The sequence below is a fragment of the Onychostoma macrolepis genome, chromosome 23 (genome assembly GCF_012432095.1).
Source record: "Onychostoma macrolepis isolate SWU-2019 chromosome 23, ASM1243209v1, whole genome shotgun sequence".
In the NCBI taxonomy this organism is placed as follows: Eukaryota; Metazoa; Chordata; class Actinopteri; order Cypriniformes; family Cyprinidae; genus Onychostoma; species Onychostoma macrolepis.
Genome location: NC_081177.1, coordinates 25,043,260 through 25,105,456, shown reverse-complemented (window position 1 = coordinate 25,105,456; position 62,197 = coordinate 25,043,260). Strand labels below are relative to the sequence as shown.

General features: G+C 36.9%; 1 protein-coding gene across 7 annotated transcripts; it reads right to left on the bottom strand.

Moving 5' to 3' along the window:
• Positions 1 to 4,560: 4,560 nt before the first annotated feature.
• Positions 4,561 to 40,283, bottom strand: ngfa (nerve growth factor a (beta polypeptide)). 7 transcript variants are annotated; one of them, XM_058763707.1, is made up of 3 exons: positions 40,132 to 40,283; positions 7,519 to 7,632; positions 4,561 to 5,585 (listed from the first exon to the last, which is right to left on the bottom strand). In XM_058763707.1, the coding sequence occupies exon 3, from the start codon at positions 5,569 to 5,571 to the stop codon at positions 4,882 to 4,884; it is 690 nt and encodes a 229-aa protein (XP_058619690.1). In that variant the 5' UTR covers positions 5,572 to 5,585; positions 7,519 to 7,632; positions 40,132 to 40,283; the 3' UTR covers positions 4,561 to 4,881. The 7 variants fall into 7 exon arrangements, with proteins under 7 accessions (XP_058619690.1, XP_058619691.1, XP_058619693.1 ...); XM_058763708.1 differs by having other exon boundaries at positions 4,561 to 5,582; XM_058763710.1 differs by lacking the exon at positions 40,132 to 40,283 and adding an exon at positions 35,624 to 35,829.
• Positions 40,284 to 62,197: the final 21,914 nt, after the last annotated feature.

Sequence of the window (62,197 nt, the reverse complement as noted above, 5' to 3'; positions counted from 1 at the left end):
TTCTGCACCTTTCACTTTATTCTGAGCTCGCACGGCATGTTATCAACTACATCTGAGGTGCACTTCAGTGTTTTGGCTTTTAATGGCTTTAATCCAGTTATAGTGACTTTGGCACTGTAATTACTACATAAGAATTTTTTTCCATACCATGGGAGTCATTGGCTACCGTCAACTGTGTGGTTTCCAACATTCTTTAAAATATCTTCTTTTGTGTTTTAACAGAAGAAAGAAACTCATATGTAACATAACAATGTTAACAAAAATAGTTAACTAATGTTAACAGATGGAACCTTATTGTGAAGTGTAATATATGCAGTTATATTATGTGAAACATTAGCAACAATTTATAATATAATATATACAATACATTATTTGTTCATTAAGTTTTTGTTAGAGCACAAATTCATTTTCTCATGCTTCTCAGTATAATAATTTTATATATACAGTACACACACTGCATATTAATTACTATTGTAAGTTTGGATTCGGTAGTTTTTTTTTTTTTTTTAGCAAATAAGTTATTACTTTTATACAGCAAAGGACACATTAAATTGATTGAGAAGACATTTATAATGTTACAAAAGGTTTCTATTTTGAATAAATGCTGTTCTTTTGAACTTTCTGTTCATCAAATAATCCAGCATAAAGTGTCACGATTTCTGCAAAAATACTGCTTTGAACAATGATTATAATGTTGATAAGAAATGTATTTTTTTGAGCAGCAAATCAGCATATTAGAATGATTTCTGAAGGATCATGTGACACTGAGGACTGGTGTAATGATGCTGAAAATTCAGCTATGACTCAGAAATAAATTACATTTTAAAATATATTTAAATAAAAAACAGTTACTTTAAATTGGAATAATATTTCACACTATTACAGTTTTACTATATTTTTGATCAAATAAATGCAGCCTTGAAGATCAAATGAGACTTTCAAAAACAACAAAAAATCTAACCAACCCCAAACATTTCGACAGTATATATAATTAAAACATCATCAGCTGATTAATGAACTAATAATGATGAATCAACTGACAGTGTTAATAAAATATCACTATTGTTTCACTTAGCATAACAGACAATTATAAGTCAGTGAAATAAGAAAGCATGACTGGCAAAATTGTTTTTTTTTTTTGGCTGCCCCCTGAAACCCCCCCCCCCACTGCTTTATATAAACCGTTTGGCATTATTTTAATTTTAATTGAGACATTTAGTCTTGCTGACCGCTGGACGGTCCAACAATGTAGGTGATTTCATGTTTTCTAATCATTAGGGGAACATTTGGTCCCCGCCTGCCCCACACACACTTACTCTCTCCCACGGTCCTCTGTGTCTGTCTGGACTCTGTAACCAGAGCACATAAACATCTTTTTGCACGGACAGAGGTTCAGTCAGGACACTTTCTCAAAAACCACCGCCAGGACCTTCATTAATTCACGATGCCCGTATGAGATTCCAGATGCTGTGCAGCGTGCTCCTTACCACCGGCAACACAGCTGCTTTGATTTACACACCATCTCTTTCACGGCTGGAGTTGCACTTACTAATGCTGATTTGTCTTTCCCCATTGTATGTCTTCTGGAGGCGACCCGAGGACCCAGAGCGGGATTCTAGCTTGCGATCCAGGTCACCTTGCATGGCTGATTGCACTATGAGTGCAAGTTTTGTCTCATTTATTTGAGCTCTTTTTTATGATCCAACATGGACTGGAAAGGAAAGAACTCGAGGGATCCCAGCTAGTCCCTTAGTAGCCTGTTCCAGACAATATATTCATCACTGAGCGGGAAACAGACAGCGAGATGCTTTTTTTGAGTGCCAACTCAACGTCAGTGGATGAACTTATGATACACGTTTGCACATCTGTCGACAACGAACAAGAAAACAGTTGTTGCTATGCATTATAAACAGCAACGCTCTTTAATTTTATATTGGATCACATATACGATACATGAGATGTGTGTTTAAAAAAGGACATTAGCAAAAGATGGTACTCTGATTTACATGGCATCTGCAATAGTTTTCCAAATGAGACATTATATTTTATATTCCAGTACTACTCAAATGAGAGTGTTAACGTTTTAGCTAAGTTGTTTAAAGTTGATTGAGGTTTTAGGAAGGCTAAGGCAATCAGTGCTCTCATTCATCTCAATTGTTTCTTGGCTTACACAAACAGTTCTGGAAGTATGTGACCTGGATTCTGCTATCGGCACAGTGTAACAGATTACCTTTAGTAGGGGCTAATGGCTAAATTTAGCAAATACTGACACCCTGGATCAGTTAGTGCGTTACAAGGATGTAGAGGAAATAAGAATTTGAGTTTTGTTTAGTTTTTTTGGACCAATTAAGTATGCCTAAATACATCTTTATATGTAATGTCTTAATGTTGTTGTCTTTGAAATATGGTTAACGTGAACCAACAAACATTTATGATAGCTAAAGTAGACTTTAATGTCATTTCTATTAAAACTTGTTAAAGTCATGTACTTAAATATGTTTGCAAACGCACATTTGTAATGATAAAATTGTCATTTTGTACATTAAAAAAAAAAAAAAAAAAAAACTTTAATGTTAATATTTAATGTGTAATATTGACATAATTAGTATAGTTAAATTAAAGCATTTAATTTTAAATTTTTTCAAAGTGCAATTTTTCAAAGTGTGTTAAGAAACGGTGATGAAATTGCATCTTATTGGCCTTATGTATTATTATTGTTATTATTATTATTATTATTATTATTATATTATCTGCAAGTACAGTTTAAAAAAAATACTTTTAAGGTTTGAAACACTATAATGCATTCAATAAAACTACTTATTTTTTCATTTGGGGATAATATGTAATAATTATGTAGATTAAATCATAACACTCAGTATGATGGAATGGAAGGCATGCCTTTCAGTTAAAAGAGCCCATTGTGTTTTTGTTTTGTCTGGAAAATGAATGTACATTAGCTGGACTTGCCTGAAAAATATGCACTGTTTTCCATTCTGAAGGGCTCATCCCTGTGCCCTAATCCCTTTGAAGGGTTTACCCTAAAATATAAGCTTTGAAGGGATAAAGTTGTAGGGGACCAAAAACCAAACCCCCCCCCCGTTCCTTGGAACATTCATTAAATCTTGCTGAGCATTATAGACACAGCGCAATTACACCTGTTCAAACAATTATTTGAGTTAAATTTATATCCGTTGCACCCTTCGAAATCCTTCATTCCAAAGCTCTTTGAAGTGTAAATTCATCCCGTTTGGAACGAAGTGAAAGTCTGCGTGATTTGAACATAAGAAGTACAATTTCTGACAGCACTCCTGTAGCTAAAAACGGTAGAGAATGCTGCAAGCAATGGATCTAATTTGCATTGAATAAAAGCTTTGACTCTTACTTGTAAAACACTTCATCAGGGGTTATTTTCAAACTTTGATCTTAAAACAGGTGTAAAGTTGGTAACACTTTAGAATAGGGAACACTTATTCACTATTAACTATGACTTTTCCCTCAATAAATTCGTAATTTGCCACTTATTAATAGTTAGTAAGGTTTGAAAGGTTTGAAGGTTTAAAAAGGTATGAAGCTTTTAGCTTTTGTTCATTAAGGTAGTTCTCCCAAAAATGCAATTCTGTCATTAATGACTCACCCTCGTGTCGTTAAAACCCAAAAGACTTTCGTTCATTTTCGGAACACAAATTAAAATATTTTTGATGAAATCCAAGAGCTTTCTGACCCTGCATAGACAGCAACGCAACTGACACATTCAAGGCCCAGAAAAGTAGTAAAGACATCATTAAAATAGTCCATGTGACATCAGTGTTTCAACTGTACTGTTATGAAGCTACGAGAATACTTTTTTGTGCACAGAAAACAAAAATAACGACTTCATTCAACAATTTCTTTTCTTCCGTGTCAGTCTTCGACGCGTTTTCACGAAAGTACATGACGCATGTGTGTGGTGCTGCTGACGCAGGAGCTGTAATTCTGACACTCATGCACGTGCATCGAAGAGGGTGAATATTTGGGGCGAATACTAATTTTTGGGTGAACTGTCCCTTTAAGATAGAAAAGCTAAAAGGTACATCTTTGTACATTTATTTACCCCTAAATGGTACTTACAAGTACCTTAAATGTAATTAATATGTAACTAACATGTACATTTTAGTAAGCTTTGAAAGGAAACTGCTCCAGTGACAGATTTGCACTTTTCTGAGAGTGACGTTATTCACAAAATCAAGGTTAAATGCAGCTCTGTGTGCAGTTCTTTCAACACAGTCTTTTGGAAATTCGTAACTATTTTACGTTTTGGCGAATTAGTGGCTATGTAATTCGTATGAATTTCAAACTCATTTCTACATCTTCGTATGATTTGCTTACGCCCCACTGTTGGTTATGTTTAGAGGTGGACCTTCATCCTTGCTTTTTTTCGTACAAATGAATACAAAATTTCCACCTCGTAAAATAGTTACTTTTTCCCATGAGATCAGGTTGGCTCTTCACACTAAACTGAGTGAGATTGAATGAGATTACGACAAAAGCAGTCTTGCATTGACATACTGAAGTGAGGTGTTTAATAAATAAGAGCATCAACAACACAACAAAAGCTTGCTTTATGTATACTGTATATACACATATATATATATTCATATTTATATTTATATTCTGACCGTATAAACTATATAAATATGTCATGCAGTCCTCATAACTTAAACGACCAATAATTTACAGAGTGAGGTAGGGTAGGAGGGGACTGGGTTGCGATGTCATAGAGAGATCAGAAAAGGGGCGGAGTCTCGGTTCACCGACGTTGGCAGTGCGGCTGTTGTTATTATTGACGGGTGGGAGGGGCTTACGACAGGAGGCTGCAGTGGATTGGCTGAGACAATATGTCAGTCAATGCCTCCATGAGTTGCGGCTGAGGACGCACACGCAAGCGGCGTTGATTCGAATGAACCTCCAGGCGATCTGGTTTTTGTAGGATGTTAGCGCCCGCACGTAGGTGTGCACGTTGGTGCAATAAGAGTTCCAGTGCTTGTTGTCGATCCCACGACAGCTAGAGGTTCCTGCTTTAACGCCGCTGGCTCCTTGACCCGGTTTGGGGGCCCCGACGGGCTTCGACACGCGGCACGTGGTCTCGTAGAACATCTGCTTCTTCACAACGTTGTTGATGCGAACGTGCGGCAGCACTGTGACGTCATTGCCTGCTAAGTCTGTGGCTCGGGTCAGGTTGCCGACCCAGTGCTCTTCGCTGTCGCACACTGAGTACTCGCCGCGATGCAAGAAGTCGTTGGCCTTCCGCCGGACTCGCGGGCGCCTGGGGCTCCCCGTATCATTTTCCATAGGGACCACGTCGCTGAACAGCACGCGAGGTGAGCGGTAACGGCGCTTGTTGAAGAGTTTGGGGTCCACGTTGGGGATTAGATCATCATAGTGCGAGTCTTGCTTGGATTGGCCGTGAGGCCTGGGTGAGTGTTGCGCTGCTGCGTGCTGATTGGCTGGCCCCTGCGCCTGGGTGTGGCCTCCCATGATGAGTGCAGCCTGGACGCTGATCAGGACGAGCAGGACCAGCGTCAACGACCTCATGGGCACTCGTCCTGCTAGCAAAGAGACATTTAAGATAGTCAACGACATGGAAATGTCGATCTGTCAAAGTTTTAGAAACAGTTTGCTTTCTGTCAGTAAGGTGGACTGGCTGTTTAAAATGGCAGCAGCAATAAAGAACTGTTCATATGGAAGATATTACTGAGCTATGCATGAAGAATCTGACATCTGTATGAATTTCACGACAGCTGTCGAAAACATGTCCAGGGCATATTTCAACTAAAAATCGAAAGGGAAAAAAAATACAAAAAAAATTAGACATAGAAAATTAAGCCTCTTTTCAGGTCATTTTTTTTTAGAGTACCTTTTTGACCCGAATATAAGACAATGTTTTTTTCTTGGAAATACATCTGAAAAAACGTGGTCGTCTTATATTCAGGGTCTAGGGTCAGGGTCAATAATAAAAATAAAAAGAAAAAGAAAAGCTTACAGCTTCATGAGTCATGGCTGTCATGTTAGCCTGATGGGACCAAACTTCCTCTGTAAGTGATTTTAAAACAGAAGAGTTTACCCAGATTTGAAGACTACAATAAGATTTCACTTCTACTGATAATAAAGTTTTAGTAGGCTACTATGAGATGGATAGCCTAAATGTTATATAATTCAGATGGGCTAACTGTTATTTTTATGGTATATCAAAAAGTGTATATTTTTCAATGTCATTGTTGTACATTTTACCAGTATTTACCATACTTTCAAAACAAAAATTAAAATAGGAAAAATATGCAATATGAAAATAATTTCAGAAAAATTTATAATTTTTTTTTTTTACAGAGAGAAACCCCCACCCCAAAAAACAAGATTTGGTTTTCAAAAAGCCTTTTTCCAAAAGGTACATCTGGAAAAATGTACCTTTTGGTACCTTTTAATTAAGTCAAGACATGACTTTTAAGTACATATACATTGCTGCTCAAAAATGCAGTATAAACAGTGATATTGTAAAATATTTTTACAATTTAAAATAACTGTTTTCTATTTTAAAATATTTTAAAATGTAATTTATTCCTCTGATGTAAAGCTGAATTTTCAGCATCATTGCACCAGTCTTCAGTGTCGCATGATTCTTCAGAAATCCTTCTAATATAACATTTCTGATTATTATCAGTGTTGAAAACAGTTGTGCCGAACATTTTTACAGAAACGATGATATGTTGAATTTCAGGATTCTTTGATTAATAGAAAGTTCAAAAGAACAGCATTTATTTCAAACAGAAATTTCTGTAAAAATGTAAGTGTCCAACCCAATTTCATGGGAAATTGAACTATTTTACAAAATCAATTTTGTATAAATTTGTTATCATACGAAAACACAAAAACATGATTTATAAGGGGGTGTTTCAAGCTTTGAAAATTGGTTTCAAAGTGGAAGTTTTTGAAAATTATACCATCATCATCTGCATGCTACAAAAATACAAGTTTGTGAAAACGTTGATATCATGCACATGCATGTTACGTGTTTAGTCTACTGGTCTGTGCCCAGGTGAATAGTGTGTGGCATGCACAATACAGCATTTTTAGTAAATTTCACAGATCCTTGAAAATGAGAATCACTCTGACAACATTGTTGTCTGTATGGAGAACTTTTTAAAAAAGCGTGAAGGAAAAGCCTTTCTGTTTTTAGTACATCTTTGTTCTGTAAATGTAGTTTGTAATGAAGGTTGACCCCTAACCCCACCCCTAAAAACATGGCCATCAGTGGGGCGTAAGCAGATCGTACAGAAATGTATGAAAGAGATTTTATGAACTCAATCTGCCACCAATTTACCAAAACATAAAATAGTTACACATTGAGATGAGGTGTTGAAAAGTCTATACTGCCACTTTTGAACAATTCAAAGCATTGTTGCTGAATAATATTACTAATTACTTTGTTAAAAAATGCATTTCAGACAGTGTGTGAGTGTATAGTGTATATCTCTGCTCACTGACCTGTGAAATGTTTAGAGTTGAAGTGAGGGCCCAGTGGGCTGCTAGAGCCGGAGTCCAGTGCAGGCTGACCCCCAAGCGCCTGCCATCAGGACTGGCCTGTGTGTCTGCTGCTTTCTGTAAAACACACACACACACACACCATATCTCTTTAGGTACAACAACATCCAAGTATATGCATTCAGTCAGCTGAACAGAATCCTTAAAGCTGCATACATAAAAATAAATAAGGTCAATGACGTGCGAACTATACATATTCTGAAGTGTTTACAGTCTAGAGCAAAAGTCTGAAAAACATATTTTTTCTCTCAGTATTCACAGCAGAAATGCACTCTTTGCAGAGAAGTTGTTTTTTAATAGTAATGTTGAGTATAAACCTTTCAAGAAAAGCTGAGGTTGTTAAATGATTATATATGCTTCAGTAGAAGTCAGACATTTTAGTTACTTAAATATATAAGTAAATAGAATATTTGTAAGCTTTAAAATATAAGTGCAAAATTGCTGGTGAAGAACTACAATACACTACAAAGCATAATTAATAATATAATCAAGCAAGTCTAGACTGTATGATGACATTTTCATATATTGATATTTTGCAATAAACTTGAAATATACTGTTTTTATATTTATAATCAAGGTTATAAATTATTTTTAAATCATACTATTGTAATTTGAGTTCATTTGCAATGTTAAGTCTTGTGCTGCTTAACGTTTTTATATGCTTTATTGTACAGTAGAGCTTTTAATATTGTGAATCACCTCTGAGCTAAATGTTTATTTTTTTAATTAAAAGGACACAATAAATGGAAAATGTATTTCTGAAAGCACAGAAATGTCAGGGTTATGCTCTATTTACCCATGTGCTGGGTCACCTCAGCTGCCTGCAACATTTAACCACCTAAAGTGTCATTCCATTAAACGTGTGATATTTGACACTTCATAATGAGACCTCTGCCCCATCTAAAACAGAAACTAAAAGTGTTTCATTAGAAACCATCCATCAGGCTGAGCTTTCTGAACTGATATTAAAATGCCACATATTGAAGCTTTAATAGAGTTGGAAATAAACAAGGAATTCATTTAAAAGAGAGCTCAGTAAGCAACAGACCTTATTATTGCATCACCAACAATAAATGACATCTAAATTTGATATGTAAACTAAATTGGATTATGATTAATATTACCTGCACGGCTTAAAAGCAAAAACATCCAAAAGCAATTTCCAAAAGCAATCCAAAGCAATTTAGTTCTAGTCCCTGCAAACATCAGCCTCTTCCATATTTACACCATGAATAAGAAACATCCGTACAAAATTTATTGTGACAAAAGAAACCAAGTAAACAGGTTCATTTAAAGTCAATATTTATAAAATAATTCTTTAGAGACAGTCACAGCACGATCCTGCTCACCCAGTGCCTATGATCACGTTTACTGTAAAATCCAGTACACTGTGAAACAGAAAGACAAGCCTGTTTCCAAACACTGCCACTCTATTTATAAAGTAAAGCAGTGAACAGGCTCAATGCCAAGTCTGTGCTGGCATACTCTCATAGCCTCCTTGTATGCAAATTTATAATGTTTATTGTACACCAATAGTGATATTGGTCAAAATGCACTGCACAATGTCTTTGCTCTTATGCAGTGTTCATAAAGGTTTGATGGTGGGATATTTGAAATGAAATGCAGTTTCCGCAGTTTTAAGCGTGGTCTGAAGATGCAGCCCTCAACTTCGATATTCAGAGAATAGTGAGCAGATGGTCTGCAATCTGTACGCTGTGGCTTTCAGCTGATCACGCTTTGTGTGTGATTGTATGACTGTGCGTGTACTTGTGTGAAAAAACAAAAACAGGCAAAAAAAAAAATAAAAAAGCCTTAATCATTATGCTTGTTTTATCTAAGCATCCTCCATAAAATGATATATAATATAATATAATATAATATAATATAATATAATATAATATAATATAATATAATATAATATAATATAATATAATATAATATAACATAATATAATATAATATAATATAATATAATATAATATATAACAAAATAATACTAATAATACAATAATAATAATTCACAAAATGTATATACATATGTATATGTAGATTTTATAATGTGTACACACACACACACACACACACACACACACACACACATACAGTATATATATATATATATATATATATATATATATGTTTTTGACAATAAGACTTCTCTTATGCTCACCGTAAAAAAAAAAACAGTAATATTGTGAAATATTATCACAATTTAAAATAAAATAAAATGTTTTCTATCTGAATATATTTCGAAATGTAATGTATTTCTGTGATCAAAGCTCAGCATCATTACTCCAGTCTTCAGTGTCACATGATTCTTCAGAAATCATTATATGCTGATTTGCTGCTCAAGAAACATTTCTGAGTATTATTGTTATTATTAATGTTAAAAACAGCTGTGAAGCTTCATATTTTTGTGGAAACATAAATTTGTGGAAATTTTTCTTATGATTCTTTGATGAATAATGCACATTTTCTATTTATTCTATGCATTTCTCACAGAATTAAAAAAAGGGGGGTTGGGTCAAAGACAAAAGAGTTGAGTTGTTGTGAGGGTCAAAGTTGTATATCGCAAATCTTGACATATTTAAAACAAGAATCATTAGATGACATTACAAGACTATTTAAGGATCACAGTGCAGCCCCCAAAAACTTGACTGTCATTTTAAATCTACCAATCTTTGAATGAATTACAGTATAATAAAATTAAGTATGATAATTTATGCTTTTATATATATTAATAAATACAGGTCAGAATAAGTATGTTGTTTTATTTTTACATAAATATATGTATACGTTACACTGAACGATGATGGAGCATTATTTCACCCATATTTTGACATTTTCTCAAAAGTTATTTGAAACATTAAGGTAGAAACTTTTCTGATTGTGTGTTATGATAAATCTTCTTTAAGCATAAATCTTTTTTTTTCTTCTTCTTTTTTTTTAAATTTATTTATTTTTTGTTATTATTTCTAAAGATATAATTGAAACTGTTAGGAAACCACAGATAAAAAAAGTGCTTTATTACCATTCATCACTAGAGGGCAAACCTGCACTAACACATCTAGGAGTAAATACAGGCCCTCATTGTCACTGGAGCTCTGCACAAGGCAGTAAGACATAGACTAAACTCTCAAGCAAACAAACAGGACAGAACCAAAGCTTAAAAACAATAAAGCCATGCAGCATAAGCACATACTGGCTCTCTTGCTGTGTATATGTTTGGCTGTATATGTTTTGCAGCTGAGGATCGGCTCTCAAACTGAGGCCACACCCGGTGTTTGCATCTGGGGCCGCTCTCACACGCATGATGCTGCCCAGATGCCACCAAACCTAACCTAACCTAACACTGTGCTTTCACTTACATGACTGTCACATGCAGAGAAGAGAATGCCTTCAGTAATGTGCTGCCTGGCATCTGGATTACACTGCGTATAAACGCCAGCATTTTCAGAACTACAGTATCTAAATAATGACACTTTAATATAGTTTGTACTGTTGCAATAAAATGAACAATAATATTCATATTGAAAATCTTGTTTAGCAGTGTTGCAAACACATTGTGTTGTTGTTTTAAATCACCTGATAAGGAATATTCCAGGTTCATTAAAAGTGAAACTCAACCAGCAGCATTTGTGGCATAATGCTGATTACCACAAAATTAAATTCCATTGGTCTATCCTTAAAAAAAAAAAAAAAAAAATCTGGGTTGGTACTTACAGTGGAAGTGAAAAAAAGTGTGCATAATTGTCCTGAATGTGCACTTGTTGTGTTCTTCAAATCTTAAACATATATTTTAAAAAAAAGCTGCACTTGCAAATAATATTCTATTAATGAAATAAAAGGGCCACTTAAGTGCACTTTCAAGTCTATTTCTTAATACACTTTCAAAAAAGTGCACTTTGTAATGTCAAATGTTTTACTTAAAATACATTTAAATCATTGTTTTAATATTCTTTTGACTTTTTAAAAGAAGTACACTTATTTTGATTTGTTGACTAACATATAAATCACATGTAAAGTACACTTTATATATTTCAAAGACAATAGATGTAATTATGAAATTACATGTGCTTAAATCTTACTTAAGTAAGTCAAAAAGCACTCTTAAGTTCAACTACTGTAATTGCATTCAACATAACTTTAAACTACAACACATTTTAATTTAATTGTAAATAACATGCAGTTAAGTGTTGAAAACATTACATTCAGTTCAGTATATTCTATTCTTTTAATTCTAGTTAATGCAACCAGTTATGTTACAAATGTTACAAATAAAATATATGTATGTATGTACAGTATATATATATATATATATATATATATATATATATATATACACAGGGTGCGATTTGTGAAAAAAGCAGGGGCGGGGGGTGCTTTTGAAAACTTTTTTTCTCTCTCCATAGGTGGAAGGTAAGGGTAAGGCTATAGCCTAGTAACCTAATGTTAGTGTAATCTGTTAATAATGCACATCATAAACCCGTCTTTTTAGGCAAGTATTTATAATGGGTGTCATGTCATGACTCATGAAATGTTTAATACGATGGAAACTGTAGCCTATTTAACGTGATCACAATCTATTAAAAACATTGTAAGTTAGGCCTATTAATTGTAATGATTTCATTTCCACGGTTATTCAAGCAATGAATAAATAATATAAAAGAAGCGAGCAAAGAACACAGTATCAACGGAGCATTGTTAAACTCTGAATCAGTTAAACCATTGAGTCGCAAAATGATTCATTGTTTCGAAGCGTTCAAATCGGATCGCGTATCGTGAATCATTTGAGTTAGATCGGGACCTTGGAGCGAGATCGTGGGATATTTTTATCCCCACCAAATATCCCCACCGGGGATGAAAATAATTCAGCAGAGGCAGGGATGCATAAACCAGAGGGCAAGGGGGGGGGGCATCCCCCCCACGGCAAATTCCATCCGGCAATTACTTATTATACACACACACACACACACACACACACGTAAAATATATGTATTGACACCCCATAAAAATGACAAGAATGGTTGTATGGCTCAATTGATATACAGTTTAAAACAAATTTAATTATTAAATTATAAGCTTCACATTTCTACTTTTAAATACTCCAAAAATTGGTCCATGTTGCAGTTTTTACATATAGCTTAACTTGTTTTGAAACTAAAACATTGCTTTAAAAGCATTGAAAATATTAACCAAGTTCTCTCATAACCTTTATGTCACAGTGTGAAGAAATATTTTGACTCTGACCTAAACTTTTGACCCCAACACACTTTAAGTAACCCGATTTTAAAATGTTTTGATTCTTATTTGGAAAGCTATGGAGCTGCTGCTCTCTAGTACCAGTACAAAGATGTCCATGAAGGGCCACGGCGCTCCTCATCAGCACATGTGCGGCATGTATAAACACACACTCATCAAACTGATACACAGCCACTAGCCCTCTAGTCCTGCGGCGCTGAGTACACTTTGTTTTCGAATGCTACATAAATTAGCTCCGAACTCCCTTTGGTGAAACCTTTATAAACACACCACGCTGCGCAGCCACCGAGGGTCAAAAGGGTTTACTGAAGACCTCCATCCTGCGCCGCTCTCAGTGCACTTTTTCTTCACTCACAAACTTTCCTAACGTCTAACATTCATCACACGAGCGCGGATACAGGCTGGTACCTGAAACAGTCTCTGGCAGAAATTGGTGATGACAGTAGGGGTTTCTGAGAGATTACAGTGGTTTGAGGTTTGCGGTTGTTATCCATTCTGTTTATTTTAATGGTAAAAATAACACAAGACATCATGGCCTACCTTCCTGTAGAGGGAAAAAAAGGAGGGAAAGTTGAGAGGGAAGCTGATCTGCAAAAAGCATATATTTACTTTGTTTTCACTGCGAGTAAACATGAAAAGTCACTCAAAATCCAAGCACATGTGGTGCTTTGTCTAAAAGTATTTTCCCACTAAAATGCTTTTTATATAATTATTATAGGCTACATGAGTTCACTACTTTTCTGAATATTTGCATTTTAAAAAATGATTGCACTGCACGACAGTGAAGGCCAAATAAAGCTAATTAAAACACTTAGCACAAGACATGCTGACCAGTTAAAGTTCCTAAAATATCCACTTTCCATTCCTTTAACAGGAATTCTTGAAATCCTTCCCTCCCATTTAACTACAATAACGACATGTTTTCATACGAGCTTTAATTTATGCTTAATGACATGGGGAAAGCCACAAATGAGCCTCATAAAACAAGGCTCTTAAATCTACTTTGAGCGATTCATCTTCATTAATGACCAGCAATGCTGAAGCAGACGTTGTTCAGTTCATTCTTTTTTACGAGCGCAAACTTTGCGCTAATTAACGTTAATGTGTCTGTTTGTTTTAGCAACACTTTGTTATATCGGTTTGTAAGTAAAATGCCATAGAACAATTGAAATGTGCTCATGCCCAGTCAGATGATACATTTTCTGCCATGTAAGCTATATATGGGGGAAAAGAAAGAAAATCACTCAGAAAGTCAATCGACAAGTAACACATTGAATCAAAATTTAAATTTTGAAGAAAGACTGACGTAGTAGTTTCTTGTAAGATGTAATCCAATAATCTGTTTTGTTTACAACTTTTTTTGTGAAAAATCTTTTTTTATAGTGTATGATATTTTGAATGCCATAAAAATACGTACTTTGCTGGTGAGAGGACATAAATGTGGTCTTGGTACCATATACCCCTGTTTTGCATACCCCCAAGCGTTAGCGTGCAATAGTAAACTCATTTTCTTAAACTGAGAAATTGCTAGTAAATTTCACAAAAATAATTAAATAACACATTGAATTAAAATTTTAGTAGAAAAACATAAATATCATTTTATTGTAAAACTTTTTATTGTATTCATTTTTTAACGTGCAAAAATTTTGAATGAAAAGTGTGCAATGACCTTTACTCTAATAATAGGTTTGACAAGTCTTTTTATTTTTATTTTTACAGTATAGGTTTAGGTTCATACATTTGAAAACTGTACAGTACAATATCTGGATGACTTAGTACACTTACCAAAATGTACAGTAGCCTATAACAGAGTATAGTGTGAGTGCTGTATACCACAATGCAATGCACTCAACTGAATTTTTCAGTGTGAAAAATGAAACTGAACAATCTGCAACAATTTGTAACATCTTTATTTATTTTTTAATTTGTTTGGACTGTATGGAAAATAATTTTTCTTTTCCATTATGATAACTGGGTACCAAAAATGTATGTAGTAAGGTCATGTGACAAAAATAAACTGTTTGAAAAGTGTAACATTACATATTGTGTCCTATTTCGCCTACTGTTAAAAAAAAAATAAAAACAAAAAAATACAGTATCAAGTATACTGTGGAAGCTTGTTTATGCCACGGGATAAAAAAATAAATAAATAAGAAAGGTAATTGTGACTTTTTATCTCACAATTCAGACTTCTCGCAGTTTAGAGTTTATAACTCAATTCTGACTTTTTTAACCGAAATATACATTTGTAGGTATAAACTCAGAATTCTGATATAAGCTCATAATTGCAAGAGAAAAAAAGTTACCATTTATTTTTCTTTATTTATTTATTCCTCCCCTCCATTTTTTTAGGCTTCTGTAGTATTTTGTACTGTAACTATAATAATATAAAACTAAAAAGGAAACCTATGAAAGTAATGAATGAAAATGCATTTGTAAATTACAAAATCACATTCTACACTATTTGCACTATTGTAACATAGCATCAAGGGTAGAACAGACACATTTCTTTGTTACTGAATCCATGTCAGTAGGTTTAGCGACCTGTTAAAAGATTTGGTTGTGAGTGTCAACATTGCATTTTGTGAAAGCGCACAGCTCTTCTGAGGTGCTGACAACACATCACAGATAATGAAGCAGAGCCAAAGACAGATGGCCTCTTATTATCAACAAATGACAAAAGAAGAGAGGGGGAGACAAAGAGAAATGGGGAGAATGAGAAAATGAGAGAGGAAGAGAATGAGATAGAGAGAATGAGAAATAGCCGGGCATTTTTCCGACAGACTTCACAGAGTTATTCAAATACCAAATTACATTTCAGAGCTCCTGTTGGCACATAACACTGCCTGTCTTCTAACTAAATGCTGCAAATGCATGTGGTCTAGTGTGTGTGTGTATATATATATATATATATATATATATACATATATATAAGACTGTGTAGCAACAGGAATATATATTTTGCAATGCACACGTTTGTTTTTGTGAAAAGTGGGGACATCCCATAGGCGTAATGGTTTTTATACTGTACAAACTGTATGTGCTATTGCCCTACACCAACCCTACACCTAAACCTACCCCTTACAGGAAACTTTCTGCTATTTCAGATTTTCAATACTCTCCATTCTGAGTGATTTATAAGTGTTTTAAAAAGTGTGGACATGGGGTAATGTCCTGAAAAGTCACCTTCTCCTTGTAATACCTGTCATACCCTTGTCATTATACAAATTTATGTCCTCATTTGTAACAAAAACGCGCACACACACACACACACACAATAAATGCATCTTAAACTGGAATACTCCTAAACTATGGTAATCTGTGTGAATGCAAATTGATCTGATTTCTGTTTATCGAATCCTCTCGATCTTTTGTAATCATTGTAACAGCATGTCACAGCTGTTTTGGACTCAACACAGTTTTCAAAGTTCTGTCATTATTTACACACGTTTCTTTCTTTTGTGGAAAGAGAAATAATAATAATAAAAAAAAAGACAATAAAGCTTCCAAAAAGCACAATTAAAATTTCATTAAAGTTGTTCACATGCCTGCTGTTTATATTTTACAACAGGTTGGGAACTTCATGAGGATGAGTAAATACTAAAATTACTTTTATTCCCATTAATTAGTAATTTAACTAAAAGCAATAATTGTGAAATGAAATTGTGAATTGTGTAGATATGCACATGCACACAGACAATTACAAGTGCATGATGATACTCTTAATAAAGCAGTTTTTCTAACTGTCACCTCTGTGCTTTTACAACTTTTGTCTTCAGTATCACACATCTTGTTCTTGTGTAATGTTCAGAAGAGTAACTATAACACACAACTCATCCACTAATAATGACCTCTAATTGTGTCTTTCCTTTTTTCTTGGTTTTATTTTTGGACATTTTATTTAAATAGGATGGTCAAAAGTGGGAAAACAGGAAAGTGAGGAAAGAAAGAATTAATGGGAGCATATACAGTTTGTGCTTGAAACTTCATCCCCACCGGAGTACCTCAGCTCTGAGAGCCTTTTTCCAAACTCAATATATGTCACGCATCAAATCATGCTTACTGTACCTTGAGATGTACTTACTGATGATAATAAACTGAGCAAACAGAGTGGCAGCACAAAATAAACTGTGTAAAAACCGCATGCACTGTCACAACAGTATTTACTTCAAAGGAATAGTTTAAATTTTCCTCTAATCATGAACTGTAATTGTGGCTTCCCTTTTTTTCTTGACTGATTAATAATAAAGGAATAGTTATATAGTAACAATGCAGCAAGATAAAGAATATTTTTTATAGTAATTTACTATAGTAATAACATAGGAATATAAGGAATAGTTTTACATTTACATTTAGTCATTTAGCAGACGCTTTTATCCAAAGTGACTTGGATAAAAATGTCCACTTACAAATGAGGACAATGGAAGCAATCAAAATCAACAAAAGAGCAATGATATGTAAGTGCTATACAAGTCTCAGTTAGCCTAACTCAGTACACATTAGCAAGGTTTTTTAAAATAATATATAATAAATTAAAAGAAAACAGATAGAATACAAAAAGAATAGAGAAGCTAGTGTTAGGTAGTTTTTTTTTTTGTTTGTTTGTTTTTTTTTGTTACAGAAAACAAGCAGTTTGTAAACAAATAGAGTGCAAGTCTAAAAGGGGCAAGTTTTTTTTTTAAAGAATAGAATTAGAATAGAGAGTTCCAGAGTTAGAGGGTCAAGTAAAGATGGAAGAGATGTGACTCGGATTGAGTTAGGCAGGTCATTCCACCAGGAGGGAACATTTAATTTAAAAGTCCGTGAAAGTGATTTTGTGCCTCTTTGGGATGGCACAATAAAGTGACGTTCACTTGCAGAACGCAAGCTTCTAGAGGGCACATAAGTCTGAAGTAATGAATTTAGCAGCTCTGTCTTGGCAAGGTTGAGTTGAAGGTGATGGTCCTTCATCCAGCAAGAAATGTATGTTAGAAAAGCTGAGATGCGAGCAGCTATCGTCGGATCATCAGGATGTAATAAGAGGTAGAGTTGAGTGTCATCAGCATTGCAGTGATATGAAAAGCCATGTTTCTGAATGACAGAACCTAGTGATGCCATGTAGACAGAGAAAAGAAGTGGTCCAAGAACTGAGCCCTGAGGCACCCCAGTAGTTAGATGATGTTTTAGTATCGTTTTTACTCACGTCATTCTAAATCATTCTATACTGTTATTTCTTCCACAGTGAACAAAAAGGAATTTGAAAGGAATATTCTCTTTTTTAGAATGATACTTCATAGTGACAATGTTTGGCAAGCTAAAAATGTATAACAATATATAATCTATCTATCTATCTATCTATCTATCTATCTATCTATCTATCTATCTATCTATCTATCTATTGTTTAATGTAATTTAATTTAATTTAATTTAATTGACAAATGTGACCATTGTGCACTGTTGTTATATGGAAATAAGCTGTTCTTGTTGTGATTCTTCAAAATGTCTCCCTTTTGTATTCCACAGAAAAATAACAACATAAAATAAACAATGAATAATTAATAAATTTAATGTGTGAACTGTTATTGCACTGCATTAAATAATTTATTTATTTTATAATCTATCTATCTATCTATCTATAATCTTGAGGGAAAAAAAAATAACGCATCTGTGGAAACATGCAAATACCACAGAAAAGCATTGCCCTGACCTGTGTCTGCACCATGATCTGATCTGAGGCATCCATCACACATTGCATAAAGTAAATCTTTCACGGTTATCTTTGGGGAATACGCATGAAAATGAGACTTCCGCACACAGAACTCAGGAGAGATGTGTCCGAAAGCTGCACTGAACTTGAGGAGTGATTGTATTTATTTCTGTTGAAGAGTTGAAGAATAACATTAGAGCCTCCAGATGGAATACCAACATTATTATGTTAATGATGACTTGCACAAACACATATGGCCACAGATACATACAGTACGTATACACACATGGATGTCTGTACATCGTAAATTTGGCAAAAGACAAAGCCGCCATTGTGACAGCTGTGAAATTTTATTTTAAACACAGCTGCTGTTTTGTAGACAGTACAACAGTGGACAGGAAGTAGCGTGAAATTTGTTTAGGATGTGAGAGCATTGTGGTAAAAATCATTCTGCTCAGAAATTCTCATCGGCTGAAAACTATTACCTGCAAACATGTCCAAACATGTTTTTATTAATTTTTTATTTTTTTTTGACTGGAAATTATATAAATGATTAAGATACAATAAAATAAAACATGGAATCAAAGTGAATTTTGTCAATTTCTGCAAAATTTTGAAGGTGACATTGGCTGTTTTTGTATGCGGAACATTCTTTGGCTCTGTCACATGATGTGATGGTTGTACAGGCTGTTGTCTTTGTCAGAGCTCACAGGCATGAGAAATCACTTGAGGTGAGCTCTCCAATTGCTCACAGGACAGCCAAATGTTTCCCAAACAAACCTGAAGACTTCCTGGATAGGCTGACAGCTAAGATCATTTAGAGCCTTTCCTCCAAACAATTTAAACAGATGGAGGCGAGTGGACAAGGGCTGTAAGTATTGTAAGCATTGTACAACATTTTTGTCCCCTAAGTCTTGGTCAGAATTCAGCACTGTTTTAGAATTATATAACCGTTTCTTGATTAAATCTAAAACATCAGCACTTTTGCAATGCACAACTCCCACTCTGAACAGTTGATTTGATATGGCTTTGAGCCTTGTGTTTGGTGCCAACACTAAATTATGGGAACATTAGTTCATTTGTTTTCACATTGAGCTGCAGCCAAATCGGCCCATTGCTTTTTGAGAAATTTAAAGAGTTTCCGATTTTTGTGAGCTACGTATTACTGAATACTACTGGTTGCTAGGGAATAACATTTAGTGAAGAAAATGACATGTAAGTACGTACGTAAGTAATTAATAAAATAATACTGAAGTAGCTAATGCACAAACAAATCCTTGAATAAGCCAAAATTCCTCACTAGAGCTGCTTACTGAATGCTGAAGCATTGCTCAAAGGTGATGTGTGTAATTTTATTCAGTGCAAAAGTATGTTCTAATTTCCTAAGCTTAATATTATGCAGAGACATATTTAAATAAGCCATTGGTAAGCTGACTACCTAAAAAGTTTAAACACTGTCGTCTGTTTGTTTGAGAATCCCATCCTGGAGTTCCTTTGCCAAAAGTATCGTTAGCCAGCTATGGTCGTAAAATTCCGTTATTGCTAACATACTGTAGTTCAACGATGCTGCATTTCCTGAAAATGAACATTTGCTAACAGCAAACTTGTGTGGTTGAACTACAGTTCCCAATCTGTGGTTAGTATGATGTGGACTTAAATAAAATTCATAAATAAATTAATTCTATACATTTCTTTCTTTCTTTTTTATTTGCACAATTTAATTTTGTATTTGTAATGTTACAGTTCAATATCTATGTTAAAATTGTCAGATTATAAATATATTAGCACAGAAAAAATAAAAAAAATATTTTTCACGAAAACACCCAATATCTTTCACTACATTAAGTATATACATTTTAGTCTAGAAATTTTAGTGTTGACAATCAGCGCTTTTTTGTAAAAGTCTGCATGTGCATACATTTTTGAAGTATGATGCAAGAAGGAGCAATGAATCAAATCAAATAAAACGACCGGGAACAAAAACAGTGAATTAGTTGTTGAATACCATGTTTGTTACTGCAGCATCTCTGAGAAATAAGGCTGTGGAGAAAACTGCTAATTGAGGGGGCGTTCACTGCCATCGTTCTTAAAGGTGCAGTAGGAGACCTTGGAAAATGCTAACTTTAACCTGATAGCAATGAACGCGAACGTCCCACCCTCCCTGCAAATTGCTGTTCAAAGCCACGGCCCCTGAACGCATATACGCACGCAGATCAGACGATCAGAGACAACATTGTAACAGTTCTATGTTGAATTTACTGTTACTGCAGTTCTTCTCCTCAACACTAGAGGGCTATGTCCTCAGGTAGGAGGGTGAAGACTCCAATATAAGCAGAGAGAGTAAGTGAAGTTGGGGGGTGGTTGGTTTTAATACAAAGGTAGGATGTTTGAGTTGGAGCTCACTGGTTTTCATCCTTTGTTTGGCCAGAGATGAGAAAATGGTTTTCTAATGAATCTCTGGACCTTATGTTAAGTTAATTGTATGTTACGCAAGGTCTTGAGTTAAGTAGCTCTATTAGACTGTGTACGATAAGTTCAACCGCAAAATGCGTGTGGGAAATGCCATTGGATTACATACCGACGGTCTGGGGATTATTCATTGACTGCTTCATCGTGTCATTGCCGGTATTGGAACACTTGGGACAAAATTGTTGGCAACGGCCAAACAACGCTGGAAACACAGGTTTTTTGTAAAACTTATTGCGTGGACTGTTTTGAAGGAACTGATTTGTACATATTATGGAGAGGGGGTGAAATGGTTGTTTATGTGTGGAGGTTGCTTGTTTGTATACACTATGAAACTTTAATATATCAGTATCAAAAACTCAATGGATGGTATCCCATATTTTTTATTGTGGCTTTCGTTAAACTGATGTTTGAGAGAGTTTGTTACATAAAATGGTGCCCGAACAGGGACCATCCAAAGTATATTGAGTAAAAGCAGTGTGTACTTTCTTGAGAGGTAATTCATTTGTAGGACAAAAGTTTTGTATAGAGTGTTTATGCCTCTGCCAGTCAATTTATTACATGAATACTCATTCTAAAGGTCATACTTCCTCATAACTTTTCTAAATGGCGACTGACCCTGCCGAGACTGGGAGTGAGTATCTCATGGAGCCTAATTATAATTCAGATGCATTTATGGTGCATCGGGAACCTGTCCGTGACCTGATTCAGTCATTCAGTAGCCTTTATTTGGAGCCTGAGCAGGAGGCCGATGAGGTGAAGGAAGTTGAAGATAGTGGTTTGCTACCACTTCCACCACCTCCTGAAGATGATGATGAAAGTCTTATCTCCCTAGTGTTGGCCAACCGAGTTAAATATTTGGAAACTAGAATGAGTGAAGTAGAAGGAAACCTGAGTAGCCGTCTTGATAAGTTTGAAACTCAGGTGCGGATAATTTGAACACTCATCAGAACCAAATAAGTTCTTTAGAAGTTCAGGTTAAGGCTTATGAAAGGTCTTTGAATCAACGAGATGAAGCAATTGTTACTGAGGCTAAGAATGAATGTCAACGAATAAAACAGATCTTAGAGGAAAGCATCCAAGATTTGGGTAGAGCAGTCATGGATTGTCTTAAGAGGAGAGATGCTACTTCCACTCCTGCCAGACATTCAACTCCACTTCCAGAAATTTACTCTCGCTCTATTCAGTTCAAAACTCCCATAAAACTTGACTTTCCAAAATTCAGCAGTTTGGATGGGGAAGACCCTATTACCTATCTGGAGAAGTGCGAAGAGTATCTCGCCATCCAACCTTTAAGTAATGTGGAGATTTTGTCTATGTTACCATCGGTCCTTACCCATACGGCTAAGGATTGGTGGGTAGCTGAGAAGGCACGTGTCAAATCGTGGACACAATTTAAAACAGTCTTTCTGCAGTCATTTTTACCTGAAGATCACGAAGTAGAAGCAGAGAGAAGGATTAGGGAAAGAAAGCAGGCAGTGGATGAGAACATTCGTTCCTTTGTGTATCAATATAGGGCTCTGTGTTTAAGACTGAAACCTGCCATGACAGAGCGTGAGATTCTTCAAGCTATATTGAGGAACTGCAATCCACGCATTGCCAGCATTCTGAGAGGAACTGTGTCCACGATAGAAGAGTTAGTGCGTGTAGGCACGCTGGTGGAACGTGATCTGAATGAAGAGAGTTTTTGGAGGCAAAGACAAGCAGAGCAAGCAACATTACGTGGAGGAGGAAAGCCAGGCCGAGGACGTCCTAACAGCCATAACATTGCTGTATATACAGAGGTTTACCAACCCCCCATGACAACTTTGACGTTGCCTTTGAATGTTCGTAACCATCATCTGGAAGCAATTATTGACACCGGAAGTTCTTATTCTTTAATTCAAGAGTCTCTTTGGGATCAGATCAAGAAGGAAGGGGAGACTTTGCAGTCCAGTAAGGGTCAAACATTCTCACTTGCCAACGGTCATATACAGCATGCGTTAGGAAAAGTTTCTCTACAATGTGTAGTGCACAACCAAGTATATCCATTCAGGGTATTTGTGATGAGGAATCATGATTTGACCTTTCCTCTCATTATTGGACTTGAGTTTCTGTCTATGTCTGGTATGAAGTTGGATTTTGCTTCCGCATCCTATGTATTCCCGGAAGAGGAGAAGTCACATTATTTTATTGCTCCTGCCCGCTTTAAACTTGCTGATAGATTGTCTTCCGCTACTAGACTGCACGTAGCGCTTCCATCTGTGCAGATGAGTGATGCTAACCGAACAATGATAAAAGGACTGGTGGATGCAGCTGAGGTTTCACGAAGTCAAAAACGACAGCTAGAACAACTGTTGTTCGAATGGACCACGGTGTGTACAGATTCATTGGGATGTACTTCCAAAATTACCCATCAAATTAATACTAAGGATGAAATACCGGTAAGGAGAAAAGCATATCCGACACCTGTCCATAAACAAAAGTTTATAGATGATGAAATAGCTAAAATGCTGGAAAAAAGAATAATCAGACCGTCTACCTCTCCCTGGGCTGCTCCAGTAGTGCTGGTACCAAAGAAGGATGGGAGTACGCGCTTTTGTGTTGACTATAGAGCCCTGAACACCAAGACCCCCCTTGATGGCTTTCCTATGCCACAGGTGCATGATATCCTTACTTCTCTTTACGGAGCGACGGTTTTTAGTACACTGGATTTGAGGAGTGGCTACTGGCAGGTATGCATGGAAGAGGCCAGCATTGCCAAGACTGCGTTTGTCACCAAAACTGCCCAATATGAATTCTTACGTCTTCTCTTTGGGCTGAAAAACGCTGCAGCAACTTTCCAACGATTGATGAATTCCATCCTGCGGAAGTTTATTGGCAAGTTTTGCTTCGTCTATATTGACGATATTGTTATATATTCTACCAATGTCCAGGAGCATTATGGACATCTCCGTCAGCTATTTGCTGAGTTGGAGGCTGCCGGATTGACGCTGAACCTGAAGAAGTGTAATCTTCTCCAAAAATCCCTTTCTTTTCTTGGACATGTTGTCTCAGAGGGGGGAGTGAGGACAGAACCCTCAAAGGTAGAAGCCATAAAAAACTTCCCCATTCCCAAGACGGTGAAGGAAGTTCAGCGCTTTCTTGGGTTAGCGGGTTGGTACCACCGCTTTATTCCCCATTTCTCAGAACAGGCAGCCCCTCTCCATGCTTTAAAGAAGAAAGAGGCTAGATGGGAATGGACCACAGAGTGTCAGCGAGCTTTTGAAACTTTGAAAGAGGCTCTGCAGAAAGCCCCTGTGTTGCGACCCCCTGATTTCAGTCGTGACTTTCGAGTGCAGACTGATGCTAGTAACATCGGGCTCGGAGCTGTCCTTACTCAAGAGTCAGAGCAGGGAGAAAGTGTCGTAGCATACGCTTCAAGGCTCCTGCACGGAGCTGAAAAGGCCTATTCTACAGCAGAGAAAGAATGCTTGGCAGTTGTTTGGGCTGTGGAGAAATGGCGTGAATACCTAGAAGGCCGTCGTTTTGACGTATTGACGGATCATTCTGCTCTTACTTGGGTTTTTAACCAACCCCGACCTTCATCCCGTCTCACGAGATGGGCGATTAGGCTGCAAAGCTTTGAGTTCATAGTGAAGTATCGGAAAGGTCAGTGCAACCTAGTTCCGGATACATTGTCACGGGGGTTGGAGGAGGAGATTCAAGGGAGCATAGCCCTTTCACAAGCAAAGAGTGTACCATATGATTTGCCGGTGAGCTGGGAGGATATCGGTAGAGAACAGAAGGAAGATGTTACTCTCCAACCTTTGTGGGATGAGGTAAAGAATGGTAACACAAGTACCCACCGTGTATTATGTTAACCAGAATGGTTATCTCTTCAGAAGTACCACTGACAAGAATGGGGGTCAGAGTTTACAAGTTGTTATGCCACCTAAACTCCGTGAACATTGTCTGCAGTATGTACATGCTAGTCCATTAAGTGGGCATCTGGGGCGTATGAAGACATTACGGAGGCTACTAGAGGTAACATATTGGCCTGAGATTCGAAAAGATGTCTGGAAGATGTGTAAGGAATGCCAAATATGCCAACAATATAAACCCCGCATCTCTAAACTGGCTGGGCGTCTCCAGTCCACACCAGTGGTCGAACCAGGGTACATGCTGGGGGTTGATTTGATGGGGCCATTCCCTAAAAGCACTCGTATGAATGAGTACCTATTGGTGGTAGTGGATTATTGCAGCAAGTGGGTTGAACTGTTTGCGATGAGATCCGCAAAGACCCCTCTAATAGCTAGTATCTTAGTTAAAGAGATCTTCACAAGGTGGGGAACTCCAGTGTATCTCGTGTCAGACAGAGGACCCCAGTTCACTTCCCAATTGCTGAATGAGACCTGCAGGCAGTGGGGAGTGATACAGAAACTTACCACCGCCTACCATCCCCAGACAAATCTTACCGAACGTGTCAATAGAGTTCTCAAGACAATGATAGCCTCCTATGTCCAAGATAATCACCGACAATGGGACCGGTGGGTTGCTGAATTTCGCTATGCCATCAATTCCACCTGGCAGGAGAGCACAGGTCATACTCCAGCTGAGATTGCCTTAGGGCGGAAGTTGAAAGGCCCATTGGAACGGTTGGTACATAAGCCTCCAAACCCTGACCATGTAGCCTATAGTTTGCTAGAGCGGCAGAAAGCAATGCTTGGAAAAGTGAAGGAGAATGTCAATAGAGCTCAGGAACGACAGGCTCGATATTATGATCTCCGAAGAAGACCAGTACAATACCAACCTGGAGATTTAGTCTGGATACTCACTCATCCGCTGTCTCGTGCAGGTGATGCTTTTATGGCGAAGTTAGCAGCTAAATGGCAAGGTCCTGCTGAAGTAGTGTCACAGGTTAACAAGGTTAATTATAAAGTAAAAATGCTAAATAATCCAGATGGCATGGACACATATCATGTTGAAAAATTGAAACCCTTTTTTGGGGCTGTTCAGCCTTTTTCTAAAGGGGAGGGTGTGTAACAGTTCTATGTTGAATTTACTGTTACTGCAGTTCTTTTCCTCAACACTAGAGGGCTATGTCCTCAGGTAGGAGGGTGAAGACTCCAATATAAGCAGAGAGAGTAAGTGAAGTTGGGGGTGGTTGGTTTTAATACAAAGGTAGGATGTTTGAGTTGGAGCTCACTGGTTTTCATCCTTTGTTAGGCCAGAGATGAGAAAATGGTTTTCTAATGAATCTCTGGACCTTATGTTAAGTTAATTGTATGTTACGCAAGGTCTTGAGTTAAGTAGCTCTATTAGACTGTGTACGATAAGTTCAACCGCAAAATGCGTGTGGGAAATGCCATTGGATTACATACCGACGGTCTGGGGATTATTCATTGACTGCTTCATCGTGTCATTGCCGGTATTGGAACACTTGGGACAAAATTGTTGGCAACGGCCAAACAACGCTGGAAACACAGGTTTTTTGTAAAACTTATTGCGTGGACTGTTTTGAAGGAACTGATTTGTACATATTATGGAGAGGGGGTGAAATGGTTGTTTATGTGTGGAGGTTGCTTGTTTGTATACACTATGAAACTTTAATATATCAGTATCAAAAACTCAATGGATGGTATCCCATATTTTTTATTGTGGCTTTCGTTAAACTGATGTTTGAGAGAGTTTGTTACAACATTACTAAAATACATCATGTGCCATTCACCGGTAAGAAAACTTTATAGCACAGTACAACAATACCAGGAAGGAAGATCAAGTTGTTGATGTTTGCCTTCCATTCTCGCTCTGTCTGCAATAGTGTATGTGACCGTGCTGATGACGTATCCTGTCTGCGCGAACAGGGTGCGCAGAGGTATGCAAATACATATGTTGACAGGCAGGTACACTGTAAAAAGTGAAAGTTGACTTAACTTAAAAAAAAATTGAGGAAACCCATTGCCTTAAAATTATTAAGTACATAATAATTAAAAAAAAAAAAAGTTAAGTGAACTTGACAATTCAAATAACTTATTTTTTAAATTATCATTTACTTAAAAAATTTAAGGCAATGGGTTTCCTAAATTTTTTTAAGTTAAGTCAGCTTATCACTTTTTACAGTGTAGGAAAGTCCTGGTGTTGTGATTGGACGAACATTTCTTGGTCCTACACCTTCCACAGAATATATAAATACAGATAAATACATTTAGACCACTTAACTTAAAGCTGCAGTCCGTAAGTTTTGCCTCTTTGTCGCCATCTCTGTTTGAAAACCTGGAATTGCAGCTGTGTGCGGAATTATCTTCCTTGCATGGGTTGTGCTCCGGCATCTAATCTAATGTTTTGAGGAGTATGTGTGGCAGTCAGTCACCGCACCGGTGTGGATATTTACTGTACTTCACAATCACAGATTCTAGCCTACATCTTGGAATATATGCCCCAAATAAGAATTTTCACCAGATATTGTCATCTGAACAAGTAAGTAACAGGTCTGCCACGTTTGTTCTGACCAACTGAGGAAAAAAACATTAAAATAAATAGCGCTACCAATGGTGATTAAATCTAAAGATTGGTTAGTTCATATCACATCATACCATGTAAATTATTATTGTTATACTTATTCTAAAATTATTATTGTTAACAACATCAGCATTGCGTCACTATGAGTATAGTGTGTATTAGCGTGCAGATTTCAATTTCTGTACAGTTTAATCTAATTGTCATGCCATTCAAATTTCACATTAAGAAATTATTTTAACCCAAAAAGCAAATTATGCTCCCTTCGAACTGGTTTTCTTTAAAATACAAATCTTGTGTAATCCCAGGCTATCTGCAATCAGAAGCACGTTTAAAACTGGAATATAATTTAATTTCATTAACGTGTTTCATATACACATAATCCTTTCTGGATCACAATCCACCATCAAAATGATACAATTAATTATTCTAGCTGCTGTGAGAAATGGCTAAACGATCTGCCACCTGCAGCACCTGCACATGCGATAGCCTGGTAGCCGGAACAACTTCTTTATGTTTACAGACGTGACAGACTAGTTACGTACTTGCTCAAATATTATCCACAGATAATTTTTAACCCCAAAAAAAGTTACGGACTGCAGCTTTAATGATTGCTAATCGGGGTGTGAAGAGACTTTCAACCAGCATAACAAAAAATGTTTGTCAAAAAAAAGTCAATCACCTATTGCACCTTTAAATAAAAATCTATGTTCATTTACACAATGGTGTTTTGGGGGCCTGACAACTTTTGAAAATGGGTTTCAAAGTGCAAGTCTTTGAAACTCATATCTACGAAAATGTGAATTTGTGAAAACGGTGATGTCATGCACAGCGTATTACCTGTTCAGTCTATAGGCATGTGCACAGATGCATAGTGTTTCTTTACAAAGCAGCATGGCCAACTAATGGCCTGGCATGAATCATACAGCAATTTTAGTTGTTTTCAAAAATCCGTGTCAACAGGTTTCATTTTAACATTTTAACGCGAAGGAAAAACTTTTCCGTTTTTAGTTTATCCAAAGTAACTTACAAATGAGGACAACAGAAGCAATCAAAACCAACAACAAAAGAGAAATAATATGTAAATGCTGTGTCAAGTCTCAGTTAGTCTAACACAGTACACATAGCAAGGTTTTTTTTCAGGACGGAATCAAAGGTAGAGTGTCATCAGCATAGCAGTGATATGAAAAGCCATGTTTCTGAATGACAGAACCTTGTGATGCCATGTAGACAGAGAAGAGAAGTGGTCTAAGAACTGAGCCCTGAGGCACCCCAGTAGCTAGATGTTCAAGGTACCCTGAATGAACTATCTGAGAGGTTAGACTCAAACCACTGGAGTGCAGTTCCTGAGATGTCCTTTGCCAGTAGGTATGACAGGAGGATCTGGTGTTAAACCTTGTCAAAAGCAGCGGACAGATCCAGTAAATAAAGGAAGCGTTCCATAGGTTAAAAAGTACAGCTTACTTTTATTGTGCTTATTCCAGTGTTCTGAAGAGCAATTCATTGGAAATGTTGTGACTGGTTCTTTAATATTGTTAGCTAGTGGATAAAAAAAAAACAAAATAAAAAAAAAAGATTTGTTGACAAACTGCTACTTCCAATGAGGCAAATTAAATTACCGTATTGACCCGAATATAAGACGATGTTTTTTCCTTGGAAATACATCTGAAAAAACGCGTTCGTCTTATATTCAGGGTCTAGAATTTGACATGTCAATAATACACCCACAACAATAGGTGGCGCCAAAAACGCATAAAACGAGTGTGCCTTGTAAAGATCGCGAATGAAAACAAATGAAAAAGAAAAGCTTACAGCAGCATGATCGCGACTGTCATGTTAGCCTGATGGGACCAAACTTCCTCTGTAAGTGATTTAAAAACATAAGACAGTACCCAGATTTGAAGACTACAATAAGATTTCACTTCTACTGATAATACAATTTTGGTTGGCTACTATGAGATGGATAGCCTAAATGTTGTATAATTCAGATGGGCTACCTGTTATTTCAATGGTATATCAAAAAGTGTATATTTTTCAATGTCATTGTTGGTGCATTTTACCAGTATTATTTACCATACTTTCAAAACAAAAATTAAAATAGGAAAAATATGCAATTTGAAAATAATTTAAGAAAAAAGAGTTGTACAGAGAGAGAGAGAGAGAGAGAGAGAAAAAACAAAAACAAGATTTGGTTTTCAAAAAGCCTTTTTCCAAAAGGTACATCTGGAAAAAGGGGGGTCGTCTTATAATAGGGGTCGTCTTATATTCGGGACAATACGGTACATGGTTTTCTAAATAAACATAATGGTTTGCAAAGCTACTCCTTTTCCCACACTGTGTCTACCAGATCTCATTTCAAGAGGAAATGTAGTCACTGGTGCCTAAGCTAAACATTTAGCATTGTTAGCTAGTGCGTATAAAAAGAACTTTTCCTTTTAAGGAAATAAAATTCTACTAGAGCAGCAAGTCCTCTAAATGAACAAACCTGACTATCCCTATTCACCAAAGCTCTAAGAAGAAGCTGTAATTAGCAAAGGGTGAACAGTAGCGGCTGAATTAAACTCATAATGACAGACATTTTAAGCCCAAGGCGAATGTTTTATCAATTTGTTTCAGGAGATTTTGGCATGTCTCGTTAAGAGGCTGTTATGTTGCTAATTGAAGTCTGAGTGAGGTTGAGATTGTACTGTGGCATGAGGAAGTAGGAATCATTTTTCATTGACAACTCAATGAATATCACATTGAGTGCAATTATGCAAAGAAGATGAGCTAATACAGCACGATTTAAAAGATTATTCAAATGGTGGCTGATTGCTAACTATCTTTCCACACAGTACAAGACATTCAATCAGACTTGCGCTTCAGCTTTAGTCTCAAATGAGCCGTGATATTTAGTTTCAAGCATGATTTTGAGGTGCTTTAATGCCACTTCTGAATTAGCAGTAGTTGCTTTAGTGAAAACTCAGCTCACAAAACAAAAGTTTGGAAATTAATGGACCTACACCAGGGCTTAAATACTCATACACTGGAGGAATTCAGTAAAAATGAATTACACCTGTCATATATTTGCACTGTCTAGGATGCAGCAGACTAACAACGGCCATTGATAATGACGAAGCACTGTGTCATTGCTTTTAGTGCCTGGTTAAACTGGATTTTAGGTGGTTAGTGAATAAGGTACAAAACCATGTGCAACTCTGAGTTCACTCCACTGAGCTGCCAAGTTTGTTACAGAAAATGTCCTGATCCTTCAGCCTACTATTGCTAGAGATTTCTGGCTCCTGTTCTTTGGGAACACATTTGTTTGTCTCTCTTGCCCCATGTGGCTCATAACGTCTCAATGGCCTGTGAATTTCAGAAGTGTGACGGTGTTTAAAGTTCTCCTAATGAACTCTCCCAAACTGTCATTGCCAGTCAGGCCTCGAGAGACATAAAGCTGACCAGGAATCACATTCTTTTCACTGTTCGACGTTCATAATTGTTCAGCTGTTTTTTCAAGTCCTCAATGTTTGTTGGTGGGAAAACCTTGAATGTCTGTCTAACGTCTTTTCCATAACATTGGAGTTTTACAGCCTTGACATTCAACAATTTCTGCATGACACATGGCTATGTTTTAGTTAATGCTATGCTATATTTCCCATCAGTTGGTGAGAATTTGATTGTTCACTCTGGAATTAGAGATGGGCTTGCCAAGCACGAATTCTTGTCATTACGCTGTTGGGAGGAGAGCTGTACTCGTTCCTCTTGACTTACTCTCAATGGGTTTAACATCTTTCATTGTGGCCGTTCCTGTTCAAAACAGTTGCTTTAAACTTGACCTTCGGCTGTCTGCACTCATCTTAACATAATTTACCATAGCTGACAGCCAAGAAATATATATGGCTTCATGCATAGCCTTCTACCAGACGGCTGACAGAAAGATTCGTGGTCGAAGAACAGTTTTAAAAAGTTACTTGAAAGTGAATGGTGAACTACTACACTGCAATAATTTCTTTTGCACCTTTACAACTCTTTGCTACTCATAGTGTAAATACTGCATATCCTCTTTATGTCAGTGGATAGACAGATGTAATGCTTTTGAACAAAAATATGGCCCTGCGTGATGATCAACTCTGTGAAAAAAAGTACACCTTGGCAATAAAAAAAGTATTATGTAAAAAAATGCTTTAAAATAATTTACTTGCAGTAAAGGAAGAAGAAAAAAAATGCTTTAAAAAACTTTTTTTTTTCTTTTACTGCAAGTAAATTCTTTTAAAGCATTTTTTCTTTTACTGCAAGTAAATTCTTGTATACAATACACTTGTATACAAGTGCAAAAAATTATTTTTTTTCCCCCACACTTAATTGTATGTTATTTGCAATTAAATGAATTTTTTTTATATACTTTAATTTTATAATAAATGCAATTAGTTGACTAAAGCACATTGTCATGTAATTTCATAATTACTTTATTTGAAACTATGGTTAAAGTGTACTGCTGAATGTACTGACAAGCATTCTTGGTAAACTAAAATATATTTTAATGTCATTTCTATATTCAAATTTGTATGTTACATCATTAAATATATTTGAAATTGCACTTTTGTAATGGTAAATTTGCAATTTAGCACATTTCAAATATATCATCTTTAACTTTAACAGTACTTTACATGTGCTTTAGTATAGTAAACACATCAAAATAAGTGTACTTTAAAGCATGACAAAATATTATTAAAACAATGATTTAAAATTTACTTAAAATAAAAGTTTTATTTTGACATTATTACAAAGTGTCTGTTTTAAAATCTAAGTGTACTTTACCTAAGTGTGTTCAGAAACAGTTGCAAAAGTGAACTTTCTTCAAGTACAGGCCTTAAATTTCAATAATATAATATTATCTGCAAATACAGTTTAAGAATTGAAGTATCAATACAATGAAGCACACTTCTTATTCACATGGGCTGAACCCAGCTGTTCATACATACCCCAACAAATATGAGATAAAGTGATGTGCGACAGATGTGCTAATTCCTTCCATATATATATATATATATATATATGTAAAGTAGTGGTTTAAGAGTAATTAACTCAGCTATTTTGAAAACAGTGTAATTTTTCAAGCAAAAAGGTACTTTTTTCCCACAGTATAGTGTTGCAAAATGCTAAATTGTTGTTTTTTTTGTTTCATTGTACAACCTGACCTGATCTCACAGAATTCCGTGTAATGTTCACGAACTTAATTAACCCCGAATCTGTGGTGGCATCACGGAATCGCCGAAAATTCCGTGCTGGGCTCACAGAAGGCATCAGCCGTGGTCCATGCACGGATTCACTGGTTCAACACCAGCGCTGCATCGGACCACGTAAAAAGAGTGACTCCGATGCAGTTATACTTTCACTGGAGTACCTGACCCCACCCCTACCCTAAACCTACCCAGTTCTGAACAATAATGATGACGATAAATTATCGCGTCGGCATATTTAAAGTGTTGAACCAGTGAATCCGTGCGTGGAGCACGGCTGATGCCTGTCACTGACTTACATTGGTATCACTTCTGTGAGCCCATCACGGATTTTTTTCTGTGAGCCCATCACGGAATTTTCTGCGATTCCGTGATGCCACCACAGATTCGGAGGTTAATTAAGTCCGTGAACATTACACGGAATTCTGTGAGATCATGTTGCATTGTATTGCATGTGCAAATTTGCAGCTGAGTAAATAAAGTCCATAATTAAATATCCAAAACTGTCTTCTCGACTTCTCGTATGTAGCTTTGGGAAATTTGATTCATGAGTTAGTGAGTTTGTTTGAATGCTTCGTGTAATTAATTAACTTCCCAGTGTTTCTGGTTAAGAAATATTTAGACTAGAAATTAGATTAGATGTTTGGAAATGTCCATATGTTTTTGATTCGATTAAATGCATTGTGTTTTGTGCAGACTTCTAAAAATATGAAGTGATGCTTCAAGCTTGCTTTGCTCATATGAAAGGAAAATTCCTTTATATAGTGAAAAAATGGTGCAGAATTTACTTTAAAACCGTTTTCACTTAGAAATTGGTAGTAAATTCAACAAATAATTACAAATATATGGCTAGTAACACACTGGAAGCAAGAACTCTTGAAGTAGAAAGATTGAAATAGAAGTTTCTTGTAAAACACACTTCGGAAAATCATTTTTACAGTGTACAATACAACAACAGCTCTGGAATGAGCTTCAAAAGGTGGAAAAAAGTCAAATCCTCAGCAATTGCATTTGTTAAATTTGCTATACAGTTCCAAGTCATTATACAAACATGACTGACCAATACGTATTCCAGAGCGCCACAATAACATCAAATAAGCAAACAAGATTTGATGTTCAAGCTGTAATCAAGGATTCTTGGTGCTTCTGAAAGTCAAAATAAAAGTTAAGCTATAGATCTGTGTTACTGTGTATATTATGAGTCAGTAACCTGTTCTATGAACAACCTGTCCAGACTAAACAATATCAGAGCATAGATAATGCATACGTAACTCTGCTGTAAGAATGATCTCAGAGGAGAACACAAAATGAGGTTTTTTGGAATGAGGAGATTTTCCAGCTAGTGAAAACTAGCTAGTGAGCCGTTTGTTAGCGTGACTAACACCGTTCATTCAGGTCTTAACAAAACCAAAGCTCATCATTGCATCATCTGTTCGAGGGATTTAACATCAAACATCTCTTCCAATTATGTGGAGGTGAAAGCAGGTGAGATGTCTTTGCATCACCGTCTACAGGTTGTTGCTAATGAGTGTTTATGGCTGCAGGAAATGGACTCTAAAGCCGAACAAGAGTTCATGTCGAGCAGCTGTGAGTGCCAACAGAATGACTCAGGCTAGAAGTTCACGCAGACACGACTGGCCAGACATGCTCTGGAAAGGTGCGTGATAATTCTTCTGAGGCCACACACAGCGGAAATGTGAGAGGTTGTAGTAGATCCCATAGATCTCAAGGCTGTAAATCCAATGTGGAATTCATTTTGTGAGAAGTTACCAAGTCGTCACACATACGGTCTTATATAAGCACAGTGACAGACACCATGAAGGAAGTCTACCAGCTGACGAAAGCAATCGCAAATCCTATCAGAGAAAACGCACTCGCAGCATCTGAGCTGAACGCAGTTTGCGGAGTATAGTTTTTTGAGCTATATGCATCTTGAACATTTAGAAAATCATGGATTTATTTAACGTCTAACAGTAGATACATAGACATTACAGGAGATCGTTTTTTTGTCATGTTTCTAAAAGTGATGCAATTTGTCATATACAGCACATCTCAAATGATGTTTTGTTTGATAATAAGCTGAAATCTGTTAGTTTTAATTTAATCTCTGGGTTATAAAAGTTTCGAAAATTGAAGAAACACTTAATTACTGATTTTCTGGGTCAGTTGTTTAGGATGCAAAAGATCTATCATTTGATTATTTTATTAAACTGCTGAACAACTGTTTAGTGAATTTGCAACTTAGTTTCCAACTGGCAAAATAATTTTATGATGGCATTTGTCTGTAATTTTCCATTTTATGAAACAAATAACAAATTTCTAACATCATTCTTATGTACACTTTTGCATTTATTTGAATAAATTGAATCATCCACAAGATCCAGTTTCACAGAAAGCATGATGGGAGCTTTTAAATAGGAAGTAGTTATCATGTTCCGCTCAGTGGCAGATATGTACTTTTTTGCATACTGAACTGATTTGAATTTGTGTTAAGCACAGGAAAGCTTTGAATGTGGGTGGTTGATATTGTCCGCGGCGTCTTTTATAATTATCATTATGCATTGAGTTTTTCTGACCTCCTATTGATTGGATAATTTGAATTTTTAAAATATTTTGTTTTGCTTTTAATATTTGTACTTTAAAAAATGCACTTTTGTCTATTTAAACTGAATTGGTGAAAGTGATTAAAAACAGTCAAAAAGAAATATTGATCAGTTACAAGACTCAAGATATCCAAATACATTCAAATACTGTTTAAACCTAAAATCTTCATGCCGATAAAAAAACAAAACAAAAACCACGTCTATGTTATGCAATAGCTACCAATGTACACACTGAAAGCGAGCCATACATTAAGCCACACAGTAAAAGAAAATATTCTCACAGCTGTCTGAATCATCTGTTAATCTTAAACATGAAATTACTTGTCTACTTACCCACCTGCAGTAGCAAAAGACAAAGTAGTAATGTAAAGTCAGGGCCCAGAAGGGGAAAGTGGTTGCGGCAAGTTCAAAGCCTGCTGATTGTGTGTGTCTGTTCTCTGTATGTTTTGGAGACAACCTCATGTAGAGACAAGCACTGCAAAACATGTCATCTGTCTATGAAATGAAAACAGAAATATATTGGGTGGGGTACAGGTGAAGGCATCATGCTCTGCGGTCGAGCTGAAATTAGGGCATATCGCATCTGTTAAGCAAACTTCTCCCAATTGTTATTTTATGTGTACATAAGTCCAAAACCTCCAAGCTCTCAGGGATTGGATAAAACATGCTCGTTTGTTAGCTGAACGAAAGGGAAGATTCAGATGTGCGAGAGGCATAGATTTAACCTTGAACATTCAGCAAGAAGAAAATGTTTGCAAACTATAAAAAGGACATAAAGTATAAACAGTGCATGGAGGTCTGAAAGCCTGAGGCCACATCGTCGAAAATGTGGGATGTAAATTAGAATTTAAACATAGACATAACGTTTTATTTAGAGTTCAAAACTTTAAAACAAAGTACTGATGTGATGCAAAACTAATAGGAAATATTTCAGAATCTGTACATGTAAAATTAATAAGGAATATTACAGAATATGCACTATTTCTATGTCACTAATCAAATAAGAATATTTGTCAAATAGGGCATGTGAAGTCTCTTTATACAGATAAATATATGTTCATACTTCTTTTGGGTTACTGATCAATAAAATCATATGCCACCCTACACTGTACCAATAAATATTTTCCAAATGTTTTACATTCCAGGACTGTAAAAGCATTTACAAACTTTCTGCAGTTTTACACTTATAATGTATTAGTATCAGTATGTATCGAGACATGAAAATATCCAAATGATATGTCATTTGTAACCCTTTGAAATAATCAAATATTATTATTATTTTTTAATTTTTTGGAAAAGTGTGTGAAAAATTGTGTTTTATGGTTGGTCACAATTGTGACCGATGGGATAATGTGTATACTGAATTAACATATTTCTGCACTCGTAAAAATTTTTATATACTGTATCTTAGCCCAGCTATTTTAAACTGTTTGATCACATTCTAGGGCGAATATTATGCATAAAAAAAACCTTATACAACATTGATAGGAAAAATGAGATAAAAGACAAAAAATTACAACCATCAACGTATTTAAAAAAAATAACTTTTTTGTAACATATATCGTAAATTTTTTTTATTAGTGCTACCAGTATTACAATATTGTAACTTATTTCGTACATTTGATTTTTTTTTATTTTTAATTTAGTGCAATATTTTATCATTGCAACATTTTAGTGCAATTTTCACTAACAACTGCGATTGGATTTATATTGTATGCCTAAGTTCACTGTTATCCCACCGGTCACTATTGTGACCATCAACATGTTTATTCATTCTATGATCATACTCAACAAAACTGAATATATGTGAATTCATATATTAATACTAGACACATTAAAGATAATGTGTACCAAAAATCTTTGTCTTATCTTTACGTTAACACACTTTACTAGCCTTTCGCTTTGGAGCTTTGACGCAACCATCATCTTCTCAAGGTGCAAACAGGAAATAAACTGCTCTGGTCATGTGACAATTTGTACTAACCAAGTGAAACTGAACATATTTAATTGAGACCCTTTATTTTTTCCATATTTGCAGGAAGTGCACTAAAACATCAGTCAGTACGTTTTTTAGAGCTTTACAAATGAAAAATTCACCGGTGGGATTAAATGGGTTAATAATGATGATACGTGGAAAATGCATAAAATGGGTAGCGGCAACAATTGTAAATGAATTTATGTAATTCAACATTTCACTGAAATTTTTATGCGGATATTTTTGTCACACTTCAGTTAGGGTATCATTTCTTACTATTAACTAAATATTAACTATGACTTTTTACTAGTTAGGGAGGTAAAATATGTTTATGCAGAATAAGGCATTAATATGTGCTTATAAGTGCTAATAAACAGCCAGTTTGCTAGTAATATGCATGCTAGTATGCAGCTAATTAATAGTGAGAATTGGTTCCTAAACTAAAATGTTACTATCATTTTTAATATAGAAAGCAACAAGTATTTTACTATGTTCAAACTTTTTAACCCCACTATAAGTTGGAAAACAAATATATGAGATCAGTTATATGATACAGAAAAAAAAAAAAAAGCCGCAGTGTGTTAAATTGTGTGGTTCATGCAAAAAAAAAGTGCAAGTACTATCAACCTCTTGGGATGAAATCCATAGCTTGACAAAGAATTTTATGATGTATTTGGAACAGACGAATAATATCCAATAAACATTTTGACAGAAATCGCATCAGGGTTTTAAATGAGAAACAGATTTTTGGAGTGAGTTTATAGGTTTCTTACGAATGGTTTCAAGATTCATGAATACATACAAGCATCTGTCTGGGCATGTAAACAATCCTCTTCTTCGTACAAAGATTTTTAAATTTTTTACAATTTTTTACATTTGGACATTATTGCACGATCTAACTGATCCCAGAGAAAGCGTTTGGGTTAAATGGCTCAATCAAAGATTACACAATTCTAGCATTGCAATGACCTATCAATAATTATGATAGGTTCAATATCAAATTAACTTCTAATTTGTAGAAGGTGTTTGACATCACCAACAGCACATATTTTTGTTATCTGTTAGCGCTTCTTTACTGACGTTGATCTATTCCAGCATCGCTCCTCATTTTAGAGTCATTCTATTAATTTATCACTTTCACTTCCCTACTCAAATGTTGCGTGAATCACCATGGGAACAATTTTCAAGCTCTTGTGTGGCCATAGGGGGCATTAAATTTAGCTCTCTGTCGAAGGTCGGTCTTCTCTGCACAAACAAACACGGCTTATCCTAAACAGAAGCGCTCCGAAGCGAGCTCAAATACTCATAAAACTGTCTTGGCAGTGCATACAAGAGCCCCAGGGCTGTCCAAACTCTGAAATCCATCAGAAGATACTATATATTCCAGATCGTTTCAGCCAGGGGCCAGAGAGAGTCAAACAGGACCCCGGAGTGCATGTTTGTGTTGGGTTTCTGCAGAAGTATTTTGTGTGTGAACTTGGAATGTTGGGTGAGTAAAACTAGATCCACCTCATCTATTTTGTTTGGCCAGATGGTCAGTGTGCTCTTATCGAGCCATATAGCCAACGGGTCATTTTATATATTCACGGCCAATGCCGGGACTACGCTATAGGCTCGAGCCATCGGCCTGGGTAACTTAAACACCCAGGGGAGTTTCTGGCAGTGGCCCACCTGCCTCATTAGAAGCCCTCATTACCTCTCATTACCACAGCGGCACGCTACGCTACGTGAGCACAGATCTACAGAGAGAAACCTTTAATTCAGGCTCAATGGGAAACCTGACCCTGCTCATGAATAATAATAGCCGACATCATTGTATGGAAGGAAAATAGCACTGTCCATCTGCCTCAGGACAAGAGAGCATCTGGGAATTTGAAAGGCTTCACTCACTCAGTGTCAAGTAAACGCTGGGTTCTATCCAAAGCGACTTCAAGAGGGCCGTCAACCTGCATTTGGACAAGGCAAGCATACGTATACAGTTCTGGTGGATGCATTATGCGGTAGAGAATCGCACTTAGGATTTTATCATTTTTATGCAGGCGACTTTATCTTTTACAGATGTTGACTGAATTGGATGGTATGTGTTAAAAAAGCATGTCTTATTTGTATATTCCAACTTTCCCAATCTATAACATCATTCTGCCAAATATTCATAAAATCCCTCTGCCATCTCCCTCCCGTTTGCATATTCAGACTTCAACTTCAACCTGAAGCCGGCTGACATGCTAACCACAGCTCCTGCCCAGATGAAAATGATAAAAATCTGTAACATGTTCCATGTCTCGGAGAGGAATGAAGCAACGATAGCGAGACCCTCTGGTTGTGTAACATGAGTGGTTTGACGGATAGATGGAAAGAAAAAGAGAAAGGGGGAGGTTTAATGTTTTAGGGGTCTCTAACTTCTAAGCATACTTCTCCAAAGTCTGGTGGTCACCAACACCTAGCAGACCTCCAAGTTTATCTCTTCATGCTTCAACTACATACCCCAGAACGCTTGAGTTTTCATAATACCACAAGTTATTCTTGTCCAAACCACACAATTTGGTTTGGAATTCATTCAGAAACAGTTTGGGTTTTTCTTCTCTTTACTTTTTTTTTTTTTTTTTTACTTTTTGAAGTTGATGAAGTGAGCTCCACTTCTGCTGGTCTTCTCCCCTGCAGATATCATCTAGTATATCACTCAAGTTATTTCTTTTCAATGCATGCATTGCTTTTCTTGTCAACAGCACCTTGAGTCTTCCTGTCATAGGATACGGGCTCATTTCAGATTAAAAGCTTCCCTTTTGCTTGTTGACAGGTAGCAAGACCATTCATAAGCATTCCTCGAAACTCATAATTCAAAACATCAGCACCCAGTGCTGCTTACCTCACAGCTGTTCTCCTCTCACGTTTGTGAAATGTCAAAACCCCAAGTTGGTTGTATTCCAGCTCTCAAACTCTCTACAGGTTTATCCCCAATGCCCGGTCCTGTTCGGCGTTACAAAATGCGAGTATCCAGGTCCTGTGCCATCCACTCCAGCCCTGCTCCCACTCTCTCTTAAGGGAAATTGATTGTTCTGAAAGTTGGAGTCCCACAGCTACTCCCCTGACCTCCACTGCAGGAGCCAACAGGTCCTAGTGCCTCCCCTTTCCCTCCCTCTCTGCCCCTCCTTTCTCTCGTCATGTCTATAGGCTGCAGAATCCGTTGCGTAGCGCTGAGAGTAACAGGAAAGTGGAGCTTTGTTTAGGCCCCGTTCACGAGATGATTCACTGTCGTGATTTGCTTGGCCCGTATCAGCCATTCAGATCTTGACATTTCCTTAGTCCTGTTAGTCATCGTTGGAATTACTTACCTCAATAGTTGTTTCAAACTCTTTTCTTGAGTCATTCAGTCACGATCCATTTTGCTCTAGAAATGCAAGCGCCTCGGGTATTTGCATAAGAAAATATGAGGCGGCTGTATTGCAGATGCAGAAAATGAGAGACAGAATAAAGGAATGACAGAAATGACGTTTCTTTTTTTAGAACAACTCCCACAAACAAAACCACGAAGGAGAATAAAAGCCAGCAGATGGAACCGCTTCGATTGGGGCTCCAGCTATAGTTCAGAGGCCCTGAGCTGAATTGAATTTAAAGAAGAATTACGCTCACAGGAAGCGCAGTTGGCCGACTGCACTAAGTGAGTATGACATGAGGAGTTTTCTCACAGCGAACAAAAACCTGGCATTAATAATTTTGATTGGACGTTCCCACACAGAAATGTACATCTCTTAAAATTAAAGTTCGTCCAGTGGTTCCATTGTTTTATTCATGTCCCTGTTGGGTATTGAACTTAAAAGCATATATAATGCAATTTGATACCCAACACACCCAGCTTTGAACTGGGCCAGTCCACTCATATATCATAACAGAGGGGTTTCATCTAATTTTTACCACTGTATCTTTCCTTTAGCTCTCTGATTTTAGTGAAAACAAGGTTCAAATATTCATCTGCCGCCTCAGTGCAAAGAATGATGTACTTTTAATGAAGTTGAAATTTTCTTTTGCGATTTATTTTACTGCAGTACATTATTAAATTCAAATTGGCCTTGCTAGCTACTAACATCAAATACTTCAACCCTGTTAAAACCTCCATAAAGTGATTTGCTTGCCCTGCTGGCCACCAAGCTTGTTTCTACAGGTTGGACTGGTCTGGTTTGATTAATTTAATGTTGTTTTGTGCACGTTTTAGTTGGTCAGGCTGGGAGACTGGCTATACCAGCTGAATACCTGCTTGGGAAACCAGCTAATATAATATCATTGTTTAGACAGGATGTGAGCAGCATGACGCAATGCAACAAAATCAACAACTACCATTAGTACCACTGGTATTAATGATACTGTCTACACTAGATGTGGTGGGAAACAAAAAGTCATAGACAGTAAAATGATGCCCCTTTCTATTTATAATGTACTCCAAGCACTTGTGCTACTTCCGACAACAGGACAAATGCATTTGTAACTTTTGATTTGACATGTTCAGTATAGACAGCCTCAAGCCGTTGTGGCGTGGTGTGACATGACAATGGTCATGTCTGGTGTAGACTTGATGTAGGCGGAAATATGTATGGTGCTATTGAAAACATAACACTAACGATACTGTCCTCTGAGACTATGAAACGCTCAGAGTTGAAGTCAATTAGTAACAAATATACAAGAATGAGCACTTAAAGAAATATGGTATAACCTGGAGGTGCAGAGCCACATGCTTTATGCATAATCTGACATACTTGCATGTCCATGGTAGTGTAGGGGAACTGTTCTTGGCTAATAGTCCTAAGCATTCAAAGACATGTCAATTGCTTTGTCAGGGGCTGTCCTTACAAGACCAGTGTTGAGTTGGAATGTGACCCGGTAGCCACCCAGACCCCTTGACCCTTCTGATTGGTTTATGGTTGGAGAGGTAGGAGAGAGCAAAGGTCAAGTGTTGTTGTATTCCAGTTTTGCTGAAGCCATAACTGTGTGCAGTGCACCAGCTGCGGTTGAAGACTTCCAGCGCAGGATTGCTTTCACATTAAGAGCAATGATATAGTACTTAACTTTGATAACCCAAATTCTTTACCCATCCAGGCATTACCAAGGTCTGTCTCCATAGTAATGGAACCAATATTGCAAAGCACACACTATTTATTTTAGCAAGCATTCTTGAACCAAACTGACACTCCCATGTGGCAGATTTTTTTGGTTACACTTTAAGTGTAATTTTGTAATTTTGTAACTACATGTCAACTACATGTCAACTAATTTTCATTAATTTGCAACTACATGTCTACTAACTCTCTGTAGGGTAGGTTTAGGGTTAGTAGAATAAGTTGACATATACTTGAAAAGTTTATCATAGTCTGAATGATTGTGGGCCCATCAAAATAAAATGTTAGAAGATATTAAGCAGACAGTCTACTAATACCCTAAAGACTGCTAGTTGACATGTAGTTGCAAAGTTACTTACTGTTAGTAGAATGTCTAAAGTGGACTATCGAAATAAAGTGCTACCACATTTTTGTTGTTTTTTTTGGTAATCTAATGGCTTCACATTAGAACATTTGGTATGGACCCAAGTGTATTTTTTGTTAGAGTTCGGTTGGTTGCATGTATGCATTCGACAGATGCTTTTATTCAACACGACTTCAGTTGCATTAAAGGTGTACATACATTGCATTCCCAAACCCTCTTGCTAGCTAGCACCATGCTTTACTGTTTGAGCTAAAGGAAATGGGGTGTGCACCAAGGGGTGTACAGTTCATGCAAATTCAAGTACGAGTCACAGTTGTTATAAATGCAGTATGTTCTAAAAATGATGATACCACTACTGATGATATTTAATTTGCATCTTTGCATTATAGTTTAATGCACTTCTCACAGCAGAATAAATAGCCCCCAGAGAGTAGCTTAAATTCTTTGCATCTTTTGCAATACCGTGGTTTGGACCCAAAAGTACAGTGTGAAACGAGACCAGTGGGACTCATGGAGGGGGTGGAACTGAACTCAGGACTGGAAGTGTAAAAACAGTCTTACATGCACATGGTCCATTAAAACATGGATGGAGATTCAATACACAGAAGCTTTATTGCCCAAATTCTTATCATCCACTTAACTGCTATACCACAAGGAGTATGTACCATATTCACTGCGATGAGGGTTGTGGTTAATGGAAGTGGTTGGACGGGTTTTCCCGAATGATGTGGGCGATGCACATTAAAGTCTTCAGGGTATGTGATCCTGAATGCGTCCTTTTTTCACTATGTAGTCGAGCATGCAAATTTGACAACCTGCCAATCATCTTTACTCTCGAGCCTGGAGTTCTTTCTAGGGGGTTTACCCTAGTAAGTCACTGATTGTAGTCAAATACTGTAACTCCTGTAGGGCCATGAGGTGGAGTCACTGGCTGAGGTTGGAGCGGTTTGTAACGTCAATGGGGCGTGGAGGCACAAGCCCTCTGATTCAAGGAGCACTGCAGAGGGAGAGGCCCAAGGTGTTTTCATGTTTATGGCTTCCATGTGCTGGCTCTGTGCCCAGAGAGCTAGAGGCAATGAAAGGAAGATTCTGAGAAAAAGACGAGTCCGTGATGAAGATCTTTCACGCTCGATCAGATCTCCTGCAGTTCTTTCTTGGCTCTGATGTCAGGCTCTGGAATCATGATTGATTGTGAAAGAAACTCCTCCGTGAATGAACGAGCTAAAATGCAAAGATGTAGATAGCTTTCTAAGCAATGGGCATTATCATTTTCTTGCAGCATTTATTCTTCTGAGATATTCTGGTCTTTATATGGTTCTTTGCAAATGCTTGACAGACATCCCGTGAGCCTTACACGAGAAATAGTGCTGTCTGATTCTTGCTAGTTAAAAACAAGCATACATAAATAATAATAAAATGCACTTTCCATGTAGAATGTTCGTGGTTTTTTTTTTTTTTTTTGGTGAGTGATACATTTGAACTACAAGTGTCATCCAGAAAAAATGTGCAAGCGAATAATTACACATAAGCCATAGTTTTCTTTCCTTATAAAGAAATAGGATGCTTCTTAAGATAACTTAAAAATATATACGATTATTGTGATTAAAGAGAAAAACAAAAGAAAGTGAAATATAAGTTTAATTCGGTTTTGGACCCAAATAGCAAGGCCCCATTGAATAAATAATACTAATAAAAACAACAACAACAACAACAACAACGACAACAATAATAATAATTGGGAATATTTGTTTATTTATTTATTGTTAGAAAATACCTATATGCCTATCAGCATTTTAAATTGTGATATATTTTGGAATCAGGGCTGCAAACTTCTTAGAATGGCTAATAAGTTTAAGATAAATGAGTTTGGCTGGGCTTGTGACCCACCCTATGCATGTTGTTATTAAACACTAATATGATAAGATATATGATGTGATTGAGCCGTTTGAGTAATGTTAATTTTATGTTAATTTAAGGTTAATTTATATACTAATACTGTTTCAGTGGTTTAATGTTACCTTACTGTACCTTTACAGTGTCATTTTTCATCCATATTCAGAGGAATCAACAAATGGTTTACTAATATGGCATAGTTAACATTTTAATGTCCAGCGCTCACTCCACCCTCGATACTATGACTGAGCTGAGACCCTTGAACAATGCACCGAACCCTAAAACTGCTCCCCGGGCACCGCAGCATTGGCTGCCCACTGCTCTGGGTGTGTGTTCACGGTGTGTGTGTGTGTGTGTGTTTGTGCTCTTTTCACTGCTGTGTGTGTGCACTTGGATGGGTTAAATGCAGAGCTCAAATTCCAAGTATGGGACACCATACTTGGCCACACGTCACGACTTTTCCTTTAATACTGAAGAATGCACACATCATCTCTAAGTCAAATAGCAAGAAAACAGTCAAACAGGAAACTGACATTTGTAGCAAAATAATTAGCAGGACATTTATCCCGCATATTACAGTCCTGGGCTGTGCTATGTAATTGAGCCGGGCCTCCTACACTCATGGCTGGGTCAAGAGCTGACATATCGCTGCCTCCTCTTCACTCATTGACTCCTCATCTTCTTCATCCCACCACTCTGCGCTTCAGAAGCTCGCTATTGTCCCACCAAGGCCGGCAGTAGAGAACAAACACCCTCCTCCACACACCCATTCAGCTCTTCATATATTCGCCTGCTCTCCAGACACTGCCGGATAGAAGGATTAAGCAGAATAAACCAATACAACAAAGACAATAACACTCCTATTCATTTTCTCCAAAGAGAAACACAGACCATGACATCTGAAGTTGTTAATCAATGGTATATGGCTTGTATTTTTATATTGTAAATTTTTGTTGTTGTACACAGTCTGTTCCATTGCCCCCATTATTTATTTATTCATTTATTTATTTAAATAGCCTTTGATTTCTAACAAAGTTAGCAATGTTGTGATCTATCTCAGAGTTTGATGGTTTGGTTGAAGGCTTATAACTGTTTACGGAAGAATTTTTAAAAATCCCCATGGAGAAAATGAATGAAAAGTATATTTCCATAACCAAGAAAAAATGGGCCATCACTGTTGTGCTCTGTGACATCTAGGAGTGACATTTCTTCATGCTTTTGAAGGTAACCACAAACAATTTCAGCGGAAATGAAACTTGAACTTGTGTTTTTGGTTGCTATGGAGTCAATACAGTATAACAATGAAGTTAGTTTATTCAAGTGGACAGCACTTTACTGACAGACCCAATTATGAATCCTCATTCTTTAAAATGATTGTATACCATGCATTGTGAATCACAGTAGTTATTATCAGTTATTAAATGATAAGCTCTGCGTCACATACAGGGGTTTCAGCATATTTAACTGCTTCAGAACAGACAAGCCGAGTCAAAGTGACAGCAATTAGACACATTCCTCAAATGCCAAGTCGGCCCACAAGTCCTGCGGGGCAAATAGGGAGTTCTCATTCAATACTGTGTGGTGCCCTCACTGATTTACCCACTACCTAATGTCTTCCCGTCAGAGGGTAATGCTGTTTTTTAAAGTCATGTATTAAAAAAATTAAAAGACATGTAAAAAGCCGTTTTAATCATACAATGCAGAATATATGTAGCCTAATATAATAAAAAATTTGTTTGCAATTCCTCCACAGTGAAAAAAAGCACTGTACAACTGCAGAGAACACATTAAGCTGAAAAAGTTACTCATTTTTAACTTTACAGTATCATACAGATGAATAAATTTGAACACAAGACATGCTAACGTCACCTAACGGGTGATCCGAATCATGAGAACAGTCGAATAAAGAAGAATAATGATTTAAAGATAAGAGTTAAATGTGGAAAACTCCACAAGGTGTCTGATTATTTTGGTCTGAGAAGCAGATTTCAGTGTGGTTTTTGGAGGCCCTGTGATGAGGACCTTAGTGATTTAATAAAAAAACAAACAAACAAAAACAAAAAAAAAACAAAGCCAAGGCCCTGTGAATTCAAGCAATGACCCTGGACTATGACTGTCGGTGTTAAAATGTTGACCCAATATGCATGCATGAATGAATTTCAATAAACATTAAAAGTTTCCTTTTTTATTTATTTATTTTTTTACATTTAGATTTTCAGTGCACAAACCCATGTAATGTAGTGTAATGAGCAAATACATACATAATGTCTATATCAGTAAATATCGATATTAACATAGATTCAAGACTTGCATATCTACTTTTCCATTCATTAATTGAAGAGCATTTGGAAGATTACCATAAACTAAATTTTATAACTTTGTTTGTGCTACAACATTGACATAACCCCTTAATATTTATATGTATCAGTGAATTAATTAAATAATCTCATTAAGCTTTGATATTAATGTTGATTCAAGACTTTCTTTTCACATTTAGATTTTTCAGTGCACATTTCCTTTTATTTCCTTTCATGCATTACAGAGACTTTGTAAAATGACTAATAAATCAAATTGACGAACAACAAAGTAAATGAATGAATGAATGAATCTCATTATACTTTGATATTAATGTACATTCAATACTTTTTTTCACGATCAGATTTTTCAGTGCATATCCACTTTTATTTCCATTCATAAACTGGAGAGACTTTGAAAAATGACCATTAATTAAATTGACTAACAAACTAACTAACTAACCGAATGAATGAATGAATCTTATTAAACTTTGATATTAATATAGATTCAATACTTTTTTTCACATTCAGATTTTTCAGTGCATATCCACTTTTATTTCCATTCATAAATTGAGAGACTTTGAAAAATGACCATTAATTATACTGACTAAACTGAACACACGAATGAATGAATGAATGAATGAATCTCAAGACTTTCTTTGCTGTTATTTCCATTCATAAAATTGTATTTTATCGCTGTCTGATAAAATTCCTGATTGTTTCTCAGAAGATATTTCTCCGTGAGACTATCATTCCTTCTATATTCCACCAGCAGGCAAATCTAAATGTGACGTTAATGCACTCTGGCTGTTTGTGTGTAGAATATGTTGGAAAAAGTTTAGAAGAAGATGGGATTTTCCATTCCATGAGCCTGTTTGCATCTGAGTCATTGTTTTTAAGGTGCAATCTTTAGGGTCTCGCTCTCTTCGCTTATTTATAAATGACAATAACAACTGCAAACAAAGCAACAGCATCAATAACATTGTCGTCAACAATTAAAGCAACAGCTAACAACAAAAAAGCGCCCTGCAGAAATAAGGGAATCCAGTGGCATCTTGGGTGAATTTGCTGGTTGGGCTCTTGCCAAGGAAATAGCAGGCCTCATAATCTTCTGCTTCTTTATGTGGTGTTTTGACAACGGAAAGTTTTCAAAACATGAATAGAATATTACCAGACCTTTACATCCATCCCTATGTTTTGACAGCCATTGGCATTGTAAGGTAAAATATAACTTAACCTTATATTTTTCGAAAGTATGAAAGAATAACGAAGCGATTTAATGGTTTTACATGTGCTTCATGGGCAGCATGCAGCCTAACATGCTTCAACAACTTCATGAAAACCATTAAAGTGAGATTTGTCTGAGGCTTTGTTTACTTTGCCACACCTGCTATCAGGGAGAACCAGAGGAAATCCTGATGGTTTATCTCGTGTCTGATTTAGACTGCTCATTCATTCCATTTTTTTATCTATTTCACGTGCCCAACGCAGCCAACCCAGATAGCAGATAGCACACGTACATCTCCCAGATGTCTGTTCATGATCTGTTGAGCAGCATACTAAAGCACACAAAACATTCTGAAGTGTGTTATTTGATACTGCATTACGTATTAAAGGGATAGTTCACCTGAAAATGAAAATTTGCTGTTAATTTACTCACCCTCAGGTCATCCAAGATGTAGGTGACTTTTTTCTTCAGTAGAACAGTAAAGAAGATTTGGTAACACTTTATTTTAGGGTCTCTTAACTAGTTGCTAATTAGCATGCATATTAATAGAATATTAGCCATTTATTAGTAGTAATTAAGCACATATTAATGCCTTATTCTACATGACCTTATTCTACATCCCTAGTCCTACCCAATACCTAAATTTAACAACTACCTTACTAACTATTAATAATCAGCAAATTAGTCATAGTTAATAGTTAATAAGTGTTCCATATTCTAAACTGTTACCGAAAATTTGTAGCTGAAACCGTGGTCCTTTGTGATTCATAAAATGCAAGTCAGCGGCTACCGTCATTTTTAGAGTCAAAAACGCAAATCAATGAACATGAAATTAATACCAGTGGCTCCTGATGATATATTGAGGTCTTATGAAGCGAAACGATCAGTCTGTGCAAGAAACTGAACATTATTTACAACATTATTATCTGTAATCCAGATCCACGGGCAAACGGTCTGGAGTGATGTCCGGTTCACGAATGAATCATTGTTAATGAAAACTAGTTTTTTTTAGTGAACTGGATAAACCAGTTTAGCAAATCGGACTGAACCATCTGAAACAGTTCACGACTCAAATAGCACAGATCTACAAGTTACTCAAGTCACCTACATCTTGGATGACCTGAGGGTGAATAAATTTAAATCACTTAAAGGTGAAATAGGTGACTGTCTTAGCATTTTCCAAGATCTCCTACTGCACCTTTAAGTTAATATATTGCAAATTTGTCATTAAAAAGGTGCAATTGCAAATTTATTTACAAACATGACAAGCATGTTTCAATAGAAATGACATTCAAGTATATTTTAGTTTACCATAAATACCAGTGCATTCATCAGTACACAAAACAATAGAATTATGAAAATACATATAAAGGTGTACTTAAGTGGGTCATGTTGACTCCAAAATGGTGGAACTGCGGGATGAGGAGGACAATAATTGTTGAATAAAGTTGTTATTTTTGTTTTCTTTGAACACAAAAGGTATTCTCATAGCTTCGTAAAATTATAGTTGACCCCCTGATGTCACATGGACTATTTTAATGATGTCCTTGCTACGTTTCTGGACCTTGATCGTAGTAGGACCCTTGTTGTCTATGCAGGGTCAGAAAGCTCTCGGATTTCATAAAAAAATATCTTAATTTGTGTTCTGAAGATGAACGAAGGTCTTACAGGTTTGGAACGACATGAGAGTGAGTAATTAATGACAGAATTTTCATTTTTGGGTGAACTATCACTTTAATACTATTAGTATCTCTCTGTAGCCTTATACTGTAGCTTTCAAATAACTGCATTATTATAATACATATTTAGCAGTAAACATAACTGACTTGCAGGTCTTACAGTATGCAATTACAGGTAGAGTGCAAGCATCAAGAAAAACTGTAAGGTCAGTATCATGCTAAGATTATAACATTGGGTCCCATTTTATATTAGGTGGCCTTAACTAATATGTACTTACATTTAATACCACCAAACCTGTCCCTAACCTTACCCATATACCCATACCCTTACTCTTGTTTGGTCTTTTTTATGTGAGTAGGCCTCAATCTTTCCCTTTACAGTTCAGATGGAATGCAACTGGGCGAAGTTCTGAACAACAGAATATACACAATTTACTGTTCATAAACATTTCTTACCATCCACAAACTAGTTCTGCTTATAAAATGATATTTAGTTTTGTCCTAACGAAAATGTGTTAATTTGGTTGTTCTTCCTAAACCGTTCAGGCCACGGTGTAATTTGTAGCATCACCTGTCGTAAAACGTGAAAAAGACACATTGTGATTTTGTTTATTGTTCTGTATATTTGTGTTTCGGTGGCTTCATGTGAGGAATATTCCCTATTTGTGACCACATAAAGTTCTGAAGATGGAAAACTATTTAATAACTATCGTTATTATTTAATACTGTAAAATTCACAACAGTCGTTATCATAATTTATGTAAAGCCATTAGGTTAAGCTGAATTATGTCACAATTCCAGACACCTGGTGAGTAACGATTTTGTTTCCTCATTAAATCCATTTTTTTCTTGCATTTGACTTTTGACTTTTGTTTATACCCATAAACTTTTCTCCTGTTTAAGGGTTAGTTAGGGAGTGAGGGAAGTTATATGTTGTTTTGTTTTTGCTTTGTTTTGTATAGGTTAGTTAATATTATCTCCTTTTTAGGTAGAGGTCTTTTTGTTTTCTTTTGAATTGGGCCCTCCTCCCGAGGTAATACTTTTGCTTTGGATTTATTTGTTATTTGTGTTCCTTTTACCTCATTAATATTTTCTCTTCTGAACCTTCCACTAAAGAGGAAATAAAAGGCAGACATGCCATTTTGAAAATGTACAACGTGTTTGGTTGTTTGTGACTCTGGGACTGGAGAGCTGGAAACCCTCAAGGTCTCTTCACTTTTTTTTATTTGTTCGTCGTTCCCTATTTACCCCTAGACTAAAGGGGAAGACGTAACAATTGGGGGCTCGTCCGTGCGACATAGTTGAAGATTTTCTAGTGAAGGAAACCAGTGGTAAGTTCAAATTTACTCTCTTCTCTCTTTATTGTTGTCTGGTATGTCTTCGTAGTAGGGGAGGGGAAAGAGTGATCTCTTGTAGTTGGAGAAATGGAATTTGATTTAACAACCTTTACTCTTTCTCCTACCACAGAGGTTTTTGAACGATGCAGGAAAAAAGATCTATTATTGATAGCAGATTTTTATGATGTTCGGGTGAAGAAAGAGACTACTAAGCAAGTTATAAAAAAAGAGTTGTATGACAAGCTAGTAGAGGATGGTATTTTGGCAGGGGATTCGGAAAAGGAGAAATCTCAGGGTGGTGCGCATATGGATTTTTCAGAGGCGGAGCAGGTGCGATTTGATCCCAGATTGGAGATTAGACTTCGTGAATTAGACTTAGAAATAAAAAAACAAGAATGTGAGTCTCAAATGATTAGGCTGCGTGTGATAGAGGCGGAGAGGGAGCGTGAAGTTCAGTTGCATACGTTAGATCGAGAAGCATTGAAGCCGGTGCCCGTACCTCGTTCTCGACTACCTGAGTCCCCAGGTTTACCTAGTTCCGTTCCAGCTTCTAATGTTTCTGCATTTGACATTAGTAAATATGTTAAACTCGTGCCTCCTTTCAGAGAAGCTGAAGTTGATGCTTATTTTGTAGCCTTTGAGCGAATAGCTGGTAAGCTCAACTGGCCGAAAGACATGTGGGCGTTATTACTTCAGTGTAGTCTCGTGGGTAAGGCACAAGAAGTTAGCTCAGCGTTAAGTCTGGAGGATTCGCTTGATTATGATGTGGTAAAGGCGACAGTGCTCCGCGTATACGAGTTAGTTCCCGAAGCGTATCGCCAGAGGTTTCGATCTCATACGAAGACATCCAGACAAACGTATGTTGAGTTTGGAAGAGAGAAGAGAGCGTTGTTTGAAAAATGGTGCCTTTCTAGTAAAACTGACTCTTTTGAACAACTTTGTGAATTGGTATTGCTAGAGGATTTTAAAAAGAGTATTCCAGAAAAAGTTGTGCAGCATTTAAATGAACAGAAAGTAATCGCGCTTGCCGAGGCCGCGGTATCCGCTGATGAATTTGTGCTTACGCATCGTAAGGTTTTTTTGCAAGAGTTACCAACTCCTAATTTTTCGGCATGCGCTGATAAATTTATGGGGGAGGAGTCCCCTTCTCAAACTTTTTCTCGCTCGTGGAAAAACGGTGTTCGTCCAAAAATGACTGGCAAATATTCGGCGCGTCAAGGAGACAGGCGGGCTTGTTTTTACTGCTTGGATCCTGGTCATTTAATTTCCGAGTGTAGGGAATGGAATAAAAGAATGTGAAAACAAAAGTGTAGCACTCACGCAGACGCTGCCAGGGTTGCGAGGCTGAAGTGTCTGGTTATGAACCTTTATTCTAAATGGGCAGGTGTCAATTTCTGATTCGCAGCTTACGCATGTGTCGATCTTGCGAGATACGGGATCTTTTCAGTCATTCGTATTAGAGAGTGTTTTACCTTTCTCTGAAAATTCTTATACCGGTACTGATGTGTTAGTGCGAGGTATAGAAATGGGCTGTGTACAGGTACCTTTACACGAAGTGGACTTGAACTCGGATCTTGTCTCTGGCATGGTTAAGTTAGGTGTTCGCAAACAGTTGCCTGTTGCTGGAGTACATATTATTCTAGGAAATGATCTTGCAGGGGGCAAAGTTTTTTCTAGTCCAGTAGTAATGCATAAACCCATGGTTAAGGAGCAGCCCGACCTAGGTGTTCAGTTCCCTGCTGCTTTTCCGGCATGTGCAGTGACACGGGCTCAAGTTCAAAAGTTTCCCGATGTTGTTAATCTCTCTGATTTGTTTTTAAACACAGATTCCAAGACTGAAGAGTCAGAGTCAGGTGACGTGAGCAAAGTGACAGAGACTTCACTGATTCTTGAAACTCAGCTTAATGTTGGAAAGGAGAAGTTGGCAGCTGAGCAAAAATCAGATATTTCCTTGACAGAGTGTGTTAAGGCAGCAGTCAACGTGAAAGACAGAGCGGATGCAAAAGTAGGTTATTTTTGGGAGAATGATGTGTTAATGCGAAAATGGAAACCGCGTTATGATGAAAAAGGTTTGCAGGAGACGTTTCAAATTGTCTTGCCTGCTAGCTATCGCGTTCCAGTTTTAAAATTGGCACATGAAAATCTAATGGCAGGTCATTTAGGAGTGACAAAAGTGTTCGCCGCATTTGAAATACTTCTTTTGGCCTGGTCTTGATCATCCGTTGTTAACTTTTGTCGCTCGTGTGATGTGTGTCAGCGCATTGGAAAGCCTAATCAGAAAGTCCCCGTTGCCCCTCTATTCCCCATACCGGTGATTGAAGAACCATTTGAACGACTTATTGTTGATTGTGTGGGCCCGCTGCCCAAGTCCAAATCGGGACACCAGTATGTGCTAACAATTATGTGTGCCGCCACTAGATTCCCTGAAGCCATTCCCTTGCGTTCGTTAAAAGCACAGACGGTAGTGAAAGACTTGGTTAAGTTTTTACCACGTTTGGTCTACCATGAGTAATACAGAGCGATCAAGGATCTAATTTTACTTCTAAAACTTTTACACAAGTATTGAAGGAATTAGGAATTAAGCACAGAGTATCTAGTCCTTATCACCCTGAGTCGCAAGGTGCCTTGGAAAGGTTCCATCAAACCCTTAAAACGATGATTCGTGCATATTGTTTGCAGACAGGAAAGGACTGGGTGGAGGGGCTGCCTTTTCTGTTATTCGCGGCCAGAGAAGCAGTTCAGGAGTCCTTGGGATTTAGTCCCGCCGAACTGGTGTTCGGACACACCGTGAGGGGTCCGCTTAAATTGCTGTATGAACATTTGTTGATGAAAACTCCTTCTTCTGTGTCTCTCTTGGATTATGTGAGTTCTTTCAGAGAGAGACTTCATAAAGCGTGTGATGTAGCCAAGGCTCATCTATCGGTCGCTCAGTCGAAAATGAAGACTCAGTTTGATAAAAGAGTGTCAGGAGGAATTTGCAGGTTGGTGACTCTGTCCTTGTGCTTTTGCCAGTGCCTGGTGCTGCTTTTCAAGCAAAGTTTTCAGGACCATATGTCATAGAGCAAAAGCTCAGTGAAACTGATTACGTTATTCAAACTCCTGATCGCCGGCGAAAAACTAGAGTTTGTCATGTGAACATGCTTAAGGCATATGTGGAGAGAGAACCGAAAAATGTTCCGTCTGTGGGCGTGCGTTGGTTTCTTCAGTGGTCACTATGACCACCTCTTGTGCTGTAGAAGATGATGGTGTTGCTCAAACTTCTACCCCGCACCTGAAGAATTCTAGCATTTTGGGTGATTTATGCAGTTATCTGGTGCATTTATCTGAAAAACAGTATGAGGATGTGTGCAATTTGATCCAGTCTTTTCCCTCACTTTTTTCGGACGTACCTAGCAGAACATCTGTATTAGTTCATGACATTGAAGTTGAAAGTGCTTCACCGGTGAAACAGCATCCATATAGGGTGAATCCAAAAAAACGTGAAATTATGAAGGGCGAGGTAGAATATCTATTAAAACATGGGTTAGCGATACCAAGTCAGAGTCCATGGAGCTCCCCATGTTTGTTAGTACCCAAATCAGATTCCACCTATCGTTTTTGTACAGACTATAGGAAAGTTAATAATCTTTCAAAACCTGACTCGTTCCCACTGCCTCGCATTGAAGATTGTATCGATCGGGTGGGAGCGGCAAGATATGTGACAAAGATAGATCTGTTGAAAGGGTACTGGCAGGTGCCTCTCACGCCACGGGCTTCAGAAATTTCCGCCTTTGTTACACCCGACAACTTTCTTCAATATACTGTCCTGGCGTTCGGGATGCGAAATGCTCCTGCGACGTTTCAAAGGCTTATGCAGAAGGTTTTATCTGATGTACCGAAGTGTGATGCATATATAGATGATGTGGTGCTGTATTCAGACAGTTGGACAGAACATATGACTAATCTTGAGTTATTGTTTACTCGATTGTCAGACGCTTCTCTGACTGTAAATCTCGCAAAGTGTGAGTTTGCGAAAGCAGAGGTGACATACTTGGGAAAGAAGGTGGGTCAAGGAAGTGTGAGACCTGTAGAAGCGAAGGTTTCTGCGATAATAGCCTATCCATCTCCATCGAATAAACGTGAGCTGAGACGTTTTCTTGGAATGTGTGGGTATTATAGAAATTTCTGTCAAAATTTCTCCAGTGTTGTGACTCCACTTACTGATCTACTCAGTGATAAAAGGAAATTTGTATGGTCTAATGAGTGCGAGCATGCTTTTTTGTCTGCTAAAGATCTTCTGTGTTATGCACCCGTTCTTAAGGCTCCGGATTTCCGTCGCCCATTTAAGCTGCATGTGGATGCGAGTTCATCTGGGGCAGGAGCAGTATTATTACAAGAGGACCATATGGACATTGATCATCCTGTGTGCTATTTTTCCAAAAAGTTTTCAAGGTGTCAAAGTAACTACAGCACAATTGAGAAGGAGGCTCTTGCGTTAGTACTGGCGCTCCAGCACTTTGAAGTTTATTTGGGAGGTAGTAGTGTGCCCATTATTGTATTCACCGACCATAATCCTCTGACGTTTCTTTCCCGTATGTGTAATGCCAACCAGCGTTTGATGCGATGGGCGTTAATTGTACAGGAATACAACCTGGATATTAGACATCTAAAAGGGACTGAAAATGTTGTAGCGGATGCGCTGTCCAGGGTCCATGCTGAGCCGTAAGAAAGGATGTTTTATTTTTTTTTCCTAGTTGGGGGAAAATAGGAAAAATTTATTGGTGGGGGTGTTACGTCCAAGGACGTATTCATTTTTGTGTCTGTTAATTAAGAGTGTTATGTGCGTTCGTATTTCTCTTTCTCTCTCTCTCTATGTGTGTGTGTGTGTCTGACTGATTAGGTAAGGACCACCACCTGTGCTCGTTTACCTGTGAGCGCTGTCCGCGCAGGCGCGCACTGATTGAGTCTAATATAAAGCAGCAGAGAGAGTGCTGAGGAGGGAAGAGACATCGCGGCGTGTGAGGTTGTTCCGCTCTCCAAGCCCAGACGAGTGAGAGCTGGTCGCGCTCTTTGTTGTATGGTCACAATGGTTGTTTTAGTGTTTTGTTTTCATTTATGATTACTTAAGTATTTATGGGTAAAGTAGGGTGGAGGATACCCATAAACTTTTCTCCTGTTTAAGGGTTAGTTAGGGAGTGAGGGAAGTTATATGTTGTTTTGTTTTTGCTTTGTTTTGTATAGGTTAGTTAATATTATCTCCTTTTTAGGTAGAGGTCTTTTTGTTTTCTTTTGAATTGGGCCCTCCTCCCGAGGTAATACTTTTGCTTTGGATTTATTTGTTATTTGTGTTCCTTTTACCTCATTAATATTTTCTCTTCTGAACCTTCCACTAAAGAGGAAATAAAAGGCAGACATGCCATTTTGAAAATGTACAACGTGTTTGGTTGTTTGTGACTCTGGGACTGGAGAGCTGGAAACCCTCAAGGTCTCTTCACTTTTTTTTATTTGTTCGTCGTTCCCTATTTACCCCTAGACTAAAGGGGAAGACGTAACACAAGTGTTAATTTACACCCTGCCCACAAAGCTAAATTGCACTTGATCATGTAAAACAACAGTAACAGATAATTAGCACACAGCGTAGCAACAAAAAGAAAACATAAGCACTAACTTGTTATCTGGGTCACAGATAACAGATCAGAATAGTTATTTAGAGAGCACTGGAGAGGAGATTTGTTTTAATGGGCCGCTGCTGTACTTTTGAACTGATTTGAAGCAGATCATAGAGCTCCACTTGTGAAAACAGCCATCCTGTTTGAAGGTTCACAGCTGGAATGGCTTTAGATCTGGAAATGCTTATGCAAGGAGGTGCAGGGTTAAACACACACACACACACACACACACACAGAGACATTTGAAGTGTGCATGTTTTTGAGTGAATGAAGGTGAGAGATAGAAGTTCAGCAAAACTGTTGGTCCCTTGTTAAAAAAAATGAAAAGAGAAAGAAAGAGAGAAAGCAGTGAAGGAACAATTGGAAAAAAAAATGCATAGAGACAGTCAGAAACAGTTCAAATCAACTCAAGCAGTTGGACTATTAAACGAGCCATGTGGTTTTAAAAATGAAAGAGCTGAATCATCGCGTCTACAACAAAGCAGTGAACATTCAGACAAAACTCAAATCAGACATACCGTAACAGTAACATGATGATCTGTTCACACCCACCGTGATGCTAAATCGTAAACAAACGGTCTGTTTGCACCAAAAATGAACTGAATATTTGTGAGGCTGAATGAAAAACATAATGGTTGAATTCTTACACATATTTTCCTTATCTTCAAATAGAAAAAGCTTCAATATAATACATTAAATTATGTCACAATTATTTTAATATTTTGACACCCTTAAAATGTATTCGATAAAAAGGTATTTGATGCACAGGTAAAGAAAGAAGGATGTGACAAAAACTTTCAGTATTGTGTAAAGATCGCAATTATGTCTATTGTCTGTCCTCAGTGCCAATTTCTACGAATTGCTCCAGGGCCGGATTCATGAAAATCTTCTTAAGAAATAAGTTATGAAATTTCTTAAGATAATTTCCAAGGAGTTCGAAAGAATGCTCCTAAATGCAATTCTTGAAAAATTCTTTAGAAGTTTTCAAATATGATCTTAAGAACATCTTATTTTTTTTCCCTAAGAAGATAAAGATAGTCTTTAACTGATTAAATACATGACATTTCTTGCTGAAGACTCACTGATAAACTAAAGGAAAAAAACATTTCAAGGATTGTCTTTTCAAGAATTAATTTATCTTCAGAACAATCTTAAGAAAAAAGATGAGAATATTCTTAAGAAAAATTTTTGGGAATATAAAATATCCTGAACTTTTTTCTTAAGTTACACGAAAAAAAAAAAAAAAAAAATGGTGCTATGTAGCGCTAAAAGTGGTTCTTGGCTCGTAATAATAGGGGAACCACTTTTGGTGCTATATAGCACCATATCTTTAAAGGTGCTATACAGTACCTTTGTCAAATGGTGCTATGTAGAACCATAAGAGTTGCCATATTGCATTGTATTTCTTCAACAAAAATGGTGCTAAACAGCACCAACAGTGGTTCTTTGGCTTGTAAAGAACCTTTAAAGGGGCTTAACAGGTTATTTGTACGGCGGTGGTGCTATATAGCACCTTAATCACCTCAAAGAACCACTGAAGAACCATACAGGAGCTTAACAGGTGCCAAAGAACCGGTGAAGAACCGCTTAAGAATCACTGAAGCACCCAGATTTGATGCTATACAGCACCAAAAGTGGTTCCCCTATGATTACGAGCCAAAGAACCACTTTTAGTACTATAAAGCACCATTTATTTTTAGAGTGTAGAAAATAATAAGAAAATGGCAGTTAAGAAAAAAATTTCTTCTTATAATAACTGCACACTATGAATCATTAGTTAAGCATTAGTAAACAGTCAATTCATCCTGTATAAAGCATTGTTCTAACATTAATAGGCATTAGTAAGCAGTTTATAAATACAGCTATAAATGTTTTGTTCTTGAGCATATCTATAATGTTAATAATTGTATTTTCATACTTTATTAATGATCAATTTATCATTTCTAAATTATTACGTTATTTACAAACCAGTTATTTAGGAGTTGTCAGTGGTTCATAAAATCATTTGGAAAGTGTAAGTAAATGATTAATAAACTATTTAAATGTACATTTATAAATCTTATTATTTAGACACATGATTATAGTTGCTCAGTGTGTTAATAAATGCTTTATTGACACATATTCCTGCAGTAATTCATAATTAAGTCAGGTAGTTATAAAACATTTAGTAGTTGCCAGCCATCTATTTTTGTGAGATCATCTAAAGTGAGGAGATATGTACTCAGCTGAAGGTTGATGATGCAGTCATATAGCCAATAAGGAAGAAAAAGTGAAGCTTTTCTTCTTCTGAACCTCCCCTAACGGTTGTTATACAGTAGATCAACTGGACTCATAGACAGTAGATTCATGGAGATCAGAAGGCTTGAAAGAGGCTGCTGCAAATTATGAAGGAAAGCAACGGCTTTAGACGATTTTACAGTAATATGTTGTGACTGCTATTACCCCATCTTATTACATTTACACCAGGCCAGTCAAACTGATGATTGTGTTGGATCAGCCAAGGAAATAATGAGTTGGAAATTTGGAGAAATTTTTGGAAATTTGCAGAGTGGATGAGGTGGAAAGACTGGCTCTTTTTAATACTCCTTAAGTGTTGGCTTATACAGAGTTGGAAGGAAGATGTGACCTGATGTGTTTCTCCTAACTTCCATCTAACTTAGTTATTTCAGACAGTTGAAATTGATAATTGAAATTGAAATTGAAATTGAGTTACCTTGAGGCATCATTGGGCCAGGCTAATATTCAGAAATTTTAAATAAATAAATAAAATAATAAAAGTAGAGATGTTAGCAGAAGAGATGTTCCTCTTGACTCCATGATATAACAGTGAAACAGTAGCCGGGTTTCCATTCAAAGTTGTGAAGATTGAAATACTGCATAAAACATTTGCAAATAAGCATTGTTTCCATCCAACTAGAGAACAAAATCGTCACTTCCTGAAAAACTGTCACTTTATATCACTAAGAAAAGGAGGAGAAGCCAACGGATATAATAATTTTCATATATGTGACCCTGGACCACAAAACCAGTCTTAAGTCGCTGGGGTATATTTGTAGCAATTGCCAAAAATACATTGTATGGGTCAAAATTATCGATTTTTCTTTTATGCCAAAAATCATTAGGAAATTAAATAAAGATCATGTTCCATGAAGATATTTTGTGAATTTCTTTCCGTAAATATATTAAAACTTCATTTTTGATTAGTAATATGCATTGCTAAGGACTCCATTTGGAACACTTTAAAGGCGATTTTCTCAATGTGTTGAGATTTTCAGACAGTTGTATCTTGGCCAAATATCGTCCGATCCTAACAAACCATACATCAATGGAAAGCTATTTTAAAAAATGTAAAAATAATTGACACTTATGACTGGTTTTGTGGTCAAGGGTCACATATTATAAATTACTTGCACCTCAAAGTGAGCAGATGAAAAAAATAAATGTGGTCATTGCTTTCGGAGGCGGATGCCTCCTGTTTGGGAACGCAGTTATGTAAGACAGTTCTGGGAGTCAATAATACAGAAATACTTTGATGACAGACTTTGCTCGGGCATTTCAGGATAGTCTGTTTGACCTCATCTTTTGCTCTCATTCTGAGTTAGATGACCAGCCCTTATTGCATTAGGGTTGGTAAGGTTACTAGGGAGGTCTGGGCTTGGTCTTGTGAAGCTTGGTCTCTGTTACTCTCTTTTCATCTGGTTGTCAAGACAGATGGCTGGATCAGTAAGGCTCTCCGAAACTGGCACAGCATTTCTTGTGGTCAACTCAACCTTCAGAATCCCCAGAAAGTGTTTAATAGAAAGGGAAAAAAAAGTTGTGGTGGTTGTGGCTGTGCAGCCAATGTCTGGAACTCAACCGCATATTTAGGCAAAATGCAACACCTCTGACGCAGGTTGAGAAGACACACTGAGCCCCTCCCTGGCTTTGGAAAGGGTGATTTAATACTCGAGTTCTTCACTGAAGACAATGATATCACAGCAGAGCATACTGCTCCTAAACTGCAGTAGCACAGGTCAGTCCCAGTGAGTAGACGATATACTCCACCTTTGACTGATTGTTGGGAAACTTGTACTCGCCATTCAAAGGTTAAGGTATACACTCTTAAAAATAAAGATTCCAAAACGGGGTTTTCTCAGTGAGGCCATAGAAGGACCATTTTGATTCCCCAAAGAACCTTTCAGTGTTGAACAGTTCTTAAAAGAACCATTTTTATTAGCGTGAAGAACATTTTAATGATCTAAAGAATCCTTTTCCACCATAAAGTAATGTGCAATGGAAAGGTTTCATGGATGTTGAAGGTTCTTCATGGAAACATTAATACCAATAAAGAACCTTTATTTTTAAGAGTGTATTGAACAAGATAACCCTGCATTGGCTTGGATCCAAATAGTAGCACTCTGGAGCTAGTACTTGTAAAACTCCTAGGGTATAGTGGGCTGTGTTGGCTTGGCACCTGAGGAGTCTTTGACATCTTTGTTGACCATTGTTTGTGGAATTTGTTAAATAGTCTCAGAGAGGCCTTGAAAAAAACTTATTTGGTCATAATTTGATGGAATACCTTTTCATGTCTGTCCATTGTTTCTTTAAACCTATGTATGTTTATAAATCAAACTTGGGTTTCAGTGTTGTTTGGTTGGTTGGAGTTTCCTCCCCTACAATGCAGTCCAACTTGTTGGGTTACCCAAAAGTAGACAGCCAGGGCTTAAAAAAATTCTTTAATAACAAAAGGGTTTCAAAGTTGCAAAGGGACATTAAACTCAATACCATGTAGTGAGCCAACAAATCAAGAGAAATTAAACAGGGGAACCGACAAGAATAAATTTAACACAGCTCTGCATACAATTGATAAATCAAACAGGTGTGCATTTCCTTACAATGACATAACTCACTGATAAACCACCATAGTACGATGCATTGTTGTGGAAACGAGCTAGTCATGATGTTTCACGAACACGGTCACATCTCCATCATTTGAACCAACGATACCAATGAACCATTAGCTCAACGATATAGGGCCATTGTTAATGAGATAACATGCATGTGGTGGAGTAATAACTTCTGCTAATTAATTGATTTGAAATCTCTGAGATGCTGTTGTAGGCTATTGAACATGGCACCTAATGACTAATTTACTATTTTATGCTTTATTTGATGTTTGATTGATCACATGTTCCTTCTTACTTCAAAAACGGTGCTTATTGAGGATGCACAAAAATATATAGATTAAAATGCATATATATTTATATAGAATGGAAGATATAGATTGTACTGCATGTTAGCTTGCTTATTGTGCCTAAGAGCATACATTTACATTTACATTTATGCATTTAGCAGACGTGTAACGGGACTGACGAGACGTGAGACGTGTGGATCCATGTGCG

Coding starts and splice junctions, on each gene's coding strand:
- ngfa (XM_058763705.1), bottom strand. CDS start 5,619: ATGTCGTTGACTATCTTAAATGTCTCTTTGCTAGCAGGACGAGTGCCC.